The sequence below is a fragment of the Oncorhynchus clarkii genome, chromosome 5, assembly GCF_045791955.1.
Source record: "Oncorhynchus clarkii lewisi isolate Uvic-CL-2024 chromosome 5, UVic_Ocla_1.0, whole genome shotgun sequence".
Classification (NCBI taxonomy): domain Eukaryota; kingdom Metazoa; phylum Chordata; class Actinopteri; order Salmoniformes; family Salmonidae; genus Oncorhynchus; species Oncorhynchus clarkii.
In genome coordinates, this window is record NC_092151.1 from 78502762 (window position 1) to 78574850 (window position 72089).

Sequence of the window (72089 nt, forward strand, 5' to 3'; positions counted from 1 at the left end):
GCAGGTTGTGGAAGAGGTGGATGAGGAGGAGGTGGTGGTGGAGATGGGGCAGGAGCTGATGCTGATATTGACCTTGATCTTGTGGCTTGGGTAGGAGCAAAGGCTGGGGCTGGTCCAAAGTATAAACCAAAACGAAGGCCAAAACGTGGTAAAATTTACCCATTGAAGATTAAAAAAATATGCCAGAAAGGCCTGTCTTTATGCCCAAGGTGAAGGGAATACCTGTGTCAGAGAGCCCAGAGGACGGAAGCCCCTAATCAGACGTCATCGCTACATATCCTGCCTTCGACAGAGACACTTCAGAGCCAGCAGAAAAAGTCAAGTGAGAGTCGTTTACTCTAGACATTCCTCCAAATCAATGAAAAAACTGAATATGATAACAGCTCATACCACAATTACACCTCCAACACCGCCGAAGCATGTGCTATGCGGATATTGGCCAATACTAGTTTAAAAAATATATATAGGCGATGTCCGCGCACCGCATAATAAAATATCCCCATCAAAATATGCCTGTTATAAGCTAGAGATATCTTTTGCATGGGGGCCGTCTCAATACACCACATCCGCCGATGTCGGCCTTCCGCACCTGCGGTGGAAGGTGGCAGAGCTACAACACTGTTTGTCAGACTAGGAGAAAATGGTTTTGACTTATAACTAATATGGAAAGATGAGACTTTCGCGAACACAATGGTGTTCTCCATTTTTCTCTAAAACAAGTGTCACTGTGTCTGAAGGTAACCCCGTATCGGGCCGAAAAATGTACGTAAGCGAATGGGGCAAACGTATACGGATAATTCCACGAGAAAAATATAATCTCTCTCAAATATAGGACAGACACTTCAAAAATGCTTTTTTTAATGTATACCTACAGGGGTTCTAAAATTCAAAATAAAAATGGTCCTTGGTGTGACCATTATAAAACAATTCCATATGTTAGCTTAGTATAAACCTAGCCCCAGGCCCTTAGATAAAATAAAATCAAATGTATTTATATAGCCCTTCTTACATCATCTGATATCTCAAAGTGCTGTACAGAAACCCAGCCTAAAACCCTAAACAGCAAGCAATGCAGGTGTAGAAGCACCTTACTATTAATGTTGGTTAATGCTCAATCTGATTAAACCCTTACCTAACCCTAAATAAACTCTTACCCTAGCCCTCATTATTACAGTACATTGTGCTGATTGTCTGTTCCCAGACATTCCCACTAGGACTGCTACAGGGACAATCGCCCTGCAGGTGGGAGATGCTAATGATAACTGCCCTGAGCTGACGAGCACACTAGAGTACCTGTGTACCGACGCTGAGATGGTCAACATCACCGCAGAGGACACAGATGATGATCCTAACGCAGCTCCCTATGAGTTCATGCTAGTGGAAGAGGAGACGCAGAGAGAGTGGAAGGTCGAGCCCATCAGTGGTATGACTATGAAGGCCTCTCTCTTCAGGTTTAGAGTGTGGGGGCCTACACTTTACCTGGAACTTTAAAGATGTACCTGAGACACGGAGGCAACTTGACATGAAAATATCTATACAGGAGAGGAGATTATATACATTACAGTGAAATATAGCTCTCCTGTGGGCTCGGTGCTGCAGCCTTCTGGAATCTGACAATGACCTCCAGTTTCTCAACGACCAGGGGCCAACGTTCAAGACCCTGGCAGAGATCTCTTCTCCTCCCAAGCCCAAAGTGGATCCCATCATCGAGTAACCAGCATCACCACCACGTCCTAACATCAACATCAAAAGAGAAATCCCTGTCGCCACTAGCAATGTCAACCTCACACAATCACATGTCAGTAATGTCTACATCAACCAATCATCTTCCAGCTCTGTCAACATCACCCAATCCACACTAACCAGACCTGTCTCTAATGTCAATCATTCTCCCCCTAACCAGACCTTCCTACTGCAGCAGCGGCCTATGTACTACAACACCATGCAGCCTATGATGCAGCAGATGCACTATGTAGCGGAGCAACAGGTTTCCAACATACAGGGCATGATAATGGTCAACAGGACCCCTAGTGGTGGCATGCTCACGGGACACTCAGAGCACAACACACATGGGGTAGGACTACACAATGGGTTACACAATGGCACGATCATCTTCCCCCACACAATCTTGGGAAGAGGGGAAAGGATGGTCCTTGTAGAGAAGAACAACGGTGGGGTGCAGATACTGGTGACCAGCAGAGGAGGAACATGGTCCTCATGGGGGGGGTGGAGGTGGGGAACTAAGCCAACGGGTGCTGGTAGGGGGTGGAGCTGGGCTGAACCATTTCCATGTTTCCATTGGGGGACACTCTCAGGGCATCAGAAAATCATGCTGTCAAGTGAACAGGTGAAATGTGGACATGTGGGGTGTGAACAGGTGATGTCACAGCAGGTGAGGTTAGGGATGATGGTGTCAGAGCAGGTGAGGTCTGGAGTACACAGAGGTCTCGTGGAGGGAGAGGTTTTCAGTGGCCTTTTTATGGTGGGAAATCCAACAACTCTAAGTCCCATCTCTCTAAGTAGTACAGTTTCTTTGGGTGCAGTAAGTCTTGGTCCAACTCCTGCACAGAGTGGTAGCAGTACATGTGCGTTGAGGGTCAAGCAAGAGAAGCATGCTAGGAAGTTTGACACTGGTGGAGAGACAGCTGATCAGTGAACAGGTTGTTACCCAGGGACACAACAGGGCTAAATCCTTTCACATTGTTCTGTCTCAGCAATTTAGGAGACATTTAGGTCTGCGTCCCAAAAGGCACACCATTACCTATATAGTGCACAACTTTTGACCAGGACCCATAGGGCACAGACAATAATACAACAAAAATAAACAATACATATGAGTTTCAGCATACATTACCGGTCCAAAGGTTGTACACACGTACACATTTAAGGGTTCTTTACTTTGACTATTTTCTACATTGCAAAATAGTGAGGACATCAAAACTATGAAATAACACATATTGAATCATGTAGTAACCAAATCAAAACATATTTTACATTTGAGATTATTCAAAGCAGCCACCCTTTGCCTTGATGACAGCTTTACACACTCTTGGCATTCTCTCAACCAGCTTCATGCGGTAGTCACCTGGAATGCATTTCAATTAACAGGTGTACCTTGTTAAAAGTTCATTTGTGTAATTTCTTTCCTTCTTAATCTGTTTGACCAATCAGTTGTGTTGTGACATGGTAGGGGTGGTATACAGAAGATAGCCCGACTTGGTAAAATACCAAGTCCATATTATTCAAGTGCAGTTGCAAAAACCATCAACCGCCCAGAGTTACCTCTGCTGCAGAGGATAAGTTCATTAGAGTTACCAGCCTCAGGAAGTAACAAGTACATCTCAACATCAACTGTTCAGAAGAGACTGCGTGAATCAAGCCTTCATGGTCGAATTGCTACAAAGAAACCACTACTAAAGGACACCAATAATAAGAAGAGACTTGCTTGGGCCAAGAAACACGAGCAATGAACATTAGACAGGTGGAAATCTGTCCTTTCAGATTTGAGATTCTTGGTTCCAACTGCAGTGTCTTTGTGACGCAGAGTAGGTGAACGGATGATCTCCGCATGTGTGGTTCCCACCATTGAGGAGGTGTGATGGTGCTCTGCTGGTGACACTGTCTGTGATTTATTTAGAATTCAAGGCACACTGAACCAGCATGGCTACCACAGCATTTTGCAGCGGTACATCATCCCATCTGGTTTGCGCTTAGTGGGACTATCAAATCAAATCAAATTTATTTATATAGCCCTTCGTACATCAGCTGATATCTCAAAGTGCTGTACAGAAACCCAGCCTAAAATCCCAAACAGCAAGCAATGCAGGTGTAGAAGCACGGTGGCTAGGAAAAACTCCCTAGAAAGGCCAAAACCTAGGAAGAAACCTAGAGAGGAACCAGGCTATGTGGGGTGGCCAGTCCTCTTCTGGCTGTGCCGGGTGGAGATTATAACAGAACATGGCCAAGATGTTCAAATGTTCATAAATGACCAGCATGGTCCAATAATAATAAGGCAGAACAGTTGAAACTGGAGCAGCAGCACGGCCAGGTGGACTGGGGACAGCAAGGAGTCATCATGTCAGGTAGTCCTGAGGCATGGTCCTAGGGCTCAGGTCCTCCGAGAGAGAGAAAGAAAGAGAGAAAGAGAGAATTAGAGAGAGCACACTTAAATTCACACAGGACACTGAATAGGACAGGAGAAGTACTCCAGATATAACAAACTGACCCTAGCCCCCCGACACATAAACAACTGCAGCATAAATACTGGAGGCTGAGACAGGAGGGGTCAGGAGACACTGTGGCCCCATCCGAGGACACCCCCGGACAGGGCCAAACAGGAAGGATATAACCCCACCCACTTTGCCAAAGCACAGTCCCCACACCACTAGAGGGATATCTTCAACCACCAACTTACCATCCTGAGACAAGGCTGAGTATAGCCCACAAAGATCTCCGCCACGGCACAACCCAAGGGGGGGCGCCAACCCAGACAGGATGATCACATCAGTGACTCAACCCACTCAGGTGACGCACCCCTCCCAGGGACGGTATGAGAGAGCCCCAGTAAGCCAGTGACTCAGCCCCTGTAATAGGGTTAGAGGCAGAGAATCCCAGTGGAAAGAGGGGAACTGGCCAGGCAGAGACAGCAAGGGCGGTTCGTTGCTCCAGAGCCTTTCCGTTCACCTTCCCACTCCTGGGCCAGACTACACTCAATCATATGACCCACTGAAGAGATGAGTCTTCAGTAAAGACTTAAAGGTTGAGACCGAGTTTGCGTCTCTGACATGGGTAGGCAGACCGTTCCATAACAATGGAGCTCTATAGAAGAAAGCCCTGCCTCCAGCTGTTTGCTTAGAAATTCTAGGGACAATTAGGAGGCCTACGTCTTGTGACCGTAGCGTACGTGTAGGTATGTGCGGCAGGACCAAATCAGAGAGATAGGTAGGAGCAAGCCCATGTAATGCTTTGTAGGTTAGCAGTAAAACCTTGAAATCAGCCCTTGCTTTGACAGGAAGCCAGTGTAGGGAGGATAGCACTGGAGTGATATGATCACATTTTTTGGTTCTAGTCAGGATTCTAGCAGCCGTATTTAGCACTAACTGAAGTTTATTTAGTGCTTTATCCGGGTAGCCGGAAAGTAGAGCATTGCAGTAGTCTAACCTAGAAGTGACAAAAGCATGGATTAATTTTTCTGCATCATTTTTGGACAGAAAGTTTCTGATTTTTGCAATGTTATGTAGATGGAAAAAAGCTGTCCTTGAAATGGTCTTGATATGTTCTTCAAAAGAGAGATCAGGGTCCAGAGTAATGCCGAGGTCCTTCACAGTTTTATTTGAGACGACTGTACAACCATTAAGATTAATTGTCAGATTCAACAGAAGATCTCTTTGTTTCTTGGGACCTAGAACAAGCATCTCTGTTTTGTCCGAGTTTAAAAGTAGAAAGTTTGCAGCCATCCACTTCCTTATGTCTGAAACACATGCTTCTAGCGAGGGCAATTTTGGGGCTTCACCATATTTCATTGAAATGTACAGCTGTGTGTCATCCGCATAGCAGTGAAAGTTAACATTATGTTTTCGAATGACATCCCCAAGAGGTAAAATATATAGTGAAAACAATAGTGGTCCTAAAACGGAACCTTGAGGAACACCGAAATTTACAGTTGATTTGTCAGAGGACAAACCATTCACAGAGACAAACTGATAATTTATATATATAAAACCTTTGTATGCTTGCAATGCACAATGATGGAAAAGTACTGGGTAAATGGTGATATACTGCTTTAGTTCTGGAACCCAAACCGGCTGCGCGCATGCGCCATCGTGCTCTATCGTGCATAAATGTATTTTGCCCCCCCACACCAAACGAGATCACGACACGCAGGTTAAATTATCAAAACAAACTCTGAACCAATGACATTAATTTGGATCGAAAATCATTAAACATGTATGGCAATTTAGCTAGTTAGTTTGCACTTGCTAGCTAACGTCAATTTGTCTGATTTAGCTAGCTTACTCTTGCTAGCTAATTTGTCCTGGGATATAAACATTGAGTTGTTATTTTACCTGAAATGCACAAGGACCTCTACTCCGACAATTAATCCACACAATAAACGGCCAACCGAATCGTTTCTAGTCATCTCTCCTCCTTCCAGGCTTTTTCATCGTTTAACTTATATGGTGATCACATCAAAACTTTCATTGTATTACCAAGACTACCGGCAAAACAGTTCGTCTTTCAGTCACCCACGTGGGTATAACCAATGAGGAGATGGCACGTGGGTACCTGTTTCAATAAACCAATGAGGAGATGGGAGAGGCAGTACTTTCAGTGCGACTTTCAAACCACCATGTTTTTCTCATTTGAGATACTTTGTATCTAATCCAATGCAACAATGTTAAGGTATGATTGACGGTAGGTTGTCCACTCTGTATGTGAACCTCTGTCTGCAATTGCATTTTATTACCAAACCGTTTTATACCAAGGTTCCTGTGTCATCTATCTGGAAGACTGATGGATAAAGGAAACTTACATCACCCAATGCAAAGGACTACCCAACAATACCTGATGGTACCCCTTCCCCGGCGTGGCCGGCTGGAACACGGGAATCTGACATACCGGCTGAGGCAGGGGAGCCTGGAGATCCGGCTGAGGCACGAAAGCCTGACGAGCCGGTGGCCGCAGGGGAGCCTGGTGATCCGATGAAGGCATGAAAGCCCAACAAGCTGGCTGAGGCAGGGGAGCTGGCTGAGGCAGGGGAGCCTGGCGATCTGGCTGAGGCATGAAAGCCTGTAGCTGCTCCCGGGCCCGACATCATTCCAGCTGTGGAAAAAAAACCACTCCCTGATGCTTCCCTTAGGTGAGGCGTTATTCTGTAACGATGTGCGCTGAGCGTCGGGAACTAAGTTCAGGGAGTGAGTGTTTTCATAAATAAACGCAAAACAAGAAACACGAACAACGCACAGACATGAAACAGAAACAATAACACCTGGGGAAGGACACATAGGTGCACGTAACGATGGTGACAGGTGTGCACCATAATGAGCAGCCTGGTGACCTAGAGGCCAGAGAGGGAGCACACGTGACATTCATGATGAAGTTGGTTGAGAGAATGCCAGTGTGCAAAGCTGTCATCAAGGCAAAGGGTGACTACTTTGAAGAATCTAAAATCTAAAATATATTTTGATTTGTTTAACACTTTTTTGGTTACTACATGATTCCATGTGTTATTTCATAGTTTCGAAGTCTTCACTATTATTCTACAATGTAGAAAATAGTCAAAATAAAGAAAAACTCTTGAATGAGTAGGTGTGTCCAACCTTTTGACTGGTAGTGTATTTTGCAGAAATGTGATTACACTATGTTTTCAGAATATTGATTAAAAATATATATATCTTAAGGGGCTTAGCTAACAGCCATAGTTTGGCCTCTAAAAATACAAGTTAAATACAAACATTTGTAAAATATGGAAAATCATTCACTTGAACATCCCCAGTAAAAACAGAACCATTCTATCAGATCTTCTAACACTCCGACGGAGTTGACAGACAAAAAATATGTAGGAGATTGTTTTACGAGTTGACAAAAAAAATATTTTTATTTTATTAAGTTGTAACACAGTAGCAATTTAGTTTTTCCTCAGTTGCTTAATGACTAAAAAAAAAACATATTTGAACCAAAATTAATATTATATTTTAATCTATCAGGCAGATGGAGTTGACAGTTTCTGATTGTGACCACGGTGATTCCAATATTGTTTGTTTAAATCTATCAAAAGTAGAAAACATTACAGGCCATGAGTGGTCTTGTTGCACTACATGTAATGAGGACATAATAATAGTCCTTATGGTATAGCTGACCCTGCTTATTCCTGATTCATTTAGGATTTTAGACACATTTCCAGACACATCTTTTAGGAATCAAGTTTTTGTGAAAAATATTATTTAAAGTCACAGAGTGCTATTGCAAGAAACTACATACGATACTTAATGGATAATCGCCGACGTTCTGCACATTACCTTGGAAATAATGGATGACTCAGTGGGATGAGGCGAACCCAAGTCCCTTCGAGTTCATTTTTCCAAGGTAATGTACATTACTAAAGCACACCTATACCGGTAAAAATGACATGTTTTCAAGTAATATGTTCAGTGAATTCATACTTTCTCCTCTTTCCACTTTGTTCTATAGCCAGGGACGCGACCCAGTTGTTAATGATTTTTGTTCTTTATCTATAGACGTGACCCAGTCATTCGTTCTTTATGTTCTGTTGCCAGCATTATCCCTTGCTTGCTCGATAGCCAACCTCTGCAGCCGGAAGAACAGCAAATTAGCTGCAGTTTTGCGTTTCTTTTAGCGTTTTTTCTCACCGATGTACACACAATACCACATAATCACAAAGTGAAAACGTATTGAAAATGAAATACAAAAATATCTAATTTACATAAGTATTCACACCCCTGAGTCAATACATGTTATAATTAACTTTGGCAGTGATTACATTTGTGAATCTTTCTGGGTAAGTCTCTAAGAGCTTTACATACCTGGATTGTACAATATTTACACATCATTCTTGAAAAGATTCTTCAAGCTTTATCAAGTTGGTTGTTGATTATTGTGAGACAGCCATTTTCAAGTCTTGCAATAGATTTGAAAGCCGATATAAGTTAAACCTGTAACTAGGCCACCCAGGAACATTCAATGTGGTCTTGGTAAGTCTGTTTTAGATAATTGCCCTGCTGAAAGGTGAATCTGTCTCCCAGGGTCTGTTGGAAAGCAGACTTTTCCTTTAGTGTTTTGCTTGTGCTTAGCTCTATTCTGTTTATTTTTTTTCCCCTAAAAAAACTCCCTAGTCCTTGCCGATGACAAGCATATCCATAACATGATGCAGCCACCACTATGCTTGAAAATATGAAGAGTGGTACTCAGGGATGTGTTGTGTTGAATTTGCCCCCAAACATAACCTTTTGTATTCAAGACATAAAGTTCATTTCTTTGCAACAATTTTTGCTATTTTACTTTAGTGCCTTATTGCAAACATGATGCATGTTTTGGAATATTTTAATTCTGTACAGGCTTCCTTCTTTTTACTAAGTAATTTAGGTTAGCATTGTGGAGTAACTCCAATGTTGTTGCTCCATCCTCAGTATTCTCCTATCACAGTCATTAAACTCTGTAACTGTTTTAAAGTCACCATCCTCCTCATGGTGAAATCACTGAGCGGTTTCCTTCCTTTCCGGCAACTGAGTTAGGAAGGATACCTGTGTCTTTGTTGTGACTGGTTGTATTGATGATACACCATCCAAAGTGTAATTAATAACTTCACCATGCTCAAAGGGATATTCAATGTATGTTTTTTTATATATTTACCCATCTACTAATAGGTGCCCATCTTTGTGAGGTATTTGGAATCATCCCTGGTCTTTCTGGTTGAATCTTTGTTTGAAATGCACTGTTCAACTGCGGGACCTTACAGATAAATGTATGTGTGAGGTACAGGGTTGAGGTAGTCTTAAAATAATTATGTTGAACACACAGAGTTAGTCCATGCAACTTATTATGTGACTTGTTAAACAAAACAGGTATGGTCATTGTATTTCCACACCTATTTCAAAATAATTACCCCCAAATAACTTTCCCTCTTAACATTATAAGCAGTCATACGTGCTTAGCAACCATACTTCCCCCAGTAGTCAACTTTTTTTCCATATGGTACTAGGGTTTGAATAATTCCACACGCTGCAAATAACGCTCCACTAATTCTCACTGGTTTTTACACAACAATCCCATCAGACCCAAGACAGGTATGTGTCCTAAATGGCAAACTGTTCCCTATATAGTGTACTATTTTTGACCAGGGTCCATCAAAACTAGCGCACTTTATAGGAAATAGGGTGCAATTTGGGACTGAGCCAAGCTGTAATTCACAGCTGGCTTATCAGACAAGCTGACGTTGATGACTCTGTTTTCCTTTGTTGATGTTTTATCAACTGAGAGTGAGTCTGTGTCACAAAGTGCACCTTTCTTCCTATGTAGTGCACTACTTATGACCAGGGCCCATACGGCTCTGATCAAAAGTAATGCACTATATAGGGAATAAGGTGCCATCTGGGTCACAACCTAAGACAGGCAGAGCCAGTTTAACAGTGTTACTGCGACCGCCCTGGCTGGAAGGTACTATAAAGTATATCAGCCTGCCAGCTCCCTGTGTCAGCACCACACAGGAACACACCTGTCAAAAATATTCACCCAGAGGAAGAGAGGGGGAGAAGGGGTAAGCTACATGCTGTAGCTGTCCAGTGTCCCTGAGGAGAAAGTACATAAGACACCTCCCTCCCCTCATATTTAACACCCCCCTCATGAATTCTCAAGACCAAATTCTACATTCTGAGGGAGAGAGTAAGACTAAAGAGAGAGGGGGACTGTACTGTACAATAACTGTCTGTATGGTACAGACTCTATAACACTGTCATGGCTAGGGTCAGGCATGCAGGAGTCTGCCTGCTGCTTCTGCTGATCGTGGCACTGGTGAGTACCCCTGGCGCTTTATTGAAATATGATCATTTATATTGAAATGTCAATATAAAATGTTGAAGGAGAGCCTGTTGTTGCAAGTAGATATTTTATGCTTCAGGTTAGGTAATTTGATTGCAATCTGCTGTCTTGTATTAGTCTTAATTAGGCATGAGCCTTATTAAATGTGCTTTATAAAAACACCTATTTGCTCTTGTGCCACAAAGCTGGAAGCACAACTTTAAACACTGTTGATGCCTCTTTAGCAGGGTTCCCCAACTGGCGGCCCATGGGTGGTTTAATTTGGCACCCCAATCTTTAAAAAAAAATAAAAAATACTAAAGGAAACTATTTTTTTGTGACACAAAAGACTGAAAACATCAGGAAATCAGCTCCAAGTGATTTTAATTTAAGAAATCTGTTCCCAAGTATTCTCACACATAATAGAGAGACACATGATTGTAAACAAATGTAAGCAAGGTTTAAAATTATTATGTTTTAGTCAAACATTATATCTGTTTGGGCTTCTTGCGGTCAATTTGCAGCCTAGAAATAATTTGTAATTATGTTCCGGCTAAAGTTAAAGTTGTCCCGTGGCTGAATGTAATTGATGATTCCTGCTCTATAGCTGTAAGAAATTAGTGTCAGAGAACATTCTCTTTTTCTAATTCCAAAGTTGCTTGTGCAACTATGTTGACAAACAAGTTATTGCAGAAGCCCATTCATTCCATGCAGACAAGCACAATGACCCTCATTATGAGTGATTTATGCAGTGAAACAATATACTATGCATGATTCTTCAGTGTGGTTTCATTCTTCTAGTCAGTGCTGTGTGTTGTGAGTCAAAGAGGCTAAGTGGTATTTTACTTTGGTCTTTGTTGCATCTTGGTCTTTATTATTGCTTTAACTCATTAGCCATTGTAATCTTATAAGTGCTGTTTACACTGAGTGTACAAAACATTAGGAACAACTTCTTAATATTGAGTTGCACCCCCTTTGCCCTCAGAACAGCCTCAATTTGTCGGGCATGGACTCTACAATGTTTCGAAAGCGTTCCACAGGGATGCTGGCCCATGTTGACTCCAATGCTCCCCACAATTGTGTGAAGTTGGCTGGATGTCCTTTGGGTGGTGGACCATTCTTGATACACACAGGAAACTGTTGAGGGATAAAAACCCAGAAGTGTTGCAGTTCTTGACACACTCAAACCGGTGCGCCCTTCCATATCTCAATTGTCTCTAGGTTTAAACATCCTTCCTAAATTTGTCTCCTCCCCTTCATCTACACTGATTGAAGTGGATTGAACAGGTGACCTTTTCAGATAACCTGTTGTATAACAACATGGCCTGCGGGGTTCAGGGTATAGTCTGAGTACATAATGTACAAGTAAGTGGATGGTAGTTGCAAAGAAACAGCAGCTCGCTCTGTTGAAACATCAGCCTTTGCAGTAGGTACACAGTGTCTGCCTCCATAACACCCCGGGAAGGTATTATTTTTTTTTTATTTTTTTTTATTTTTTATTTTTATTTCACCTTTATTTAACCAGGTAGGCTAGTTGAGAACAAGTTCTCATTTGCAACTGCGACCTGGCCAAGATAAGGCATAGCAGTGTGAACAGACAACACAGAGTTACACATGGAGTAAACAATTAACAAGTCAATAACACAGTAGAAAAAAGGGGAGTCTATATATACATTGTGTGCAAAAGGCATGAGAAGGTAGGCAAATAATTACAATTATGCAGATTAACACTGGAGTGATAAATGATCAGATGGTTATGTACAGGTAGAGATATTGGTGTGCAAAAGAGCAGAAAAATAAATAAATAAAAACAGTATGGGGATGAGGTAGGTGAAAATGGGTGGGCTATTTACCAATAGACTATGTACACCTGCAGCGATCGGTTAGCTGCTCAGATAGCAGATGTTTGAAGTTGGTGAGGGAGATAAAAGTCTCCAACTTCAGCGATTTTTGCAATTCGTTCCAGTCACAGGCAGCAGAGAACTGGAACGAAAGGCGGCCAAATGAGGTGTTGGCTTTAGGGATGATCAGTGAGATACACCTGCTGGAGCGCGTGCTACGGATGGGTGTTGCCATCGTAACCAGTGAACTGAGATAAGGCGGAGCTTTACCTAGCATGGACTTGTAGATGACCTGGAGCCAGTGGGTCTGGCGACGAATATGTAGCGAGGGCCAGCCGACTAGAGCATACAAGTCACAGTGGTGGGTGGTATAAGGTGCTTTAGTGACAAAACGGATGGCACTGTGATAAACTGCATCCAGTTTGCTGAGTAGTGTGTTGGAAGCAATTTTGTAGATGACATCGCCGAAGTCGAGGATCGGTAGGATAGTCAGTTTTACTAGGGTAAGTTTGGCGGCGTGAGTGAAGGAGGCTTTGTTGCGGAATAGAAAGCCGACTCTTGATTTGATTTTCGATTGGAGATGTTTGATATGGGTCTGGAAGGAGAGTTTAGAGTCTAGCCAGACACCTAGGTACTTATAGATGTCCACATATTCAAGGTCGGAACCATCCAGGGTGGTGATGCTGGTCAGGCGTGCGGGTGCAGGCAGCGAACGGTTGAAAAGCATGCATTTGGTTTTACTAGCGTTTAAGAGCAGTTGGAGGCCACGGAAGGAGTGCTGTATGGCATTGAAGCTCGTTTGGAGGTGAGATAGCACAGTGTCCAAGGACGGGCCGGAAGTATATAGAATGGTGTCGTCTGCGTAGAGGTGGATCAGGGAATCGCCCGCAGCATGAGAAACATCATTGATATATACAGAGAAAAGAGTCGGCCCGAGAATTGAACCCTGTGGCACCCCCATAGAGACTGCCAGAGGACCGGACAGCATGCCCTCCGATTTGACACACTGAACTCTGTCTGCAAAGTAATTGGTGAACCAGGCAAGGCAGTCATCCGAAAAACCGAGGCTACTGAGTCTGCCGATAAGAATACGGTGATTGACAGAGTCGAAAGCCTTGGCAAGGTCTATGAAGACGGCTGCACAGTACTGTCTTTTATCGATGGCGGTTATAATATCATTTAGTACCTTGAGCGTGGCTGAGGTACACCCGTGACCGGCTCGGAAACCAGATTGCACAGCGGAGAAGGTACGGTGGGATTCGAGATGGTCAGTGACCTGTTTGTTGACTTGGCTTTCGAAGACCTTAGATAGGCAGGGCAGGATGGATATAGGTCTGTAACAGTTTGGGTCCAGGGTGTCGCCCCCTTTGAAGAGGGGGATGACTGCGGCAGCTTTCCAATCCTTGGGGATCTCAGACGATATGAAAGAGAGGTTGAACAGGCTGGTAATAGGGGTTGCGACAATGGCGGCGGATAGTTTCAGGAATAGAGGGTCCAGATTGTCAAGCCCAGCTGATTTGTACGGGTCCAGGTTTTGCAGCCCTTTCAGAACATCTGCTATCTGGATTTGGGTAAAGGAGAACCTGGAGAGGCTTGGGCGAGTAGCTGCGGGGGGGGGGGGGGGGCTGTTGGCCGAGGTTGGAGTAGCCAGGCGGAAGGCATGGCCAGCCGTTGAGAAATGCTTGTTGAAGTTTTCGATAATCATGGATTTATCGGTGGTGACCGTGTTACCTAGCCTCAGTGCAGTGGGCAGCTGGGAGGAGGTGCTCTTGTTCTCCATGGACTTCACAGTGTCCCAGAACTTTTTGGAGTTGGAGCTACAGGATGCAAACTTCTGCCTGAAGAAGTTGGCTTTAGCTTTCCTGACTGACTGTGTGTATTGGTTCCTGACTTCCCTGAACAGTTGCATATCGCGGGGACTATTCGATGTTAGTGCAGTCCGCCACAGGATGTTTTTGTGCTGGTCGAGGGCAGTCAGGTCTGGAGTGAACCAGGGGCTATATCTGTTCTTAGTTCTGCATTTTTTGAACGGAGCATGCTTATCTAAAATGGTGAGGAAGTTACTTTTAAAGAAAGACCAGGCATCCTCAACTGACGGGATGAGGTCAATGTCCTTCCAGGATACCCGGGCCAGGTCGATTAGAAAGGCCTGCTCACAGAAGTGTTTTAGGGAGCGTTTGACAGTGATGAGGGGTGGTCGTTTGACTGCGGCTCCGTAGCGGATACAGGCAATGAGGCAGTGATCGCTGAGATCCCGGTTGAAGACAGCGGAGGTGTATTTGGAGGGCCAGTTGGTCAGGATGACGTCTATGAGGGTGCCCTTGTTTACAGAGTTAGGGTTGTACCTGGTGGGTTCCTTGATGATTTGAGTGAGATTGAGGGCATCTAGCTTAGATTGTAGGACTGCCGGGGTGTTAAGCATATCCCAGTTTAGGTCACCTAACAGAACAAACTCTGAAGCTAGATGGGGGGCGATCAATTCACAAATGGTGTCCAGGGCACAGCTGGGAGCTGAGGGGGGTCGGTAGCAGGCGGCAACAGTGAGAGACTTATTTCTGGAGAGAGTAATTTTCAAAATTAGTAGTTCGAACTGTTTGGGTATGGACTTGGAAAGTATGACATTACTTTGCAGGCTATCTCTGCAGTAGACTGCAACTCCTCCCCCTTTGGCAGTTCTATCTTGACGGAAGATGTTATAGTTGGGTATGGAAATCTCAGAATTTTTGGTGGCCTTCCTGAGCCAGGATTCAGACACGGCAAGGACATCAGGGTTAGCAGAGTGTGCTAGAGCAGTGAGTAAGACAAACTTAGGGAGGAGGCTTCTGATGTTGACATGCATGAAACCAAGGCTTTTTCGATCACAGAAGTCAACAAATGAGGGTGCCTGGGGACATGCAGGGCCTGGGTTTATGGAACAGTGGTGACACCATAGAGATCCCATAGTTCAGGACTCCCTGCAGGTGTTCTATATGAAATATAGCACATTACATTAGGCTGACATAGCCAGTGGGACATCAGTAAGGGATCATAGCTCTCATCTGGATTCACCTGGCCAGTCTATGCCATGGAAAGAGCAGGTGTTCCTAATGTTTTGTACACTCAGTGTATACAGGTAAAGGTTAAAGAAAAGTAATGAATTAAAAAGCAAGAAAAAGCCCATGGGCACAATTAAAATCATAACTTGTTCCAGGTGCCTCTCAACCGACCTTAACCCATTCCAGGAACAGCACAATCCAAAAACAGAGAGAGAGGGAGAAGCTGAAAAATGCAACCGCTCGTTCACATACCTGTAAAGTACTTCCAACAGAGATACTTTTGTTTGACATGCAATGCAAATAATATAGGTCACTAAAAATCAACAGAACATACACACACTTGTTGGGAAAGGGGATACCTAGTCAGTTGCACAACTGAATGCATTCCAACGAAATGAGTCTTCCACATTTAACCCAACCCCTCTGAAGCAGAGAGGTGTGGGGGGCCTCCTTAATCAACCTAATTGGCTCCTGGGGAGCAGTTGTTGGAGGTTAAATGCCTTGCTCAAGGGCAAAACTTCAGATTTTTCCAATTTACTGGGTCAGGGATTCAAACTAGCATCCTTCCAGTTACTGGCCCAATGCTCTTAACCACTAGGCTACCTGCCGCCTCATTGCAACACCATGTACTGTTCATGTAGCCTCGTGCCTCAGGTTGAAAACATACAGTATGATTGTCATTTGCTTTGTACAAAATAAAAATGTAAAGGCAGGAAAAGACATATCTCTTTCCCTCAAGCAATAAACCTCTGTGATCAACACTAACTTTCTCCCCAGCTAACAGGAGGTGTGGACACTATAGGGGACAAAATGTTCCTCTCTAGAAAGAGAGACAGGCCACAATCTAGGACATGCATTATGTACATGTTCAAACACAGCTTATAGGCTATAGGCTAGATACCATACAACAGGAATCATCAACTAGATTCAGCCGCTGGCAGATTTTTTTATTGAGCGGAAGGTCTGCAAATTGACTGCAAGGAGCCCAAACAGATATAATATTTCACTAAACATAATAATTTCAAACCTTGCTTACATTTGTATACGATAACATACATCTCTCTAATACCCGTGGGAATACTTTTGCAAATACATTTGAAAAAATCTGGTGTTTTTACAGTCCAACATTAAAAATATTAAAACAATTTGCTAAGAAAACTTGGAAAACTTGGGCTGGCCGCCAGTTGGAGAACCCTGCCATGCAATCAAAAGGGGACCTTTGCGCTCAGAAGCTTGGCTGGTGCTTAATGAGAGTATATCTTTATCTGATCAGACAGAAAACAGACGCAACCCGTCTGTAGCCATAATCCGCCTTATTTCTGTGCCAATAGTCAGTCAGCCAGTCAGTCAGTGTCAGTCAGTCAGTGTCTTTCTCGCTCACACTCACACACACACACACACACACACACACACCACACACACACACACAAGGAATTGGCTCAGGGGGGCCAGAACTGATTGAATTGGCCCGGAATCAGGTGTCGGACTTTGCACGAAATCAAAATGAATGACCGCCCAGAATCGGCCCAAGTACATCGGTCCGTTTCCATCTACCCGAATTTTATACTTACATTTTATACATACAAATTATATCCATCCACAAAAACATTTTGTGTCGGAGGAAACACCATACACCTGGTGGCCGTGTCAGCGTGCATGCGCCTGGCCAGACACAGGATTTGCTATCACCGCGATGGGACAAGGACATTCCGGCTGGCCAAACCCTCCCCTAAGTCGGGCGACGCTGGGCCAATTGTGCGTTGCCTCATGGGTTTCCCGGTCACGGCCGGCACAGGCCTCGAACTAGCATCTGTAGTAGCGCAGTTTGCACTGCGATTCAGTGTCTTAGACCGCTGCGCCACTTGGGAGGCGCCATCCACAAAGTTTTTAATGCTTATCAGTTGCCTTGCACAAAGTATTGAAATACTAAAATACTAAAATACTACTTAAAACAGGACTCTTAAAGAATTTAATTTAAATGTTAATTGTATTTTTTGACCACAGAAACAATGAGAAAATATGGAAAAATAAATAAATAATGAAATGTTAATTATATAAAGCAGCCTGTGTAATCATCTGCCAGAGAGTAGCCCCAATCGTCCAGAGCACCAAGTAATACTTTTGGGCCAGATATCTCACACCGGAATCGGCCCGAGCTCAATCCCCAAATCCAAGCCATAAGTAATACTGCCTAGACTCGGGCCACATGACAGCGGCCTAGACTCGGGCCCCATGACGTTGGCAGAGTCTGACTATCAGCCGGGTGTCCCGACTCTCAGCCGGAATCGGTCCAGATCCACATTGCTAGCTGGGCTCTCTCTCTCACGTTCTCTTTGTCTATTTCTCTCCCTGTCTCTCTCTCTCTCTATTTCCCCCTCTTGTTCTCTCTCTCTCTCTCTCTTGTTCTCTCCCTCCCTCTTTATTAACCTCTCTCGTTCTCTATTTCCATCTATATCTTGTTCTCTCGTTACCTCTCTCCCTCCATATTTCTCTCTCTCTCTCTCTCTCTCTCTCTCGTCTGGTCAGGCATCTCAATGATGATTGTCATTGTTAGAGGATGACAAAGTTGCACTTTAATTTTCAGAACAAAACATTCCAGATGTTTACGTGGACATCACATCAGTATTAATCATACAACAATAACATATGGCTCACTTGTTCGATTCTTTGGGATTCATAAAAAATCATCACTATGCAGTGTTTGGTATTAAAGTGTAGGTGATGAGCCTCCCAGGTGGCGCAGTGGTCTAGGGCACTGTATCGCACTGCATCACTGTGCCACCGGAGACTCTGGGTTTTGTGCTCAGGCTCTGTCGATTATTTACTGTGGGGCTATAAAGGCAAATTGTTTTTTAAAAAATACAAGGAGTTTATCACTTTCAAAATAATGGGCACACTCTGGCATGTGTCACTTCGCACTGATACCATGTGCAGTAAACAGTAGCTATCGCTATGTTGACTAGGCTACACTGTGTAGGCTTCTCACCATTAGCTAGCTAACTAAGACTCACTAGCCAACTTGGTTAGCAAAAAACAAGTAAAATGGCCAAACAAAGCTCACTTTTCCATTTTTTCAAGAGATGGGGTATATAAGAGCATTTGCCAAGTTATTTGACATCAGTGATTTTGCCATGAATGGCCTTCAGTCCCCCTTTATATCAATCACTGATTGCATTGATCTAATTGAGGGCCTTAAAGACAATGATCAGAACTACAACAGCGTTTTTATTCAACACTTTTAGAAATCATGAAACACGCTCCTCAACTTCTACTCGCAGGGACTACGTTATTTATAATAAGGGGGAGGCCTATATGGAGAAAATTACTCTTATTATATATGAAAATAGGCAAATGCATGGAAACAATATTTATTTCCAGTCTAGTGTACACAGACGTTAACTGTATAAGATTACCTGTAACTCTGAATGTGCTCTTTTGATATTCCAGGTTATCAGTGCTGACGCAGAAGCAGAGATGCGAAGAAAGAATCTCAGGAGACAGAAGAGAGAATGGATCCTGCCTCCTGCCAAAATCTACGAGAATACAGACTACACAAAAAGAGAGTACATTGCCAAGGTCTGCTAAACTAAGACACCAAGCAAAACCTGACTAATCATAATGACCACTGAAATAAGCTGAAATCCGCATAAAGTGAAACTGCGCCACTGTTCGCACGTTTGTTATTTTGTTTTGCTGGACTTGATTGAGCTTGCCTGGCTGGCACAATAGAATCAATATAATAGTTCCAAAAGTGCAAACCCACCCCACCCGTCTGGCACCCCAGGCAGGCTCAATAAAATAAGTATTTGAAAGAATACAACCACTATTTAAAACTCAGGTCTGTTCTGTGGATGGCATGAGAAACGAAACGCTTGGAGGAATGAAACCAGGAACAGGTTTCTAACACATGGTTGCCAGAATGGCATTGGCAGGCAAGGCTGATGAGCATAAGTCTGGGTATTATGTTCACTTGGTTCATGTGAGAAAAGGAGGCAGAGATCCAGCCTGTTTCATCTAGAGAGACATAGAAGTTGATTGTTGTGATGCTTATTTGGATGCAAATAAGCAGTTGGGCATAATCCTTAATCGTGAGTCACTCCATCCTAGCAGAAGGGGTTTGAGTCCTATGGAATTTTAACACATGATAAACAACTATACTGACAACATAGATACGTATAATTAGATGAAATACATTAGAAATTAGAAATAATTAATTTAGACATGTAAAAAACATGTTTTTAAGACGTCAGGCCATAATATAAACGTTTTAAATGTATGGATCATTGAGGAACTCCACAAGTTATATTCAGGTGTGATTATCCCTTTGTCTCTGTTTCCTTATGTTTGAATGTAATTTGTTTGTTCAGATCCGCTCTGATAAGGACAAAGAGGCGAAGGTGGAGTATTACCTGGCAGGGAAGGGGGCTGACAAACCCCCCTTTAACCTTTTTATTGTCAACCCCGAGAACGGCTTTGTACGCATCACTGGCATCCTGGACCGGGAGAAATGCCCCATGTACAACGTGAGTCTCCTTGACGTTATGAAGTTGTCATCTATAAGAATTACATGGCAGTTATGACTGCAGCTTACAAGGTGTTTGTTAATATGTAACTGAAACAATATAACCCATATATATATATATTATATTATTTCCCCCCTGTCCCAGTTGACTGGAGTGGCCAGGTACAGAAACGGTACCTTGGCGGAAGCAAATATTCCTCTGCAGATACATGTCATTGATCTGAACGATAACTCACCTTACTTTGAGCTCCACTCTGGGTCCATCGCAGAGTCCAGCAAAGCAGGTACATGACATTTTTTTAATTGTCACATACACCTGATAAGTGCAGTGAAATGTGTTGTTTTACAGGGTCAGCCATAGTAGTACAGCACCCCTGGAGAAGATTAGAGTTAAGTGCCTTGCTCAAGAGCACAATTACATATTTTACACCTTGTCGGTTCGGGTATTTGAACCAGCAACCTTTCAGTAACTAGCCCAACACTCAAACCGCTAGACTACCTGCCGCCAAATGCCCTCATATAAGACAGATACCCTATTCTCATTGGTGCTGCACAATCAGATTGGACATCATCCGATGTACCACACAGTGTTTAACAAATCCAGAAACACATAGAGGCTGCCTCTTGCCTTTGGAATAACATGTCTCACAATGTCCTCTCCCATTGCCCCCTGCCCTGTGAAACATCAGGCACAGAAATCATGCAGATCATTGGGAAAGATGATGATCAGGAGGGGAGCATCAACTCTAAGATCCATTACAAGATCCTCAGCCAGAAACCAGCAGGGTCCGGAGCCATGTTCACCATCGATGAGAATACAGGGAAACTCTTCGTAAAGGATGCCACACTGGACAGAGAGGTGCACTTGATGAGGCCTTGACAGCCCTACAAACTGTCTGTATCAGAGGAGGCTGCTGAGGGGAGAACGGCTCATAATAATGGCCGGAACGGAGCAAATGGAATGGCATCTGGAAACCATGTGTTTGATACCATTCCACTGATGACACTCCAGTCATTACCACGAGCCCGTTCTCCCTAATTAAGGTGCCATAAACCTCCTGTGGTCTGTATGGTATTTTCAGACTATTTGGTAGCCAGAAGAGTCAAGTGTATACCAGGCAAGCTCAATCAAAAGCAGCTCAAATATTAACTGAACCAAGGTCTGATGTGAAATAGTGTATGAAAGTCACTTTGCTCTATCTTTTCTAGACTCACGATTCGTACACTATAATCGTCCAAGGGACAGATATGGGCGGGGCAGCTGGAGGCAACACGGGAACAGGAACTGTGGAAATAAAGGTCCTGGACATCAATGACAACATCCCCACACTGGAGAAGGGGCAGGTAAAAGATACAGCCTAGGTTTCAACCTTTCCTGAGATTGTTTTCCATGCCAGTGGGTCACAATCTGGGAATGATATTAATGATGAATAACAAATGTTTATAATACATTTCCTCATTTTACTGAGGTTATCCTTCAAATACATACAGTGCCTATAGAAAGTCTACACCCCCTTGAACTTCTAAAAATATTTTGTTGCGTTACAAATTGGGAATAAAATTGATTTATTTGTATTTTTTTTGTCAACAATCTACACAAAATACATTTCAATAGTGATTAATGGAAAATAAAACGAAAATAAAACGAATATATTTTGATTACCTAAGTATTCACCACAATGAGTCAATACATGATAGAAACACCATTGGCAGCAATTACAGCTGTGAGTGTTCTTGGGTAAGTCTTATAAGAATGTTGTAACTTGTATTGTGCAATATGGTACATTTTCATGTCTTGCCATAGATTTTCAAGCAGATTTAAGTCAAAAATGTAACTTGGCTACTAAGGAACTTTCTCTGTCTTCTTGGTAAGCGATTCCCGTGTAGATTTGGCTAGGTTATTGTTCTGCTGAAAGGTGAATTCCTCTCCCAGTGTCTGATGTAAAGCAGACTAAAGTAGGCTTTCCTCTAGGATTTTACCTGTGCTTAGCTCCATTCCATTTCTTTTCATCCTGAAAAACTCTCCAGATGTCAAGCATGCCCATACCATGATGCAGCCACCATTATTACTTTAGTGCCTTGTTGCATACAGATGCATGTTTTGGAATATTTGTATTTTGTATAATTTGTATTCTTCTTTTCACTCTGTCATTTAGGTCATTATTATGGTCACTACAATGTTGTTGATCCATCCTCAGCCATTGAACTCTGTAGCTGTTTTAAAATCACCAATGGCCTGACATCCCTAAGCAGTTTCCTTCCTGTCTTGCAGCTCAGTTTAGAGGGATGACTGCATCTATGGTGTGTCTGCGTGGTTTAATAGATTATACACAGTATCATTATTAACTTGACCATGCTTGAAGATATATTCAATGTCTGATTTGTTATTGTTACCAATCTATCAATCACTGCCCTTCTTTATGAGGCTTTCGGAAATCTCCCTGGTCTTTGTAGTTGAATCTGTGCTTTAAAATCAATACTTGACTGAGGGACCTTACAGATGTTGTATGTATGGGGGACAGAGGAAGGGGTAGTCATTCAAAAATCATGTCGGGCCCTATTATTTCACACAGAGTGAGTCTATGTAACTTGTTATGTGATTTGTTAAGCCACATTTTTCAGTGGTGGAAAAAGTACCCAATTGTCATACTTGAGTAAAAGTATAGATACGTTCCTAGACAGTTACTCAAGTAAAAGTCAGCCAATAAAATACTACTTGAGTAAAAGTCTAAAAGTATTTGGTTTTAAATATACTTAAGTATCAAAAGTAAATGGAATTGCTAAAATATACATAAGGATCAAATGTAAAAGTATAAATAATTAAAAATTCCTTATATAATGCAGCAGATGGCACCATTTTCTTGTTTTAAAAATTGACGGACAGCCAAGGGCACACTAAAACACTCTGATATTATTTACAAAAGATGCATTTGTGTTTAGTGAGTCCGCCTGCCCAGAGGCAGTAGGGATGAACAAGTGTTCTCTTGATAAGTGTGTGAATTTGACCATTTTCCTGTCCTGGTAAGCATTCAAAATGTAACGAATACTTTGGGTTGTCAGGGAAAATGTATGAAGTAAAAAGTACAATATTTTCATTAGGAATGTAGTGAAGTAAAAGTTGTAAAAAAAATAGTAAAGTACAGATACCCCCAAAAAACTACTTAAGTAGTACTTTCAATAAGTTTTACTTAAGTACTTTACACCACTGCAAATTTTACTTCTGAACTGATTTAGGCTTGCCTAAACAAAGGGGGTAAATACTTATGCAACGACTATATTTTAGTTATAAAATGTGTAAACATTTGTATAATTTTATTTTCAGTTTGACATTACGGAGTATTTTGTTTAGATCAATAACAAAAAATTACAATTAAATATATATCAATCCCACTTTGTAACGCAACAAAATGTGAAAAAAGTTCAACGGGGTCTAGACTTTCTATAGGACTGTATCTGGCCGCCATTCAGCTAGCACAATCAGATGTCAAACTATAGCTTGGCATTTATATTTGTACTGTACCATTGTAACGTGGGGGATTAAACAATAAAGGGACCTCAGCCTGTTACCTATGGCAGAAACATACTGTATAACATAGTGTATATTTGTTGAGACTGATCCCTGCCATTGTTCTGTCAGTATGCAGGGAACGTTGACGAGAACATTGCTGATGTCATTGTGATGAGGATCAAAACAGTGGACAGAGATCTAGAACACACAGATAACTGGCGGGCCGTCTTTCACATCACCCAAGGCAACGAGGACGGACTCTTCTCCATCGAGACGGACCAAGACACCAACGAAGGCATTCTGAAGCTGATCAAGGTATGACTGGACTCTAAGACCTCACTCAATGTTGTTTTCAACATTTTGAGCTTATGTTATCTGACTGTAGTTTCACATATGGTTTGAGTTGTCAAACTCAGTTCTGTAGATGCCTATTGACGTAGTATATCTAAGAGTTTAATATATTTTTTCCTCATCTCAAACCCACAGGCAGTAGATTTCGAGGAAGTCCAGAAATTAGAACTTGGAATAGTCATTGAGAACGTAGCTCCTTTTGTTGTAGGGAGTGCTGTAGCGATGGATGTGGATGTTAATGCTGGGGGGGAAGGGCCGGGAGCTGGAACTGGAGCTGGGGCTGGAGCTGGAGCTGGGGCAGGGGCTGGAGCAGGGGCTGGTGTTGAAGTAGGAGTGGATGTTGGGGGAGATGTGGGGGTGAATGCAGGGGTGGATGTGAATGTAGATGCTGGAGCTGGGCCAGGGGTAGGTGTTGGGGCTGGGGTTAAACCAGGAGTTGGGCCTGGGGTTAAGCCTGATCCCAATGGGAAGCCGAAACCAAAGCCAAAGCCTAAAGGTGGGAAGAACTACCCGATTTCGATCGCAGTTAACAACATGCCGGAAGGTCCAGCATTTAAGCCCAGCACCAAACCTGTGCCTGTCTCTGAGGATCCCAACAAAATGCCGAAGGATGGAGTGATCGCCTCGTACCCTGCTGTGGACGGAGATACAGGGGAGCCTGCTGAGAACGTCAGGTTAGTGGGCTGACCAAGGAAATGACCAGAAACGGGTAAAATTATCAGTCTGGTGATCAACAGTAATATAAAAGCTAAGATGCCAAAAACACAAGAGGGTGATTCCTCACAAAAGTAAAACAAAAAAAGACCACGTTTTTGAGGATTTCCACTAAATGTAATCCATAGACAGGTCCTTTGGAGGAAAGATTGTTGACATATATTTGAATCTTAAAAAGCATAACTGAGAAATAATTAATGATGACATTTCGGCCTCACCCAAGCCTCTTTGAGACTCCATGTTGTAGGTGTTACAAAGCTAAAGTTTGTGTAGTATTTTGATTTCAATTACACATTTCTTACATACATTTAAGAATATTAAAAAAATATAACATTTTGATTTGGCAAATGTTTCTCTACATTGTTTAACATAATACTCTACGGGCATATCAAAGTTCCATAGTGGGATCACTGTTAGTTTAACGTTATGGCCCATTTTATACAGAGAAATTGGAAAAGTAGGCAGTGTACCCAATCACATCCCTCCTTTTACTTGCATCATTGCACATCCTGCAAATAATTAGCAAAGGGCGACCATTTGTTATCCTTTTCACGTTCACTCTGTTAGTAATGCTTACAAATTGGGTCATAACACTAAAAACAGCAGATCCCACTTTGATATGCCTGTAGATTATATTATGTTCAACAATATATTGACACATTTGCCAAATCAAAAATGGTATATTTTCAATATTCATGTTAATATTCATAAATGTGTGTAGGAATTGTTTTGAAATGTGTATCTTTTTTAATTGAACCTTTATTTAACTTGGCAAGTCAGTTAAGAACAAATCATTTTTTACAATGATGGCCTACCAGGGAACAGTGGGTTAACTGCCCTGTTCAGGGGCACAACGACAGATTTTTACCTTGTCAGCTCAGGGATTTGATCCAGCAATCTTCCGGTTCGCTCTAACCACTAGGCTACCTGCCCAGCGGCCTTTGATCCAGCAACCTTCCGGTTACTGGCCCAACGTTCTAACCACTACAGGCTACCTGTAGTAGTAATTTGGAAATCAAATTACTACTACACAATTACAGAGCAAGCTGTAAAATTTCATATGACAACAACTTTTGCTTTGTACAGATTAAACATGTCTTTTTACAAATATTCCAACTTCAATTAATTATTTACACTTTAAGATACAAATGTCAAATATCTGTCTACAATCCTTTCTCCAAAGGACCATTAGCCTAAAATAATTTAGTGGTGAAAATCCAAAATAATGGTATTTTTTGTTCTTGTTTCATTAGGAATCGCCCAAGGGTTGACATATTCAGACTCTTAATGCGTCTGTAAGTTGTCTTCTTAATATTCATCCATATTCCTTACTGCATTTTCCAGGTATGCCAAAGCCTATGACCCAGACAACTGGGTGACCATTGATGACAAGACAGCTGAGATAAGACTTATCAAGACGCCAGATCGAGAGTCTAAGTTCTTGGTGAATGGGACATACTTTGCCAAGATACTCGTCATTACCCAAGGTACTGTAAGATACTTTAGCTACTAGCTAGGGCTTAATACAGAAATTGACTAAAATACTGACTGTCATCTTCATTCTTCTTCATTCTTCTATATTAATATGAAGGTTAGCCTGTTAGAAATTAGCCTCAACTGTAACTGTCATAAATTCTTCTCATAATTCAAAATTATCTTCTTGTCTTATGCTGTTGGCCCAGGCCTTGCCACTGAGTTTCTAATCTAGTACAGCTGGGTGTGTTGCTCAACTCTCATCCTCCCTTAACAAGTTCAATGTTTATGAGAGCGGGTGGAAATATTTGCCGGAGATAATTCATCTTGGAAAAAGCACAGCAGAGACCGGTCCTTTTAAACAGCTTAACTATTCAGGGTGTAGGCTTATTGCTCAACTAAGGGAATCAAATGTGATGACAATGGAGAGATGCTTGTCAAAAACAACAGCATGAAGCAACACGTCTATCCATCAGAACTGAAAACTAATGAGTTTATCCAGAAAATAAAAATGGATAGATACAGTGCCTTCGTAAAGTATTCAGACCCCTTGACTTTTTCCACATTTTGTTACGTTTCAGCCTTATTCTAAAATGGATTAAATAAAAATAAAAAAAATGCTCAGCAATCTACTCACAATACCCGATAATGACAAAGCAAAGCAAACAGGTTTTTAGATTTTTTTCCTCAAATTTATTAAAAGAAAAATCAGAAATACCCTATTTACATAAGAAAATAGACCCTTTTCTATGAGACTCGAAATTGAGCTCAGGTGCATCTCGTTTCCATTGATCATCCTTGAGATGTTTCTAATTTGAGTCCACCTGTGGTATAGTCAATTGATTGGACATGATTTGGAAAGGCCTGTCTATATACGTTTCAACAGTAGACAGTGCATGTCAGAGCATAAACCAATCCATGAGGTCAAAGGAATTGTCCATAGAGCTCCGAGACAGGATTGTGTCGAGGCACAGCTCTGGGGAAGGGTACCAAAACATTTCTGCATGTATTGACTTAGGGGGTTCAATACTTATTTAATCAAGATACAGTAGAGTGTTTTATTTATCTTTTGCAAATGTTCTAATTTTTCTTCTACTGACATTACAGAGTATTTTATGTAGATTGTCGACAAAACATGACAATTAAATCCATTTGAATCCCCTTTGTAACAACAAAATGTGAAAAAAGTAAAGGGATGTGAATACTTTCTGAAGGCACTGTAAACTAAAATGAAGGTCCCAGAGCTACACAAAAGGTGATATCTAGAACCGTGCAGAATCCTTTCCACAGAGGGTTTAACATGGAACCCAAAAGCATTGTTCTTGGAACCAAAAAGGGCTCTTCTATAGGGACAGCCAAAGAACCCTTTTGGAACCATTATTTTTAAGAGTGTATCAAGCCAAAGTACTGTCCCTGTGGTAACACTTCACTCAATGCTGAAAGGTACAGTATAATGCAATATGATCCAGTTACAATGCATTATAAGACTTGTCATTAGTATGCCTAAAACTGTGGTCTGTATGAGTTTGACTATGAAAACATCTATTGTTTTACAGATATGCCCTCTAAGACAGCCACGGGCACCATAGCCATCCAGGTCCAAGACTCCAATGACCACTGCCCCATGCTGACTACTACCTATGAGAGCGTGTGCTCGGGCAAACATGCGGTCAACGCCACCGCGTTCGACGAGGATGTCTCGCCCAATGGAGCTCCGTTCACCTTCACCGTGGTGGCTGAGGGGACACGTGGCAAATGGGAAATAGAACACATCAATGGTAAGAACAGTACAGGAACATTTACAGTGCTTTCAGAACATATTCACACCCCTGGACTTTTCCACATGTTTTGGTGTTACAGCCTAAATTTAAAATGGATTACATTGCCATTTATGTGTCACTGGCCTACACACAATACAGTACCCCATAATGTCAAATGGAATTATCTTTTTCAAAATTTGTACAAATGAATTAAACATTTAAAGATGAAATGAAATTGAGTCAATAAGTACGCAACCAATTTGTTATGGAAAGCCTAAATAAGTTCAGGGGTAAAAATGTGTTTAATAAGTGACATAATAAATTGCATGGACTCACTCCATGACTTCAATCTGCTTGAAAATCTATGGCTATTTATAAATAAATAATAAAATTGTGCCGTCTGGTTGGCTTAAAATAAGGAATCAGTGTATTTTAGCAATTACATTTACTTTTGAAACTTAAGTATATTTCAAACCAAATACTTTTAGACTTTTACTCAAATAGTATTTTACTGGGGGACTTTCACTATTACTTGAGTCATTTTCTATTAAGGTATCTTTACATTTACTCAAGTATGACAATTTAGTACTTTTTCCACCACTGTCAACAACCAATTTGACAGAGCTTGAAGAACTTTGAAAAGAACAATGGGCAAATATTGTGCAATCCAGGTGTACAAGGCTCTAAGAGACTTACCCAGAAAGACTCACAGTGGTAATCGCTGCCAAAGGTGATTCTAACATGTATTGACTCAGGGGTGTGAATACTTATGTAAATGAGATATCTGTATTTCATTTAAATCCATTTAAAAAACATGTTTTCACTTTGTCGATATAGGGTATTGTGTGTAGATTGGTGTAGATTGATCCATTTTGAATTCAGGCTGCAACAACAAAATGTGGAATAAGTCAAGGGTATGAGTACTTTCGGAAGGCACTGTCCATTGTCTAACTGTTTCTCACTAGGAAGAGGAACTAGACAATGATATTTCTGCCCCCTTAACTGCTTGCAATAGCACTCAAACCCCTCACACCAAAAATGATATTAAAACAAATGACATAAAAGTAAGAGCTTACCAACATAAATGAAGTTAATATGCACTGTAATGATGCAGTCAAACATTTCATCCATATTCATGGAGATTCATAGTATCTCTCTCTGTTTCTCTCTCTCTCTCTCTCCCTACATCCCTCCATATCCTAGGCACGACGGCTGTCTTGCGATCTACTGAGGCATTATGGCCGGGTGAGTATGAGGTGAGGGTGGCGGTAGCAGACGAGCAGGGCCTGTCCTGCCCAGAGCCACAGGTGTTCAAGGTGGAGGTATGTACCTGTTTGGAGGGGGAGGACTGTGGCTCCAGGACTATCAGTTTACGCCAAAAGACCACCGGAGCCATAATTGGTACCCCTGCCATCGGACTGCTCATCTTAGCCAGCTGTGTTCTGCTACGTGAGTTGGGCTATGCTAAAGACACTCATATTTCACACACACACACACACACACACACACACACACACACACACACACACACACACACACACACACACACACACACACACACACACACACACACACACACACACACACACACACACAAAGTCATACCTCACAAGTTTATTAGGAATACACATCAGTTCATATAGACACAACACGTGCGCACACACACGTTCATACTCCCCCTGAAGTGTGTCTCCTTGGCTCTGTGTTTGCAGTGGTACCTCTGATGCTGCTGTTCTGTCAGTGTAGAGGAGCCTTCGCTGACCAGTTCACTGACTTGCCATTCGATGCCAAGGAATACCTCATATCCTACCACACTGAGGGAAAGGGAGAGGATAAGGTAATGCCTTCTTCAAGTTCCCATATTGACATTGTAACTATTTTGTCAGTTTATGTCAGTTATGAGATGTATAGCTTATTATATGTAAAATATTCACAATTACAAACATTAACATACTGTTTGTGACATACATATTCAATGCTTTTACGTAAATACACTATATATACACTGCTCGTCGAACATCTCATTCCAAAATCATGTGCATTAATATGGAGTTGGTCCCCCCGTTGCTGCTATAACAGCTTCCACTATTCCAGGAAGGCTTTCCACTAGATGTTGGAACATTGCTGAGGGGACTTGCTCCCATTCAGCCACAAGCATTAGTGAGGTCGGGCACTGATGTTGGCGATTAGACCTGGCTTGCAGTCAGTGTTCTAATTCATCCCAAAGGTGTTCGATGGAGTTTAGGTCCAGGCTCTGTGCAGGCAAGTCAAGTTCTTCCACACCGATCTTGACAAACCATTTCTGTATGGACCTCGTTTTGTGAACAGGGGCATTGTCATGCTGAACAGGAAAGGGTCTAGAATGTACAGTAATTGTATGCTGTAGCATTACGATTTCCCTTCACTGGAACTAAGGGGCCAACCCCGAACCAAGAAAACAGCCCCAAATTATTCCTCCTCCACCAAACTTTACCATTGGCACGTTCTCCTGACATCCACCAAACCCAGATTCATCCGTTGGACTGCCAGATGGTGAAGTGTGATTCATCACTCCAGAGAACACGTTTCCACTGCTCCAGAGTCCAATGGCGGCAAACTTTACACCCCTCCAGCCGACACTTGGCATTGTGCATGGTGATTTTAAGCTCCCAACAAACAGTTATTGTGCTGACGTTGCTTCCAGAGGCAGTTTGGAACTCAGTAATGAGTGTCAAAAAATGTTTTTACACGCTATGCACTTCAACACTCAGCGGTCCTGTTCTGTGAGCTTGTGTGGTCTACCACTTCGCGTTTAAGCCATTGTTGTTCCTAGACGTTTCCACTTCACAATAACAGCCTTTACAACTCTAGCAGGGCAGAAATATGATGAACTGAGGTGGCATCCTATGCTGAGCTCTTCAGTACAGGCTTTTCTACTGCCAATTCTTGGCTATGGAGATTGCATGATTGTGTGCTTGATTTTATACACCGGTCAGCAACGGGTGTGGCTGAAATAACCAAATCCAGTAATTTGAAGGAATGTCCACAAACTTTCATTGTATGTAAAATAGGTAATTTTAAGATTGTGTTGCATTCCAATAGTTATTTGACATGTATCAACATGTCGGTTTGATTGTCTATTTGTTTTTTTGTTTTGTTGTGTAGGAGGTGCCCCTACTCAGTATTCCTACAACCGTAACTGATGGAAGGGCTGCACTAGGAACAGGATCAATTCGGCCAGCAAACATCGCCACAAAATCCTCACGTAATACTACAAACAATATACGTCAGAGCAGTGGGGTCTCCAGTGAGGACATGCATACACTGCGTCGGGAGCAGAGCCACATGGGTATGGAGATGGACTACACCTATGGACTCCAGAACGGTGGAGGCTTTGAGGCTAGTATGGGGCTGGGAAGCAGCACCATGCATTCCAGATACGCCACACACACCTCACATGTCAAACAAGACATCTATGAGGACATGGCACTCCCATGTACTTTCCTGGATGGCTACTACTCACAGGTAAATGGTTGAACATCTTTATTATGAGGGAAAATACTGAATTTCAATAATGCAGAAACTGTTGAAAATGTCTTATGACCACATTTGATTTAGGTCCCCAACATATACAACATTAGGTCTCGAGCATGTACAATCTAAGTTCTGATCACAAAAAAGGCACACGGTATGTCAAATGAGTCTATCTTATCCCCTCATGCAGAAAGTGACATGTGCATCTCAGAACCCTCCAATGAAAGACAGTAAGTTGGTGTATGACTACGAGGGCCAGGGCTCTCCTGTCGGCTCGGTGGGATGCTGCAGCCTCCTGGAATCTGACAACGACCTCCAGTTCCTCAATGACCTGGGGCCAAAGTTCAAGACCCTGGCTGACATCTGCTCTCCTCCAAAACCTCAACCCAAACCTCAACCCAAACCCAGAATGGTGGAGCGCATCTTCGAGCCAAAACACCCCGAAATCAAAAGAGAGAGCATCGTCACCGCCAGCAATGTTAACATCACCAAATCTTCCATTAGAAATGTCAATATCAACCAATCGTCTACCAGCACCAGCAGAGTCAATATCTCCCAAACACCTCCCACCAGTCCCCCTGCCACTGGGGTTAGTAACTTCTCTAACAGTCAGTCCGCCACTTTCCCACCGCCTCCTACGCAGACGATTCTGCTGCAGCAACAGCCTATGTACTACACCACCATGCAGCCTGTGGTGCAGCCCCTGATGCAACCCATACAGTATGTACTGGCTGATGGCGGCTCTACCACCAACCTAAAGCGTATGGTAGTGCTCAACGGGCCCCCTGTGTCTGGAAGCATGGGAAGTCTGGGAGGCCTTGTCATCCAAGGCAACAGGGTCATATCAGAGACCTCCACAAGCCCCATCAGTCCCAGTACCCCAGGAAGCCCCACCATGCTGGGGCTGGGTAGTCCCAGAAGCCCTGGGTGGATCCAAGGCTCCCTACCCAGGGGTGGCCTGGGTGGTCTGTCTGTAGTGGGGCACAGCCCTGATGGTAACTATGTTTACATGGAAAGGCAGGTTAATGTAAGTGGAGAGCCACAGGTGGGGTCTGGGGTCCCAGGTGTACCTTCTCAGGGCAGTTTGCCCAGGGGTGCGTTCCTGGTGAAGGAGGCTGCTCCCCCTCAGGGGGTTTTAGGCCTGGCAGCCCAGGGTGTGGGTGGGGGTGGTGGAGGTGTGTATGGCGTTATGCCAGGACACACCTTTACAAGGGTGAGGCAGGTTGGGGGTGGGCCTATTGGGGTTGGGCTGGCTGGAATGGGGCCAGGGGGGATAGGGCAGATAGTTATAGGATCGCAGGGACTCCCAATGTGGGTGCCACTGAGCCCCCCAGGGGGTAGCCGTGGACAGATGGAGGGGGCAGTGGCAGAGATTGAGAGGAAACTGGTGTTTGAGGGCCATAGTGAACCAGGTGAGCAAATAGAGGAGGAGGAAGAGGAGGAAGAGGAAGGGGAGGAGGTGGAAGAAGAGGAGGAGGAAGAAGAGGAAAAGCAGGAGGAAGAGAATGAGGAGGAGGAGGAAGAGGAGCCTTTAGAACAGACAAAAGAAACAGCTGTGACTGAGGAAGAACCCGTAACTTTAGCTTTGGCCTCAGAGCCATCAACAGAACAGGTAGAGCCATCTGAGTCACTGGAACACAAAGTAACATACCAATCTATTGAGTCAAGCCATCCAACAGATGAAGATGCATCAACTCAATTAAATGAAGTTTCTGGAGCTCTCAATGAAGAAGGCCTAGTTGACTCTGAGGACCAGCTGTCCGATGAGGATGTGTCCATGGTAGTCGAGGCCTCCTCAGAAGAAGCATCCATGTCTGAATCAGACATTATAGATTTAGTTGGTACAGATCAGCCAACTGAGGATGAAGACTCTATAGATCTAGTTGGTACAGATCAGTCAGCCGAGGAAGAAGACATTATAGATCTAGTTGGTACAGATCAGCCAGTCAAGGAAGAAGACATTATAGATCTAGTTGGTACAGATCAGCCAGTAGAGGAAGAAGACAATATAGATCTAGTTGGTACAGATCAGCCAGAAGAGGAAGAAGACATTATAGATCTAGTTGGTACAGATCAGCGAACCGAGGAAGAATCAACAGAACTGACTCTGGAAGAGGAAGTGGTTTCAGAATCGCAGGAATTTCAGCTAACGGTGGATCCAGTCACTAACGGTCAACTAGAGAAGGGTATTACTGAGACAGAAGAGATGATGGTATCAGATGCACAGCAAGATCCGGTCACAGTTGATGACATCACTGATAGCCAAGAGGAGGGTACAGCTGAGGAGGAAATTATGTCACAGCTTCAGTTAGATGAGAAGGCACCTGAAGAAGTTTTCTTAAAATCAGAATTGCTCATAGCGGCTTACAGTGCACTTGATGGCCAAGAAGAAGAGGGTAGTCCTGAGGAGGAATTGATGTCAGAGTTGCGGCAGAATCAGCCAATATCACATAGCGACACTGATGTCCAGGAGGAGGGAAGTCAGGGAGATGAGGAGGCAGCGCTGAGGGCTCAGATAGGAGAGGTGAAGGGAGAGATGGAGGAAGAAGTGGAGGAAGAGATGGAGGGAGAAGAGGAAGAAAAGGTGGAGATGGAGGAAGAGCTAGAGGGAGAGCTGGAGTCTTCCCAGGCGACAGAGGAGGAGGTGGAGGGAGAGGTGGAGTCTTCCCAGGCGACAGAGGAGGAGGTGGAGGGAGAGGTGGAGGAAGAGATGGAGGGAGGGGTGGAAGAGATGGAGGGAGAGCTGGAGGGAGAGGTGGAGTCTTCCCAGGTGACAGATACTTCTGTGGTACAGAGTGAAGCATTTGATGAGTCAGCACCAGAACAGGAGTACACAGAGGTAGATCAGGACATAGAGACATCAGAAGAGACTGAAACACTAGACTCAGAGAACATAGAGGACATACCAAGCCAGTATACTTTAGGCCTGATGCCAACGTCAGGTGATGGAATGATAGACGAGGGCACTGTTGTTAGAGAGAGCCAAGTTTCTGTTGATCAAGATTTATCTGGAGGCGCAGACTTAGTGACTGTGGAGGGTGAGGTGGAGTCTGTTGAACTAGTAGCAGAAGAAGCAGGTTTTTCAGCCCTAAAGGCTACCGGTGATGTAGAGGAATCTGAAGAGGATGACGAGGTGGGAGAAAGTCTGGTCACCTCTCGCCAAATGGCTGAAGTCAAAACACTAAGAGAAGAAGTAGACAATAGTGAGAATGTTGTAGGAGAGGAGATGGAGTCTGCTGTTGAGACAGTTGAGGAAGCAGAGGCTACTGCTGACCAACAGACAGAGTCCACAGTAGCTAAAGAAGAGATTGAGTCCCCTAGCGAAGAATTGGCCGAGGACCTAGAGGTGACCTCTTCAACACCAGAGGCTACAGGTGAGGTTGCTGTTGAGGCAGGTGAGGCTATAAATGCAGTGGCAGGTGCAGCAGTGGATGATACAGTAGTGGAGGCTGCGGGTGAGACATCAGGTGAGGCCGCAGGGGCAGCTGGTGGGTCAGAACAGGCCAAAAAGCCATTGGCTTCATCTTTCCGTAGCAAATTCAGGATGGGCTCCAAGAAAGATTCTACTCCCAAGAGTCCAAAGAGTCCCACAGCAAAGTGCAAACAACAGTGAGAGCTCTTTGCACTCAGCCATAATGCGGAGAATATTTTTGTATATATCCGACTTTCTGTTGATAGGTTTTTGTTCATTGGTTTTGCTTCACAGCTTTATGTTTGTCAGCCATTGTTTTCTCAATCATAGATGATCTGTTATGTAAAGCAGTATGTTGGGTCTTTCAGCTTTTGTGGTTCTGGTCAAAAGTAGTGCACTGTGGTGCAGCGGTCTAAGGCACTGCATCTCAGTGCAAGAGGCAGTCCCTGGTTCGGTCCCTGGTTTGAATCAAGGCTGAATCACATCCGGCTGTGATTGGAAGTCCCATAGGGCAGCACACAATTGGCCCAGCGTCGTCTGGGTTTGGCCGAGGTAGGCCGTCATTGTAAATCTGAATTTGTTCTTAACTGACATGCCTAGTTAAATAAAGGTTAAATAAAAAAACATAGGGTGACACTGTGGTCTGTGGTTCTCATAGGTGTCATAAAATATCATATCAGTTGTGATTCCCCTTGGGGAATTGAGAAAATAACAATTAAAGCAAACACGCAGAAACCTGCAGAGCGACTTCACACATTCACCATAAAACTCTCTAAGCACAAGTCAGGAAAACAGCACACCCATCTATTACCACAGACTGTCACGTTTTATATGCAAATACTCTGATCAACTCTTTTCCATACCTTTTAACACCTTTACACATCACACCGTTTCTGTTCCTCCATAGTTTCCCACTCCTGTTCGAATAGCCCCTCTGATGGTTATGACAGGGCATGGCAGGTTGAAGAAGCCAAATGTATTTATTGTCAATGTTCTGCAGAGTAGTGAACAGGCAATTACTGCTTTATGAACCAACCTTCAGAATTTGGCAAATGTGAAATATAGATCAGTTTTTTTCCTGTTTGTAGGTTTTTGTTAATTGGTTTTGCATCACAGCTTTATGTTTGTCAGTCATTGGTTTCTCAATAATGGTTGACCTGTTATGTAAAGCAGTATGTTTGGTCTTTCGGTTTTGTGGTATGTGGTCTTATTTCAGCCTTTACTACAAAGTCAATGGGGTGTCAGCTTTTTTCAAACAGAAACTACTTAAACATCATTATTGTAAATCACAAGACAGAGTGGGGTATGTTTAGATAAGACTGCATTTGTATGGGGGAAAATAAATGTGAAAAATAATACTTGTAATGTACAATTTATCCTGCATCATCATATACTATATCACTGGGAATCACTACACAGACACAGGCACCATTGTTTTTGTTAACAATGATGGAATGCCAACGCTGGTTTGATGTTTGAAACTTCTGACGTTGAATGTTGTTTCCTTTTTTTAACAAATATAATAAATGAAATAAATTGTCTGAACACATTAAATAAAGGTTTTGGTGAAATTGTTTTTTATTAGTGCGTATTAATCTCTTTACAGCCAGTGGTTTCTCTCGGTTGTCAGTTCTAGCTCAATAAACTGCTGAGTGTGTGCATATGTTCCAAATGGCACCCTATTCCCTTTGTGGTGCACTACTTTTGAAAAGTAGTTCACTATATAGGGAATAGGGTGCCGTTTGAGACAAACTACCTGTGGTCTGTGGTTCTCATAAGTGTCATAAACAATCATCTATATTTTGATTCCCCTCAGGGCAGTGAGAAGAGAAGCAGTAAAACAAACATGAAGAGACCTGCAGGGTGTCTTCACACACCACAAAACTCTCCAACCACGGGCCAACAGATACACTTCTCAACAGCACACGCACCTGTTACCACAGACTGTCCTGTTTTATATGGGAATACTCTGATAAAAAGATCAAAAGTATGCAGAAGAGTTTAACACCTATATACTAAACTTTTTTTTTATCTGTGTGTCGGCCTCTGAACATTGCAACCTACTGAATATAGGCCTTCCCTGGTGGTTTATCACTAACCAACATGAGCTATAAATGCTTTGGCTCCATCTGCAGGCAAAATGTAAGAAGATATGTGTCAAGCTACTGTCATACGGTACACTAACAGTACACTAAGCCTCTTATCATTAGCCAAGAGAGGAGAGGAAGTATTGGAACAGGAACATGTTAGAAAATAACTTTGAAAAGTCAGGATTTATCTAGGGCCTTGTTTTCTTATTAATTCTTGTGGAGTCAATCTGTTGTCTTCAGGAAAGCATTTTTTACTTCAAGAGCTGAACTTGTACTTCTGTGTATGCTAGAGTATCCTCCAGAACCTGGATGTAGGTCTGAGTCGTATTTGAGATTGTTATGAGGTGCTATGAATCTCTGTTTGGCAGTGATGTGTTTAGTGATAGACAGCAGATACTTCTGATAACATTCTGCAATGTAATGTCATTTTACCTAATGACAGGTGAATCTGGGTCTGGGCATTGAGAGAACGTGGTTTGTAATTCCATCTCCAGGTTAATTAAGGTGACATTTATATCCGCTGCTGGATTGGACCCATCCATTGTTGTTCCAGGTTAGACTAATCTGTAATCTTAGAAGACTGGCACCTACAGTGAGGGAAAAAAGTATTTGATCCCCTGCTGATTTTGTAGGTTTGCCCACTGACAAAGAAATGATCCGTCTATAACTTTAACGGTAGGTTTATTTGAACAGTGAGAGACAGAATAACAAAAAAATCCAGAAAAACTAATGTCAAAAATGTTATAAATTGATTTGCATTTTAATGAGGGAAATAAGTATTTGACCCCTTCTCAAATCAGAAAGATTTCTGGCTCCCAGGTGTCTTTTATACAGGTAACGAGCTGAGATTCGGAGCATGCTCTTAAAGGGAGTGCTCCTAATCTCAGTTTGTTACCTGTATAAAAGACACCTGTCCACAGAAGCAATCAATCAGATTCCAAACTCTCCACCATGGCCAAGACCAAAGAGCTCTCCAAGGATGTCAGGGACAAGATTGTAGACCTACACAAGGCTGGAATGGGCTACAAGACCATCGCCAAGCAGCTTGGTGAGAAGGTGATAACAGTTGGTGCGGTTATTCGCAATTGGAATAAACACAAAAGAACTGTCAATCTCCCTCGGCCTGGGGCTCCATGCAAGATCTCACCTAGTGGAGTTGCAATGATCATGAGAACGGTGAGGAATCAGCCCAGAACTGCACAGGACGATCTTGTCAATGATCTCAAGGCAGCTGGGACCATAGTCACCAAGAAAATAATTGGTAACACCACGCCGTGAAGGACTGAAATCCTGCAGAGCCCGCAAGGTCCCCCTGCTCAAGAAAGCACATATACATGCCCGTCTGAAGTTTGCCAATGAACATCTGAATTATTCAGAGGACAACTGGGTGACAGTGTTGTGGTCAGATGAGACCAAAATGGATCTCTTTGGCATCAACTCGCTGTGTTTAGAGGAGAAGGAATGCTGCCTATGACCCCAAGAATACCATCCCCACCATCAAACATGGAGGTGGAAACATTATGCTTTGGGGGTGTTTTTCTGCGAGGGGACAGGACAACTTTACCGCATCAAAGGGACGATGGACGGGGCCATGTACCGTCAAATCTTGGGTGAGAACCTCCTTCCCTCAGCCAGGGCATTGAAAATGGGTCGTGGATGGGTGTTCCAGCATGACAATGACCCAAAACACACGGCCAAGGCAACAAAGGAGTGGCTCAAGAAGAAGCACATTAAGGTCCTGGAGTGGCCTAGCCAGTCTCCAGACCTTAATCAAATAGAAAATCTGTGGAGGGAGCTGGAGGTTCGAGTTGCCAAACATCAGCCTCAACCTTAATGACTTGGAGAAGATCTGCAAAGAGGAGTGGGACAAAAATCCCTCCTGAGATGTGTGCAAACTTGGTGGCCAACAACAAGAAACGTCTGACCTCTGTGATTGGCAAAACCCTTCTTGGTACCAAGTCATGTTTTGCAGGTGGGTAAAATACTTATTTCCCTCATTAAAATGCAAATCAATTTATAAAATTTTTGACGTGTTTTTTCTGGATTTTTTTTGTTATTCTGTCTCTCACTGTTCAAATAAACCTACCATTAAAATTATAGACGGATCATTTCTTTGTCAGTGGGCAAACGTACAAAATCAGCAGGGGATCAAATACTTTTTCCCCTCACTGTACGTTATCCTCTTCCCAATCACATTTTTATAAGATGGCCACAAAGCATGATTTGTGTGTGAAAGTTACTGATTCTCTCATTATTGACCTAGTCAATAGATGCAGGCATTGGCCTCTCTTGTCAGGCACCGGGGGGGGGGGGGTTCAGTGTATAAAGGTACCAGATAGGGGTGTGTTGCCCAATTCTATGCCTGTCAGTCTAAGTTTATAGGTTTGACTGTGTTAGAGCCGCCAACCAGTTATCGCTCCAAATGGACAGTTCACTGCTCTGTGTGCTGCTAGCCACTGCTGTCCTACTCTGTAGCGCCGCCCCAGTGGTGAGTATGTTTGGGCGTCTGCCGGTCTTTCTCAGGGGTCACTGCACCATTCAGTGTGGGCTTGTCAGGGCATGTTGTCAGAATGTTGTCAGGGCATAACTGATACACAATAACTGATAAGGTTTGTTAGCTGTGTAAACGTACAATATTAGATCATAAAGTCATACCTAGAATATGAAACATTTGCGCAGTTGTTTGTGTTTGAAGTTGAGATATTAGATGCCAGTGTTGGGGAATACTGAACTACATAGTTAAAATTACTAGTTTAACTACATTTTGCAGTAGCAAAAAAAACATGACTTTCTTGCCATGTAGAGGTGTAGCCAAGTACTGGAACTAGAACTACACTACTTTTTTGGGCAAAAATAAAAAGGTGAAGTAGACAATTTCTTTCTTTATCGCCATCAGACCTGCATAACTGTCACTTAAAACACAGTTTGTGTGTTAAATTAGCCAAATTACACGTTCTGTTAACATCTGAGTCCAGAGTGATCTGTTTTTGCAATTTGTAGTGTATGATATTTCAAATTTAGATAATTTACCACAAAATAGTTTAGATGATATGAACTACTTTGTCACTAACTTTAGTGAAGTATATTTTTCTTAAGGGTAGCTTAACTTCCTTCAGTGTGAAGTAATTGGTAGCTTGGTAAACTATATTTTCAGAGTAGCTTCTAACACTGTCAGATGCTATCAGCATCTTAGAGTGTGTGTGCGTGCATTACAGGCAGTAGTGTTTACCATCAGTGTGTGATGGAATGCAACGCAGTCAATGACCTCACATCACCACTTGTTCTCTCTGGTCCACATCCGCACTTTGACCTTCTTGTCCTCCAACTACACTGGAAATAACAAATTAGCTGGAAAAAGTAGTCCTCATTCTTTCCTCCCCCATTTTACATGAGAGCACTGGACAAAGTTCCTAGGCTTACCTACCATTTTCTATCCTCAAAATCCAAAGCTCAGACATTACAAAATGGCAGTTTTGTAATGTCTAACTTTGTCAGATACATTCATAATTAGAAAGGCAAGCCCATATTCCAAGCCTTCTGTTTCATGACTGGTTTTATCTCGTGATAGAACCAAATAAACAATATTAAGGCGGAGTGTCGTGATTACAACTGGTTAAATGTTTCTAACCATTTCTATAGCTATTATTTCAACTCTATCAGCCTTCTAACCAATAGTGATGACAGAATGCTTTACTATAGGTTAGTCTGTCTACTATGTATTTCTGACCCTGTTGGCAGTTGTCCCTTATTTCGTAAGACTGCAGTAATTTTGCAGTGCCACTGCAGTTATTTTATTTAACGAGGCAAGTCAGTTCAGAACAAATTCTTATTTACAATGACGGCCTAGGAACAGTGGGTTAACTGCCTTGAAAGAATGTGTCATTCTGTCCCTGAACCTCGTCAGCTCAGGGATTAGATCTAGCAACCTTTCGGTTACTGACCCAACACTCTAACCACTAGGCTACCTGCTGCCCAGTAAACTGAAGTTATTCTGCAATTACTGCATCCAAAATCCCACCGTCAACTGCAGTTAGTGCACTTTCAAAACTGCATTTCTTTTTTGTAAGGGGTGTTGTGTATGGCTGGCGTAGGCACATGGGTGTGCTAATGCTGGGCACCAACTGATAGACAAAAAGTAACACTGAACTTAACTGTCTGGCCAGCCATGGGTGTTTATATTTGTGTGGTCAGTCTTCCCAATGTTCAGGATGTTGTTTCTAGTGTTTGTCTTTGTAAACTAGGTCCTGTGTTATGTGTATTGTTAGTTATGATTGTGTTGTGGTAAGTCTTGAATGACCTTGATACTGTGTACAGTTTGTGACAGTTGGTTTGTGGTCCACCCAGTTCATGGATTGTATTATTTATAATTATGATTGTGGTTTGGGGTCCAGGACAGGCATGGTGAGTCAGACCCTCACTGCCCGTTGATGGTTAAGATTTTGGATGCGGTGAAGGGTGTACCAGCGGGCGCCGTGGCACTGAGTGTCTCCCGACGAGTCAATGGAATGACCTGGGCACAGGTTGCTAGTGGGTACGTATGAGGATGCACCACTGTTTGGGCAATGTTGTTAACGGACTTATTTAAACTAAAATAATATGCATTCAGAAAGATTTGTTAACCAATTTCATAATGAAATGTTATGCTTCTAAGCTATAAAAGAGTTTAACCTGTGACACCCTCTCTCTCTTAGAGTGACAGACTTGACAGGGGAAGTCCATAATCTGATCTCAGATCAGGACTTCCAGTCGGGGGTGTACCGAGTTGAGTTTGACACTAAAGCCTACTGGAAGTCTCAGGGAACCACACCTTTCCACGAGACTGCTGAAGTGAGTACAATCACCAACCTTTAACCCTCTCACTGCTCTGAGACCTAGTACAAACTAAGGTTGTGTTGCATGATGTACTATAGTACACTCTTAGAAAAAAAGGTTCCAAAAAGGTTCTACGGCTGTCTCCAAAGGAAAACCCTTTTTGGTTCCATGTAGAACCTTGTGTACAACCTGAGTGTGTAGTAGGCCAGACAGTGGACATTTGTAACTCAGTAATGTGCCTAAAGACTAGATTACATCTAGAACTACACCAGTTGTTCCCCATAGATAAAATAATACTCACCATGGAAAGTAAGACAAACCATAAACATTTGGACCTAAAAGTCTGAGACAAAATAATTAGCTGGTTAAAGGGAAAAGAAAATAACAGAATGTGACAATTTCCCCCCTTCCATTATGAATTATGAAACGTCATGTGATTAAATTGCTTGCGATAGCACACTGGCTTTGACCTGTATCAATAGCTTTTTGTTTGCTACTCTACAATGTTTGTCCTCAATGGAAAGAATTTGTCCTAAGTGGAAAGAGTTCATAGACCTAGTTGGACAAAAGTAAATCGGTCTTCCTGGATGTCAGTCTGTGGGAGAGAATTCATGGAAGTAAAACAGCAGTACAAACTGATGTGCCGTGTGTACAGGTGGTGTTCGAGGCCCACGCGGAGGGACATCGCCACTACACTCTGGCCCTGTTGCTGAGTCCCTTCTCCTACACTACCACGGCTGTCGTGATGAAAGCACACGAGTGACACACACACAAAATACACACCTGACCAAGCTTAACAAATAAAAGTGCAGGTAAACGACTGACTGGGCCTTCTTTTGTTGAACATACAATGCCACACACATTCACCAACATACTCATATTCCAGACATTCATCGTTGTCCAACTACACATAGCGTGACAACTGTATGCACTGATCTGCTGAAGGACGAGGGTCTTGTATGAGTACCAGCCACCTGTCGGAAGAATTTACATTCATGGATTAGTTCAGATCCCTTCTACAGGCTACTGTGTAGGTTAACTAAGGTAATGAATAGTGGTGAAGGTTAATCAAAGGGTAGCACATACCTAAAGCCTAGTTACTGTATAATGCAACTTGTTAAGTACAGTTGAAGTCTACATACACTTAGGTTGGAGTCATTAAAACTCATTTTTCAACGACTCCACAAATTTCTTGTTCACAAATTTCTTGTTAAACTAGTTTTGGCAAGTCGGTTAGGACATCTACTTCATGCATGACACAAGACATTTTTCCAACAATTGTTTACAGACAGATTATTTCACTTAAAATTTCACTGTTTATCATAATTCCAGTGGGTCAAAAGTTTACATACACTAAAGTTGACTGTGCCTTTAAACAGCATGGAAAATTCCAGATTCCATGGCTTTAGTAGCTTCTGATAGGCTAATTTACATAATTTGAGTCAATTGGAGGTGTACCTGTGGATGTGTTTCAATGACTACCTTCAAACGCAGTGCCTCTTTGCTTGACATCTTGGGAAAATCAAAAGAAATCAGCCAAGACCTCAACATTTTTTTTGTCCGTTTCATCCTTGGGAGCAATTTCCAAACGCCTGAAGGTACCACAAACAATAGTACGCAAGTATAAACACCATGGGACCAGGCAGCCGTCATACCACTCCGGAAGGAGACGCGTTCTGTCTCCTAGAGATGAACGTACTTTGGTTTCGAAAAGTGCAAATCAATCCCAGAACAGCAAAGGACCTTGAAGATACTGGAGGAAACAGGTACAAAAGTATTTATATCCACAGTAAAACAAGTCCAATATCGATATAACCTGAAAGGCCGCTCAGCAAGGAAGAAGCCACTGCTCCAAAACCTCCATACAGTTTGCAAATGCACATGAGGACAAAGATCGTACTTTTTGGAGAAATGTCCTCTGGTCTGATGAAACAAATATAGAACTGTTTGGCCATAATGACCATTTATGTTTGGAAGAAAAATGGGGATGCTTGCAAGCTGAAGAACACTATCCCAAACATGATCCTGCCACCCCCATGCTTCATGTTGTGGGGGTGCTTTGCTGCAGGAGGGACTGGTGCACTTGACAAAATAGATGGCATCACGAGACAGGAAAATGTGGATATATTGAAGCAACATCTCAAGACATCAGTCAGGAAGTTAAAGCTTGGTTGCAAATGGGTTTTCCAAATGAACAATGACCCCAGGCATACTTCCAAAGTTGTGGCAAAATGGCTTAAGGACAACAAGGTCAAGGTGTTGGAGTGGCCATCACAAAGCCCTGACCTCAATCCCATAGAAAATTTGTGGGCAGAACTGAAAAGTCGTGTGCGAGCAAGGAGGCCTACAAACCTGACTCAGTTACACCAGCTCTGTCAGGAGGAATGGGCCACAATTCACCCAACTTATTGAGGGAAGCTTGTGGAAGGCTACCCGAAATGTTTGACCCAAGTTAAACAATTTAAAAGGCAATGCTACCAAATACTAATTGAGTGTATGTAAACTTCTGACCCACTGGGAATGTGATGAAAGAAATAAAGGCTTAAATAAATAACTTCTGACATTTCACATTCTTAAAATAAAGTGATCCTAATTGACCTAAACCAGGGAATTTTTACTAGGATTAAAAGGTCAGGAATTGTGAAAAACAATGTTTAAATGTATTTGGCTAAACTTCCGAATTCAACTATGTATTGTCTTACAGTTATTTCTCTATGTATGACATCTCTTTCTGTTTTGGCCTTTTGACAACCTAATGATAATGCTGAGTTCATAACCAAGTGAGAAGGTGGTATTTACTACATACAAATGGGATAAAAAAATAAAGGATTTTGTCACCCCTCCAACTGGTAATTACTACTGGGAAACTCGTCTATCATCTCAGCTCCGACTTCTCCCACATGCTGACCTCTGACGTCACCTACTAAGGAAATGCAGTTATATGCAACAAAACATTTATAAAAAGCTTTCTATTAACATGGCTTTTTAAATACTAATTTGTTTAAAAGTATGATCGTCGTACTTTTAGTTAATGGATTACGCAGCTTGTTGGCCATTAGCCATTCGGCGTTTCTCAACGAGTTCAAAACACACGAATGCATCCAACTGGTAATTACCACATTCCCACTTGGTTTTAAACACAGCATAAGAACCAGCGGTCAAAGATGCAGAAAAAGAACACATTCAAAAAAATATGTCAGACTTCAGAGGTGTTTCCCAGAACCTGGCAATGAAGTTGTTTATTCATCTTTTGTTGACAAAAAGAAAAACAACTTTACAAAGTCTAACAGTTCAACTCTAGTACTCTTTTACTGGCTGTTATACCAAAGATTGTGGGAGATTGACAAGATGGCTAACCGGTCGGCTTCACCATGTAAAAAGTTGTCAAATGTCTGGGGGGAATTATAGCACATGACTATAGGCAACAAAATTGCAGAACAAGACAGAACTGCGAGAAGGTGTGTGGCGCATGAGAAGGCGCTACAACGAATTAAGGTCTTTTATTTTCACAAATGTGTCCTCCGAACAATCTAAAAATTACAAACCCACAAAGTCGAAATGAATATGCCTGACCTCAAATGAGAATTTATGATTTGTAGACCAGGTTTTAAAAGTCACTACTTCCTCTGCGTCATTCTGCGCTTCCTGGCGGACGGTAGTAACGCAAGAGTCTGCCTTCTGGCTCCAGTTATGACTCTTTGTTCAAACAGAGCAGAGCATATTGAGGAGACTGGAGAGCTGAGGATTCAAGAGGATTGTACATGGTCCAAGCAGCCAGACCTCTGAACAGCAGAAAAATTGATTACGGACAATCATTGATACACACCTACTCAGCCCATTGTCATGGAAACGTATCGTGCGTCTTTAATCAGAGCAACTGACTGAAAAAATAAATAAATGAATTAGAAAAAAGTGCACTCTAACTTCAGTTCAAAAACAATCCAAACCTTTACTGTATCTTTCAAGCAAGAATACAAAGTGAAAACTGAGGGAAAAGGGAAAAAGGCACAAATATGAATACTGCAAAAATGTAATAGTCCACATTACTAATTGTGTAGTGGTGAATATAGTCATTTGAAAGAAGAAAAAACAAACAATACAGAGGCAGTAGGAAGGGTGAGGGAGGTCCTTGCCCTCCTCACAGGTCAGCTGGGGGTGTAAACCAAACCACTTGTGACCGGGTATAGCCAGCACACTGCCTGGCAGCCGCCTAACCTACCCTTCCCTCCCCCCACTCCCCTCAGAGGCAATAACAATAAATATGTACAACAGAGGGTGTGGCCATTTGGGACACAGACAGAACACTGATCCTAGACCAGCTCCAGTGATGGATGCTTTCCATAATTAATCTCTTCAAACTGTTCCCTGAACAAAGTGAAAGAGACAATATAACAGGATTAGATAAAAAAAAGAAGCGGATCCTTTGTAGCAAGTAAGATGACGGGATCCAGAGAAAGAAGCCACCGACTCAGTGTCTCTGCTACAGTAACTCATAATGCCCTCAAGAGGGACGACAGCTAGGCTGCTCACATCTTCTGCAACGTATAAAAACAACGAGAGCATTTATCCAGCCTTGCAAAAATCTGTTACGGAGCATAAGGCATAGCACAAGAGAAGCTCCAAACACTGACCTATACCCAGAGCCATATACAGAGAAATACCTTGTATACAGTATGTCATAGGTATATCGCTTTTAATACCTTGACCCTGATCCCTATGATCAACACTAGTCTGTCAGGTTTCTCTCAACACTGACGAGTTACTGAGACACAATAGAGGATCTCATGGGAAGAGAATGAAAAGGGGAAGGAAGGAAAGACGAGTAGAGATAAGTGCAGAAGAGAGGTAGGTAGAATGATGATAATGGGTAACAGAAGTGGAACTTTGGCACGGTTGACCACCTCCAAAAGAATGTCATTACTACCATGTCTTTTTAGATTCTGTCTCGCCTCATCTGATTGGTCAGAAATACACCATTGAGGTCTTATGTGACCGTTGTAGCCACGTCGGAGCCAAACCAAACACAGACTTTAGCCTGGTGCTTTGTTAACCACTTTAGCTTATGAGCAAAAATGACTGTTCCTCCCCAGCACTACAAGAGTGACAGGCCCGAGAGAGCTAAGCTGCGTCCCAAATGACACCCTACTCCCTGTATAGTTTACTTCTTTTTACCAGGAAGCATAGAAGTCCAGTCAAAAGTAGTGCACTTTAGGACACAGGGTGCCATTTCCAATAAACCCCATGTTTGGAGCAGGACAGGAGTATCCCAGTTTGATTCACACTCTCGTTCTCCTGCATTCTTGCAGTACTGTGATGGAGAAAACCTGGGTTGTTTGAATAGAGCAGTTCTACTTGAGAAGTACACTTGACAAATGAACAAATCACTAGAAAAACACAGAAAAGTACATCTATGCATAAATATGAAGTGTATGAGAAACAACTATGTACAAGAAAAAAAACAAAGTAAAAAATAAAATACCTCCTACATTTTTTCCTTGCTAATCTTAGTGCTAAATATTTAAGAATTTCAAGTCTTTATGGCCCAAGTTGCAGTCTGTACCGTTCAAGAACAGGGTTAGCTGTTAGCATTAGCTTCCGTTCTCTCATTCTGGCCCCTCTCAATGCCTTGCAAGCTTATTAGGAACACACCACAGTTCAGACCAATAATGTATACAAACCCTGGATTGCTAATGCTATTGGTCAGGCTTTGAAGCCACCGGTCAGTAATATTGGTACTCCACAGAAGAAGCAGTCCTCCATAAGAATGAATGAAATTCTACACAGGACAAAATTACAAGTGTTTTTGTTGTAGTAATGGGGACAGTAGCATTAGAACTTTCAATAAAGTATACTTTAAGGAAAACAAATTTGTATGTTTACTCTACTACACACTTAATGCATACTTTTAAATTGTGAGCCTTTCTACAGTTTCAAAAATATATTTTTTGCGATGTAGACGGAGTGCCAAGATGGAGTGGTGGTAGCTTCAAAACCTTGCCTGTCGTCAGTCATCTAGTGTATATATAAATTATTGGTTCAGACACACTGCCCAATCTGCAAGCTCACTCATTAAAGACACCTAACATATGCTCAAACACATGGTCCAGTTACCTAATACATGAGCCACACACACACACACACACACGTTTGAAACATAATCCTGTACCAAACACACTGTCCACACTGTATAAACTCCTCCATAATAACAGACTACAAATACCAGAGGAAAAATGACATCCAGCTTTAGAATCTTCAGTCTTAAGCTCTGCTCCAGGTTGTTGCAGGTGTCTTGCTGTTGAAGGCTCAGCAAGCCTGACATAACAGCCTGGACCAGAGCGACTATAGTCCTCTGACCTGTCTTTCTGTACAGGAGCACACTCCATAACATCAGTAAGTCTTTTCACGCAGTGCAACTCGAGGGGAAAAAAAAGACACAAAAAGGCTAAACTGGAACAAAATATAGACATCTCAAAATGATATAAATTATGATTAAAGGAAAAAAACATCTGGTAATAAAATAAATTAAGGCATGCAAAAGAATGTCAGCCTAAGAGATTGGTACATTTTCTTTTTTAAGCCATCTATTGTTAGAACATCTTCCCATTTAAATGGAAGAACCAGGTAAGTCCTCAGGAAAGTAGCTGCCAAAACAAAATTCAAATCCACTGGAATAACAGGCTCTGAGCGTTTAAAAGGCTGAATATTTACATACGTGTTCTATGCTCGAGCTTTAAGAGTCAAGTATTTACATACGTGCTCTGTGCATCATGCGTGTCAGCAGTGCAGCAAAGGAACAGCAAAACACTCATGTGACACAGAGAAACAGGATAGTGCTTTAAAACGTCTGTTAAAAAAAGGCAAAAACTGGAGAAAAAAAAAAACATTTGACCATTTCAGAAAATGGACATCACAAATAAGTCACCTTCACTTAGCGCCTGTCCTCTTTAAGGAATATGTTTCTTTTTTTTACCGAACGGTGTAAAAATGATATAAAGTGAAGACACAAAATGTCTGTTGGCTTGTAAGGTGATGGAACTGAGATGTTAAAAGTGAAAACTGTGCTGAGCTGTGAGATAAAGGCAAAGTCCCAAATGGCACCTTTTTCCCCTATATAGTGCACTACTTTTGACCAGAGCACAAAGGACCCTGGGCAATATATAGGGAATAGGGTGTGGTTTGGGAGGCAACCAGAGAGCCATGGTTCTGAGGCTGAGCCTGACACTTTAAGGCTTTGCAGTAAACATCTGATGTGAAAACAACACTGCCTCTCCCTCCTCATACTGAATCATGACATGTTGATGTTAAGTAGCTTAATAGCAAAAGCCAGCATGGACACATTGACATGCAGAGACACAGACACACACACAATCTCAACATCCACAATCCTCACAGAACACACACACAATTGTTCGATTAAACAGACCCTATGTCCCTTCCGCTTTCATATTTTAGTTGGACATTTTCTTCAGAGTAAGGTTTCTTGGCAGCGTTACACGGTGTGCCTCCCACCACACCCCCAGCCCCCCTCTGCCCTGCTTTGGGGTCCCAGTTGGAGTGTGAGGGGGTGTGATGAGGTCAGGGACAGTGGGGGTCAGAGTTCAGTAGTCTGTAATGGGGGCCAGGTCAGGGTGGAGGTCCACGGTGATGTTCTTGTACAGGGAGCTCAGGGAGATCTCAGGGGTGTAGTTGAGGTTGTTCAGTCCATCCAGGTGCTGCCTCTCTTTGGAATACCTCAGTAACTTGTACCTGGAGAGAGGACAGGGAGGGTGAGGATAAGCTAGCAGTTAACATCCACACTGACAGTCACAAAACGGCATCCTATTCCCTAGATATAAATACATATTCCCTAGGTGCCCTGAACAAAAGTAGTTCACTACGTAAGGAATAGGGTTCCATTTCAGGTGCAGACACAGGGAAAGAGAGGAGAGGTGGTGAAGCTAGCCGTTACAGTACGATGTATACCTGGAGTCACAGTGAAACGAGAGGATTGGCCTAGTTCGTGTGGTGGGAAAATGAGAGAAGGTGATATACTTGTGACTAGTGATTTGCAGGCCCTGAGGTCCAGCGTGATGACTCCATCACGATTTAGGACATTGTGTTTGGATGGCTGACCATTTGTGGGCTGTCACAGGGGTCAAACACACCTTATCTGTGGAATTCATGGAGAAGAGATGTTCCCACAGATCCCTGGGAGCACGGACACGTTGGTGTGAAGACTGATGAAAACTTGAGGAAATTAATGTTAGTGTGAATTAAATTGTAAATGTTTGGACTGTTTCAAGAGTTAATAAAGAGCTACGAATTTTGATGTTTTATTGTACTGTAAGTGGTACAGGTTTGTCGGACAGAGGACAGTTCAAAGAAGGAGCAACACGGTGCGTTCCTATAATTTAAATTGAGTTGATTAGAATCTGGGTGTGTTTCCCTGTCTTTTGTTTTTAAAAATGTTAATTTAAGTTTCTGCTTGAATTTGGTTTAAAAGGACAGTGAATTTCTCCATACTTTGAGAAGTTACTAGCAAGCTCCTGTGTGTATTACACACAAGTTTACTCTTAGAGATGATTCTTAACTGAAGACATGGGTAACCACGTTAGTGCCTTCAGAAAGTATTCATAACCTAACGTATTCCACATTTTGTGTTACAGCCTGAATTCAAAATGGATTAAATATATGTTTTATCCTCACCCAACACCTCATAATGACAAAGTGAAAACCTGTTTTCAGACATATTTGCAAATTGATTGAAAATGAAACACAAATCTAATTTACAAAAGTATTCATACCCAAGTCAATAGTTAGTAGAAGCACCTTTGGCAGTGATTACAGCTGTGAGTTTTTCTGGGTAAGTCTAAGAGCTTGCCACACATGTATTGTACAACATCTGCCCATTATTATTTTCAAAATTCTTCAAGGTCTGCCAAATTAGTTGTTAATAATTGCTAGACAGGTCTGCCATAGATTTTCAAGCAGTTTTAAGTCAAAACTGTAACTTGGCCACTCAGGAACATTCACTGTCTTCTTGGTAAGCAATTCCAGTGTAGATTTGGCCTTGTTTTTAGGTTATTATCCTGCTGAAAGGTGAAGTCATCTTCCAGTGTCTGTTGGAAAGCAACCTGAACCAGGTTTTCGTCTAGGATTTTGCCTGTGCTTAGCTACATTCCGTGTATTTTTTATACTGAAAAAACAGGCATACACATAACATGATGCAGCGACCCCTAGGTTTGAAAATAATGGTGAGTGATACTCAGTAATATGTTATATTGGATTTGCCCCAAACATACAACTTTGTATTCAGGACAAGGGAATTGCTTTGCCACATTTTTTGCAGTACTACTTTATATTTAACTAGGCAAGTCAGTTAAGAACAATTTCTTATTTACAATGACAGCCTACCAAAAGGTCTCCGGCGGGGTTGGGAGCTGGGATAAAAAAAATATAAGACAAGACACACATCACGATAAGAGACAACACCACAAAGAGAGACCGAAGACAACATAGCACGGCAGCAACACATGACAACACAGCATGGTAGCTATACAACATGGTAGCAGAACAAAACAGGGTACAAACAACACAAAGGTAAAGAAGGTTGAGACAATACATCACGTTAGTGCCATGTTGAAAACAGGATGCATGCTTTGGAATATTTTTCTTCTGTACAAGTTTACTTCTTTACACTCTGTCAAATCAGGTTCGTATTGTGGAGTAACTACAATGTTGCTGATCCATCCACAGTTCTCCCATCACAGCCATTAAACTATCTGTTTTAAAGTCACTACTGACCTCATGGTGAAATCCCTTAGTGGTTTCCTTCCTCTCTGGCAACTGAGTTAGGAAGGATGCCTGTAGCTTTGTAGTGACTGGGTGTATGGATACACCATCCAGTGTAATTAATAACTTCACCATGCTCAAAGGGATATTCAATGTCTGCTTTTTTTTTTTTTTTTACCCATCTACCAATAGGAGCCCTTTGGAAAACCTCTGGTCTCAGTTTGAAATTCACTGCTAGACTGAGGGACCTTACATATAATTGTATGTGTGGGGTACAGAGATAAGATGGTCATTCAAAATTAATCTTAAACATTATTGCACACAGAGTCCATGCAACTTATTATGTCACTTGTTAAGCACATGTTTACTCCTGAACTTATTTGGGCTTGCCATAATAAAAGGGTTTGAATACTTATTGACTCAAGACATTTCAGCTTTTTCGTTTATGTGTAAAAATATCTAAAAAGATAATTCCACTTTGACATAGGGGAATTGTGTGTAGGCCAGGGACAAAAAAAAAATCTAAATTAAATACATTTTAAATTCAGGCTGTAACAAAATGCGTAAAAAGTCAAGGGGTTTGAAGACTGAGGGCACTGTAAGTCAGTCTATTGGTGATGGTAATTTACTCTGAGTAGTCTAATGTATCATGTATTTCATGTACACCAAATTGTTTGAGTGTTTATTATGACTAATACATTCTATTAGTTGAATTGAGTAAATGCATTCCTTGTTTATGGAGTAATTATTTGATGGACTACTATTGGTAGTTATCTACATCAGTGGTTCCCAGCCGTTTTCATTTACTGTACCACCAACTGAATTTAGCTCTGCCCGGAGTATCCCCTCGTGTGCATTTTACCAGTAGGCCTATGGTCTCATGAGTCTTCTCAAGTACCCCCAGGAGTCCTAGTACCCCTGGTTGGGAACCACTGATTTACACTATACATGCCTGGATAACACCTTGACGTCTCTGATCTGCTTGCTCAAATTAATGCATTGGTCGCCAGGATTAGCTATTGTATAGTCTCGTAATAATTGTATAACGGGCAAGTTAAACATATGTTCATTATAGTGGGGCGGCAGGGTAGCCTAGTGGTTAGAGCGTTGGACTAGTAACCGTAAAGGTTGCAAGTTCAAACCCCCGAGCTGACAAGGTACAAATCTGTCGTTCTGCCCCTGAACAGGCAGTTGACCCACTGTTCCTAGGCCGTCATTCAGAGACACACAGCCAGTTGCATTTATTCACATAATATTGGAGTCAGATTAAAGAATGTAGTTATTATATTCAACATAAATAGTTGAATAATTTCCACAATCTACATTAGTACTTAGTATTGACACCAAATAAATTAAACACCACAGGGATCCTTAGCTAGCATAAGCATAATGACACCAGGGCAATCCTTAGTTAGTATTAATGCTAATGAAATTAGGGGGAACCTTAGTTCAGCATTTGATTTGACTTATTAGGATCCCCGATAGCGATAGCTAATCTTAGTGTGGTAAGACAAGTAACAAAAAAAGACTAAATATTTTACATACATTTAAAAACATGTAGTGTGTGTGCGTATGTACATGTATTCAGACCCCTTGACTTTTTCCACATGGTAACATAAGACTTATTTTAAAATTTATTAGAAATATTTCTCTCATCAATCTACACACAATACCCGATAATGACAAAGCGAAAACAGGTTTTTAGAAATGTATTAAAAATAAAAACAGGAATAACTTAATCAAATAAGCATTCAGACCCTTTGCTATGAGACTCTAAATTTAGCTCACGTGCATCTGGTTTCCATTTATCACCCTTGAGGTGTTTCTACAACTTGATTGGAGTCCACCTGTGGTAAATTCAATTGATTGGACATGATTTGGAAACTGAGCAACAGGGGGAGAAGGACCTTGGGAGGTGATCAAGAACCCAATAGTCACTGACAGAGCTCCTCTGTAGAGATGGGATAACCTTCCAAAAGAACAACCATCTATGCAGCACTCCACCAATCAGGCCTTTACGGTAGAGCGACCAGACGGAAGCCACTCCTCAGTAAAAGGCATATGACAGCCCGCTTGGAGTTTGCCAAAAAGGCACCTAAAGGACACTCAAACCATGAGAAACAAGATTCTCTGGTCTGATGAAACCAAGATTGAACTCTTTGGCCTGAATGCTAAGTGTCACATCTTGAGAAAACCTGGCACCATCCCTACGGTGAAACATGGTAGTGGCGACTAGTTAGGATTGAGGGAAAAATGAACAGAGCAAAGTACAGAGATCCTTGATAAAAACCTGCTCCAGAGCGCTCAGGACCTCAGACTGGGCGAAGGTTTACCTTCAACAGGACAATGACCCTAAGCACACAGCCAAAACAACGCAGGAGCGGCTTCGGGACAAGTCTCTGAATGTTCTTGAGTTGCCCAGCCAGAGTCCAGACTTGATCCCAATTGAACATCTCTGGAGAGACCTGAAAATAGCTGTACAGTGACACTCCCCATCCAACCTGACAATGCATGAGAGGAACTTCAGAGAACAAAATGGTAGAAACTCCCCAAATACAGGTGTGCCAAGCTTTTAGTGTCATAACCAAGAAGACTCGAGGTTGTGATCGCTGCCAAAGGTGCATTAACAAAGTACTGAGTGAAAAATACTTATATAAATGTAATACATTTAATCAATTTAGAATAAGGCTGAAACATAACAAAATATGGAAAAAGTCAAGGGGTCTGAATACTTTGAATGCACTGTACACACAAGCATAAGAACACCAGGAGGTTCCTTAGTGTAAGCTGATTCATTAGTATTAAAGCTATCTGCTCCAGTTGCAGAAAGAAAACCCTAACCCCAAAAGAGAAACGCTCCCCCTACTCTGAACCCCAGGAACAGGGAGTATCTTCTGTATGTGCAACAGCTAATGGGGATCCAAATAAACTAAACGCTGTCCCTCCCTCCAGTGCTCTAGGGTAGAGTTACTCTGGAGGCTGTATAAGGATGAGACCTGGTTTACTTGAGTAAAGAGACATGACTCAACAGGGCAAAAGGGACTCGGCCAATGAACGGGAGATTAAATAACTCAAAGCTGGCAGAGCAAACACCTACACAAACCCTGGAAGGAAAGCAACCCCTATTCTATTGATCATATCTCTCTGTGTACACCGAGGCTAGCAGGACTACAGAATTGTGATAGTCAGAAAGTCTGAAATATGTCACACAGTTGACTGTTCCACAAGTACAATAACATTAAAGTTATTGTTAAGATGAATAGAAGCAATTTAAAGCGAACACCAATAAAATTAGATTTAAATGCAGCGACATCCCTGCCTGCAGAGGGCACTGGACAACCTGCTCAATGGGGAGTAATGGATGAGGAAACAGCTGCATTCAAGTAGCGAGTAACAATGAACCCTATAAGGAGATTAGAAACCTTTACCATAGCAGAGTGTATTGAAAGAGCAAAACTAATTTGACGTTTAAGGTAATGTTAGGTAAACATTCTTTGACATGGTGATGCCACCGGCGATGCACTGCTAATGCGTGTGTGTGCGCGCGTTACTGACCTGCCGAGGAACTGCACTTCTCCTCGGTGGTGGTGTGGGATGGACTTGTATTTACCCATCTCTCCCTCTGGCCTCGTGACGTTCAGACCAGCATAGTGCACTCTGGGGGAGAGAAGGGGACAGATAGTCTTTCACTAAGTTACCCAATTAGATATTACATGTCTGTCACTCTCAAACACACAGCCAACTGACAAACTCACTGACCTGTTCCAGAGGTCATCGTCCTCGCCTCCCCAGCCCCAGAATGCATTGGGAAAGCCGTTGATCTTGCGGAACTGCTCCACTGTAAGTCCACTCACGCCCCCGAAGAACTCACTGTAGGGTAGACTGTGCAAAACACACACAGACACTGTTACACATACACACCTGTAACACATACACACGGACAGGGGACAGACAACTACATAGCCAAGCTCTGCCTGGGGAGAGAGTGAGAACCCTTACCAGTCAGTATCAAAGGTAAGCACCAAGCAACAAAGAACAAGTCTGGCTGTGTTACAACACACAATTAGGTTCAGACTACGTACAATACAGCAATCAAATTTAGAAGAGATGCACACATAACCAGAGAGGATAATCTGTTCATAAATTAAGCCTTACTTCAGGACCTTGTAAGAGCCAATGACAACATGGTTTAGCCTTCAAGCCTGTGTTTTACAGTCTGTTTAAATGAAGCGGTTTATTCCCAAATTATTCTCACATTGAACAAAACTCAGAGAAAATCATGAAAACATTCATTAATTCATTTTGTTGTAGAAATAAGTCTGTAAAGAAGGAAAAGGAACATATAAAATATTTAACAATAATGACCACAACTAAATCAACATAAAGAGACTCTTCAGTACATGTCTCCCATACCATACAGGAAGTGAAACCATAGTCTGGTTATGGGAGAGCGTCAACTCTCCATGTCTCATCTTCGGTCACTAAACAAGATCAGAGGTCCTATTTTCCCCTTGAGTGAGGCGGCGGTCTAATGAAGTGCTTTTCTAAGTGTTTCTTGGAAGATGTGCCTGGGGCATTGACTTGTTGTCACGCCAAGTTCATAACTAGTCAGGTCATGGCAAGGTCACTTGTGACTTGCTGTGTGTCCTGGGTGTGTTCAGTGACTTACAGGTACATGTACTTGTCCAGTTTGGCTGCGAAGTGGCGAGGCATCTGACCACAGCCGTAGTAGTTACGGTCATTCTCTGGGATGTGGTCAACATCATGGAACACCAGACAGTCCCAGTCCAGATCCTTCATGGCCTCCAGGAAACCCACATTAAACAACATGGCTCTGTTGAAGGGCTGCGTCCCAGACTGTAGGAGAGAGAGAGGGAAAGATTAAACAACATGGCTCTGTTGAAGGGTTGCGTCCCAGACTGTAGGAGAGAGAGAGGGAAAGATTAAACAACATGGCTCTGTTGAAGGGCTGCGTCCCAGACTGTAGGAGAGAGAGAGGGAAAGATTAAACAACATGGCTCTGTTGAAGGGCTGCGTCCCAGACTGTAGGAGAGAGAGAGGGAAAGATTAAACAACATGGCTCTGTTGAAGGGCTGCGTCCCAGACTGTAGGAGAGAGAGAGGGAAAGATTAAACAACATGGCTCTGTTGAAGGGCTGCGTCCCAGACTGTAGGAGAGAGAGAGAGGGAAAGATTAAACATGGCTCTGTTGAAGGGCTGCGTCCCAGACTGTAGGAGAGAGAGAGAGGGAAAGATTAAACAACATGGCTCTGTTGAAGGGCTGCGTCCCAGACTGTAGGAGAGAGAGAGGGAAAGATTAAACAACATGGCTCTGTTGAAGGGCTGCGTCCCAGACTGTAGGAGAGATAGAGGGAAAGATTAAACAACATGGCTCTGTTGAAGGGCTGCGTCCCAGACTGTAGGAGAGAGAGGGAAAGATTAAACAACATGGCTCTGTTGAAGGGCTACGTCCCAGACTGTAGGAGAGAGAGAGAGGGAAAGATTAAACAACATGGCTCTGTTGAAGGGCTGCGTCCCAGACTGTAGGAGAGAGAGAGGGAAAGATTAAACAACATGGCTCTGTTGAAGGGCTGCGTCCCAGACTGTAGGAGAGAGAGAGGGAAAGATTAAACAACATGGCTCTGTTGAAGGGCTACGTCCCAGACTGTAGGAGAGAGAGAGGGAAAGATTAAACAACATGGCTCTGTTGAAGGGCTGCGTCCCAGACTGTAGGAGAGAGAGAGAGGGAAAGATTAAACAACATGGCTCTGTTGAAGGGCTGCGTCCCAGACTGTAGGAGAGAGAGGGGGAAAGATTAAACAACATGGCTCTGTTGAAGGGCTACGTCCCAGACTGTAGGAGAGAGAGAGGGAAAGATTAAACAACATGGCTCTGTTGAAGGGCTGCGTCCCAGACTGTAGGAGAGAAAGGGAAAGATTAAACAACATGGCTCTGTTGAAGGGCTGCGTCCCAGACTGTAGGAGAGAGAGAGGGAAAGATTAAACAACATGGCTCTGTTGAAGGGCTGCGTCCCAGACTGTAGGGGAGAGAGAGGGGGAAAGATTAAACAACATGGCTCTGTTGAAGGGCTGCGTCCCAGACTGTAGGAGAGAGAGAGAGAGGGAAAGATTAAACAACATGGCTCTGTTGAAGGGCTGCGTCCCAGACTGTAGGAGAGAGAGAGGGAAAGATTAAACAACATGGCTCTGTTGAAGGGCTGCGTCCCAGACTGTAGGAGAGAGAGAGGGAAAGATTAAACAACATGGCTCTGTTGAAGGGCTGCGTCCCAGACTGTAGGAGAGAGAGGGAAAGATTAAACAACATGGCTCTGTTGAAGGGCTGCGTCCCAGACTGTAGGAGAGAGAGGGGGAAAGATTAAACAACATGGCTCTGTTGAAGGGCTACGTCCCAGACTGTAGGAGAGAGAGAGGGAAAGATTAAACAACATGGCTCTGTTGAAGGGCTGCGTCCCAGACTGTAGGAGAGAGAGAGAGGGAAAGATTAAACATGGCTCTGTTGAAGGGCTACGTCCCAGACTGTAGGAGAGAGAGAGGGAAAGATTAAACAACATGGCTCTGTTGAAGGGCTACGTCCCAGACTGTAGGAGAGAGAGGGAAAGATTAAACAACATGGCTCTGTTGAAGGGCTGCGTCCCAGACTGTAGGAGAGAGAGAGGGAAAGATTAAACAACATGGCTCTGTTGAAGGGCTACGTCCCAGACTGTAGGAGAGAGAGAGGGAAAGATTAAACAACATGGCTCTGTTGAAGGGCTACGTCCCAGACTGTAGGAGAGAGAGGGAAAGATTCAACAACATGGCTCTGTTGAAGGGCTACGTCCCAGACTGTAGGGGAGAGAGAGGGAAAGATTAAACAACATGGCTCTGTTGAAGGGCTACGTCCCAGACTGTAGGGGAGAGAGAGGGAAAGATTAAACAACATGGCTCTGTTGAAGGGCTGCGTCCCAGACTGTAGGGGAGAGAGAGGGAAAGATGGAGGAACGAGAGAAAGACATTAAATAACATGGCTCTGTCTACATCATAGTTTCTATATTTCTCACCAGTGGGTGGCAGAGTTGACAAAACAAGAGAACAAATAGGATGACAGTATAAATGTGGGCAGTAACAACAGATCTTGTTTACAGACAAACAGAAAATGGTGTTACCTGCTCGATGACGTAGTATGCGAACTGCAGTCTCTGTCTCTGCAGTATGGGGGTGAGGTGCTGGAAAAGGATGGGAAGGTGCTCGTGGCGGTTACGGAACGGGATCAAGATGGCTACCTACACAAAGAGCAGGGACAGTCAGAGCGGGGACAGTCAGAGCGGGGACAGTCAGAGCGGGGACAGTCAGAGCGGGGACAGTCAGACATACCCACAGCATGTATAAGCTCATGTGTTTTGAATTCAGGGGAAGCATAAGATACACTTCTAATAAAATAGAATAAAGATAGGTGACTAGAAATATGACTAGTTACATTTCTATATTGATAACAGAGATAGGAAAAGTAGTAAAATAACTGACATGTCCACAGTCCTACATGTCCACAGTCCTACCTTCCAGCGTGGTTTGCAGTCCTTGGGTTTCCAGTGGCCACCAAAGTGAACATCCAGATATTTAGAGAACTTCAGATCAATCTCCTCCATAGGAATCTCAGTCATATTCACATCTATAGGACCCTCTGAGAATACACAACACAGACCTGTTTAACAAACATCACTACTATACATAGCTATGGGGAAGGACACCCTACAAAGAAGGCACAACACTTAACATTCAACTAAAGACTGTCATAAGGTCAGTAATCATAGGTTTTTAAACCATGCGGGTAGAAGACACACACATCACGCATTGACGTGAACATAGTGGTAGGACTAAAGCTGGAATAGACCCCGTCACCGCAAACCAAATGTGATTAAAGTCAAATTGAACTAAAAAAAATATTATGAGCCCGAAGAGCTAGACTGACAGAGTGTGTGGGTGTGTGTACATAACATTACGATATTGAGTTGCACCCCCTTTTGCCCTCAGAACAGCCTCGATTCATCAGGGCATGGACTCTACAAGGTGTCAAAAGCATTTCACAGGGATGCTGGCCCAAGTTGACTCCAATGCTTCCCACAGTTGTGTCAATTTGGCTAGATGTCCTTTGGGTGGTTGACCATTCTTGATTTTTTATTTAACTAGGGAAGTCAGTTAAGAAAAAAAATCTTATTTACAATGATGGCCTACCAAAAGGCCTCATGCAGGGACAGGGGCTTGGGATTAAAAAATAATATCAATATTGGACAAAACACACAGCACAACAAGAGAGACAACACTACATAAAGAGAGACCTAAGACAACATAGCAAGGCAGCAACACATAACAAAACAGCATGGTAGCACCACAACATGGTAGCAGCATAAAACATGGCAAACATTATTGAGCACAGACAACAGCACAAAGGGTAAGAAGGTAGAGACAACACATCACGCAAAGCAGCCACAATCGATACACACAGGAAACTGTTAAGTGTGAAAAACACAGCAGCGTTGCAGTTCTTGACACAAACCGGTGCACCTGGCACCTACTACTATACCCCGTTCAAAGGCACTTAATCTTTTGTCTTGCCCATTCACCCTCTGTATGGTACACATACACAATCCATGTCTATTTTCTCAAGGCTTAAAAATAAATGGAACCATCTCCTCCCCTTCATCTACACTGATTGAAGTAGATTTAACAGGTGACATCAATAAGGGACCATAGCTTTCACCTGGTCAGTCTGTCATGGAAAGAGCAGGTGTTCTTAATGTTTGGTACACAAACTGTATGTGTGCCATAGAACAGTCCTCCCATTTGTCTTCAGACTTCACTGACAGCACAGAGGGGATTATCGTTAACGCAAAACATTTAACTTTTGCCAGAGCATCCATCTAGATCTAACCAGCGTGATAACAGCCTAGAGAGGGAGAGGCAGTGTGACAAAGATGAGAGAGAGAGGCAGTGTGACAAAGATGAGAGAGAGGCGGCACAAAGATACAACAAAGAGTAGCTTATCTCATGAGAGTAGTTACATAATACCATCACCGGATCTCAGTAAGATTCTCTTAGTTGGCAAATTGATGTTTGAAGGTTAGTATTCTGGTTACTTACTCATAGAAGGTAAGCGTTCTGGGCAGGGGAGGTTCTGGGCGTATGTGAAGTTCTCAGGAAGGTATGTGGTTGGTTGAACCATATATTCACTGGAGTTACTGCCATCTGGGTAATCTACAGAAACAAAACAATGACATGTAAATAAATGTTTTTCTTTGGACTTTTCCCATCTTCCCCCTTTTAGGTAGCTAAGAGAGGGATCATGCTGATTAATAGGTAGTGTGTGTGTGTGGGGGGGGGGGGGGGGGGGGTAGACAGCAGTTCAAACAACATGAGACGAAGTGCAGGCAAAAATCACAAGAACAGAAGGAAAATAGCAATCCTCACTCCCTTAGATTGTGAGTGAGGGCCATTTATGGGATTTCTGGCTGCCCACCGTCCCATGTTGGTTAAAGCACCGTCAAGCCTACTACCCTGATAATACAGGAGGTTGGCTAGACGGGTCGGTGGTCTCCAATCCAACTCACCTGTGCCGTTGAGGGTACTGTTCTTATTGGTGTAGAGTCTGATCATCTGGCCAATGGTCCTCACGTTATCCCTCAACATGATACCCTGGGCCTGCACCATGAAGAAGTAGGTGTTGGCTGAGAGAGGGGGATGGAGAGAGGGGGAGATGGTAGAGAAAGAGATGGAGGTAATAAGCCGGAGCGGGGCAGAGAGGTAACAAGAGGAAGACGGGGAGAGAAGGGGAATACAGGTGCAGGGACAGAGCGAGAGAGATAGGATGGAAGAGATATGAGGACGACAAGGTGCATGGACAGAGCGAGAGAGAGAGATGAGGATGACGAGGTGGAATACAGGTGCAGGGAGGAAGAGAGAGAGGATGGAATAGAGATGTAGGACAACGAGGTGGAGGTGGAATACAGGTGCAGGGAGAAAGAGAGAGAGGATGGAAGAGAGATGGAGGACAACGAGGTGGAGGTGGAATACAGGTACAGGGAGGAATAGAGAGAGGGACAGAAAGAGGAAGAGTGAAATCAGAAGTGTTTTGAGTGGTTCAATTACACCCCCTTCACGTACCAGTCTGGTGACTCCTAAGTGCAGTGACAGTAAATTAGCAGACTCACGTCATCAGCGTTAAAGCTTCCTCTCCCTCAGCCTCTTGGCCATAAAGGAACAACCTTCGCTGTCACCGGCCCAATGCCACGGTTTAACGCCCAGCAGCAGCTAGCGATGAGACGCACCGGGCCGACGGGCAAGATAAGAGGCACGATAAGAGGAAATTCCCCGTCTCAGGTTGCATCCTAAATAGCACCCTATAGTGTGCACTACACACTATGGTGTCCAGTCAAAAGTACTGTGATATATAGAGAATTGGGTGCCATTTGGGACTCAGACTCACGGTAGACTACAGACAGGCAGCAGGGCCCTGAATCATTTACCACTATTCACTACTGCAGCAAAACAGCCAGGGTGCACAGACACACCTCATCAGCTAAGGTTACACACACACACACACACACCTTGTCAGTTTACACACTCAAGCATTTAATCAATTACAGACACGGTCACATCATCAAACACACACACAAATTGCAACGCCACAAACTCACACCCCGAGACACCACACTCTCCCAGCCCCGCATTTAAGCACACCTTCTGCATGCCTTGCTTTATCACCCATTACAGAGGACCTTAAGTTGATCCTGTGTGGCAGTTCAGTTCTTTCATCTTTATAAGGATGCAAACCTGCCACAGCAAACAATGACAATGTTGTTGAATGATGGATTCCAGAAGTATGACTCCCTCTCAGTCTGCAGTGTGTGCGTGAGCGTGTATGTGTACAGTGTGCAAGCATTAATGTGTGTATGCGTGAGTGTATCCACTTCGGTAAAAAGGAGAATTATCGCTTCTGAGCAGTCTTATCAGAAGCAGCCAGACTGTCTTCGACCAGAGGGGGGGGGGGGGGGGGACAGGTCAAGCACTACGAGCCCATTCCAATGAAACACTAGCGAATACATTCACAGACGCCTTTTCAGGCTAAGTAACAAGGCTTCAACCAGGACTGCAGCTCTGACTAGCCTATAGTATAGCCTAACAGCATAAAGCAAATAAACCTTGTTACTGTTATTAGAGACAGTGTAAGACTGAGTCTGAACCACAAACATTTGCAAATCAGGGTCAGTGCTGTGCCATCACAACTAGGGCATTATCACACTTTTTAAGCAATGTAAAAGCACAGATGAGGGTGTGTGTGTGTGTGTGTGTAACATGCTCTTTCTGCTGCTGACCGTAGCTAACTGTGGAATACATAATCAAACTGCCCCAATCATTGGAGACAAGGCGCACAAAGAAACGGAAACATCCAATATTAAAGAACGGAGGCCAGCATCCTGGAGTCGCCTCTTGAGACTGGTGTTTTGCAGATACTATTAAATTAAGTTGCCAGTTGAGGACTTGTGATGCATCTAGTTTGAGAAACAATGTACTTGTCCTCTTGCTCGGTTGTGCACCGGGGCCTCCCACACTTTCTATTCTGGTTAGATACAGTTTGCTCTGTTCTGTGAAGGGAGTAGTACACAGCGTTGTACAAAATCTTCAGTTTCTTGGCAATTTCTCACATGGAATAGCCTTCATTTCTCATAACAAGAATAGACTGACGAGTTTCAGAAGAAAGTGATTTGTTTCTGGCAATTTTGAGCCTGTAATCAAACTCACAAATGCTGATGCTCCAGATACTCAACTAGTCTAAAGAAAGCCAGTTTTATTGATTATTTTATCAGGACGACAGTTTTCAGCTGTGCTAACATAATTGCAAAAGGGTTTTATAATGAACAATTAGCCTTTCAAAAGATAAACTTGGATTAGCTAACACAACGCCATTGGAACACAGGAGTGATTGTTGCTGATATTCCATTATTCCAATCAGGTGTTTCCAGCTACAATAGGCATTTACAACATTAACAATGTCTACACTGTATTTCTGATCAATTAGATGTTATTTTAAAAATTGACTAAATGTGCTTTTCTTTGAAAAACAAGGACATTTCTATGTGACCCCTAACTTTTGAACGGTATTGTACGTTTGAAATTAGTTTTTGTCCCCATCCAGACAGTTGTGTCACTGTGCTCATCTGGGAGAGCTAACAACTGTGGTGACAATTACCACATCAGCCAGTCACTCCAGGATTTTTTGTTATATTTGCAGGGGGGAAATGGTTGATTTTGCTGCAGCAATTCTGACATTTTGCGTGGCAAGATGCTATGAATTTTTTGCAAAAATGCACTGACGAGGGAAGATGTTTGTTGACGTGGCTTGATTTAGCCATATTATGCAGTGATTGGTTGAAATTGTGAGCCCCCTTTTTGTACTGTGGTGATGGGTCCATTTTATGTGATAATATTGCAATGATTTGCCTCTTCTATGCAGAAATAGTGCAGTGATAGGTCCAACTTGCAAGTCCTCATAATATGCAGGGCATTGTTAATTTTGCTAAACACTTTGGAATCACAGAACCCTGCAGGGACTGAACAGCACACCACAACAAAACCAATGCCTAGACAGGCCGTCCCAGGCCAGCCACACAGAACCAGTCAGTGGACCACACCCATGACATTTAGGCCTAAAAACAATGTCCCCGCTCTATTTCTGTGCAGTTTCAAAATCAAACATTTTAACCAGGCCCCTAACATATGGTATCCAAAGTCAGGTGAATCTCTTTTTTGCCATCCAAACTAAACACATTGATCCATGTATTATTTTATTTTTTCTCTAAGTGCTGACTTTACCAGCTCCTCAGTAGAAACCCTCCCATGCATGGCCAGGGCTGAAAACTGCTTTGTCTGAGAGAGTCTTTGAAGAGAAAGGGTTAGGTTTCAGCTAATGTGACAAACACTATAGTAGCCAGAGTTGCCCAAATTGCAAATGTAGGCGGGACATAGTCAGTGGGAAGTTCCTGAGATATCAAACAGCGCATTACTCTGTGCAGTCTTGCCAACTCCTATGATCATAGTTAAACATTTATGTAGTGTTGCCAGATTTCTATGAAATATGACCTATATGACTTACAATATGAGGGAAATATTTTTTCTACCAAAAAAAGGTAATTAAGCATGTTAAAAAAAGCACATGTTCTGTGTTGGACTGGTGTGGGTGTACCCCAACAACAGAATGATGTGGACATATACCAGTCATTAAAAATATTAATGCAAGTAGACCGCTGAATGACCAGATCATCTTCTTCAGGATCATGATTTTTTAATAGTCTGTTTGAGGTACAAGTTTGAGGTGGGGTTTTTAAGTGTTTTTTTCTCCGTCCAATATAAGCTTTGGCCACAAATATGAATATAGTATGAGTGAACAACATTATTTGGGTATGAGTTAACAGAATATTAACTTTTAAGTGAGATTTTAACTGAACAGTTACTTTAACTTAACTTACTTTAACTGTTGTCTTTGTCAAAACAGTGCTGCAGAACAGTAGTTATAATATCAGCACTATGTCCATAATGTGATTCTTACAGCTTAGCAGTAGCCATAACACTGTACCATTCATAGTTACAGTGTGTGACTATGGACATAGGCTTAACAGCTGGTTAACTATGTGCAAACAAAAGCCTGTGTTGCTTCAGAAAACAAAAGACCCAAGTAATTTTAGCTACTGCTAGCTATAGAGAGATTTTGCCCATGGGACAATGAATTTGCTGATCAAAGAAACAAACGGCTCCAAAATAACTTTCAAGACAAGTGTTAGCCTACTTGGAAACAGCTGGTCTATTGCCATCTTAGTAAGCATTGGCTGACTAATGGTATAGACATGGGTCCTATTCTAGGTTACCTTGCTCACTCTCTGTTCATGTGAAATAAATATAGACCTATCCTTTTAGCTGTACCCTAGCTACTAAACCAGCTAGCTAGCAGGATTGGTCATGTGGACCTACTTTCAGGCTCTGTCAATGATTTGTAAATGTGGACAACCCCATATTCCCACCATGGCATGGCCCAACAGCATGACAGATGTTTATAAGAGCTTGTTGCCAATGGGTAGCTAACAGACCCAGTCAATCATCAGTTAAATGTTCTTTATGAAATCCCTGAAAGAAAATGAATTAGTTAGGATAACTAGCTAGCTTATTACATTGTTAGACGGCTGGTTTCGGAGCAAGCAGACAAGTTGCAAAATCGGGATAGCTCTCAGTCAATGTTGCTACAGTAACCAGTTAGCTATATTGTGCTGCTAGCTAATTAACGGTAGTTGGCTACATTGTGCTGCTAGCTAACTAACGGTAGTTGGCTATATTGTGCTGCTAGCTTACTACCGGTAGTTGGCTACATTGTGCTGCGAGCTAACTACCGGTAGTTGGCTATATTGTGCTGCTAGCTAACTAACGATAGTTGGCTATATTGTGCTGCTGGCTAACTAACGATAGTTGGCTAACTAGCTAGCAGCAACATAGTTCTCAAAAACACTACTCCGTATGTTGCTAGGGTTTTCAACAGTTACATTCGCCCATATTTGGTTCCATGTGAACTACAATCCCGACGCTGTTTGACATTTAGAAAAGTGAATAATAATCGCTTTCAAACCGATTTTCGAAACATACGTTGATATGCACCTTATGTTTCACATCAACAAGAATTACATTTTTTTATTTAAAAAAATATATAATTAGCTAGCTACTGTAGCAGTTTTGCACAGATCCGTGGTAGTACTGTAGCAACATTACGCAATCATCCACATGACTAGCTAGTTAACTTAGAGCGACAAGGTACCGGTTCACTAACTAATCCTAACCGTTTGTAAGCTGATCGCTAACTTGACCGATTGGCCACATAGTCACGATGAATTAACTCTGATTTGAGTAACGTTAGCTAGCTAGCCAGCCATCCACCTAGCTAGCAACAAGCTAATTAGTAACGTTAGCCAGCTAGTTGTCAGGAAAGCATCCCTGATGATGCCATGGTTGGGTAGTTAGCGATAAGATAACATTAGTTGATCGTGTTTAGTTAGCTAATGAACTCACCTATTCCAGGAGCAACATATATGAAGTAGAGACACGTCGTAGACATGGAGAAGAAAAAAATTAAGGCCAAAAAGGAGCGGTTCGATACCCGCAGCAGCCGCCTCCAATTCACCATATTTGTTTCTGATTTACCTCTAATCCCATAAAATATACTGTTTGAATAAAAAAAATATATAGTTAAATTGACATGCTAAAAGTAGATTATATGGTCATGCAAAATCAAAGCAACGACATAACCCGCATAATTTGAGTCGGGGATGCAGCGAAAAGGGTAATACTGGGATAGCTAGCCAAGCTGCCCAATCTTGGTTTTCCCGTCAAGAAATTTCCAAATCGAAAAAAATACGCCTGCATCAGGAACTGCCAAGCATCAAAGAACACTGTCCATCGGGCATAGTGAAACCGTTAGCTACTTATGTGTAGACAAATAACTAATACTGGCACATTTCTTAGGAATACTCGTTATACTGGTCCATGTTTAGATATGTATTTCTCGCCCGGCGTTGAAGGTTTAAAATAAGACCATCGGGTGGAAGCTGGTCTGCACCGCTGCCTCCTCCCACCACACACAAGTAAGTCTCAACTATGTTTCCAAAACACTCACACTTGGCAAACTACTTCACCAAATCAGCAGGGATATCTGACGATTCTGATTGCATGGAACCGCATCCCCGCCACGATTTTTGTAAACGTAGATAGTATGTCGACATACTATCTAAACATTTCGAGATACTAAATCGACAATTTTAATTGGTAGATGATATTTTTCTTAATTTGTAAGATTGTGTGATTTCAGAGGTGGCACAACAGCTCCAAGATGTGAGGTGTTCACAAGTGACTGACGACACCACCATTTTTTTTGAAAGATCATAATAAAGTCAGGAAAGCTATTGAGTGTATTAATGCCTTCTCACATGAATAAGGTTTATCTCTGAATATTATGAAATGTGAATTATTTTCGTTGAAAATATGTGAATTAAACTCAGTATGTAATATCCCTGTAAAAGATGTGAACACATATCTTGGTATTAAAGTTAGCAAATATCAGAAAGTAAGGGCCAATTTAAATGTCTCTCCTATTGTAGAGAAAATTGGAAAGAGATTTAACTCCTGGTTATTAAGAGATATTTCTTTATCTGGATGTGCACTTATATCAAAATCTGAAGGTCTGTCCAGATTAGTTTATACCTTCCTTGCCTTGGATGTTCCTCTGTCAGTAACTAAAATGGCTGATACTGAATTATTTAACTTCATATGGAGGAATAAACCTAATGATTTATCATTTTTTAAAGCGGTAATATGTAGCACCCAAAGTGAGGGAGGGTTGAATGCTCTGGATTTTAAAACCTCTAAAATAATATTTAAGATTAAATGGATACAAAACGATTTAAGAAATAAGAATTACATCTGGAATATCATCCCTAATTTAATATTCCAACAGATTGGTGGTCTAGAATTCTTACTAAAATGCAACTTTGATATGGGTAAAATCCTTATTAAGCTTGCAAACTTTCATAAACAAGTACTTATAACTTGGAACCTCATGTACAAACACAATTTTTCCCCACATAGGTATACAATCTGGAATAATAAAGACATAAAATACAAAAACAAGTCTTTATTTTTCCAGAACTGGTTTGGCAACAACATTATTTGGGTTAAACAATTATTGAATAATGATGGACAACTATATGATTATCCAGCATTCATGAGAACACACAATGTTACATTCACTTCTGAGGAGTATCAAATTGTTGTTAGAGCTGTCCCTAAAGGTGCTCTCAATACAATCAGAAGAAATTGACATTTTAAACTATAAATGTAATAACATGTATATAAGGAAACTATGTCAATATGTTATCTTCTAAAATGTACTGGAGTGCAGCCCTAGGACAAGTGAACTGGATCAAAGTTTCATTGTTGTCTGGTAAATATTGGTGAAAGAAGTATTCAAAAAACTCATTCATAGAATCTACCCTGTAAAGACCTTTACATAGATTTAAAATAGCTATTGATAACAAATGTGTATTTTGTGGCTGTGACCCAGATTTTGGAATGAGTTAGAACATTTTATTTTAAAATAAACTACTATTAATGTTAATTTGAGAGACTCTGATGTTATGTTTTATTTTGATCCAAATGATATGGACCCTGATTTAACTTTCATTGTTAATTTGTTTATCTTTCATCGAAGATTCTTTATCCATGAAATGAAAGGGGCAGAGAACAAACCCCTCTTCACATTATTTATGATAGAATTGGGACCCAGAGTTTTTCCTGATCTGGGAGGCTAAGCACAGGAGGTTGGTGGCAATTTAATTGGAGAGAACAGGCTTGTGGTAATGACTGGACCGGAATCATTGGAATGGTATCAAACACATGGTTTCCAAGTGTTTGATGCCATTCCATTTGCACCGTTCCGGCCATTATTGTGAGCCTTTCCCCCCTCAGCAGCCTCCACTGCCGGGCTAACCAAGTGGTTCTTAAACCTCTCTTCGGGGAACCCCAGCCGGGTCATGTGTTTGATCTATTCCAGAACTAGCACACCGGATTCAACTTGTCAACTAACCATTGATTAGTTAAGGTATCCCTGAGAAGAGGTTTGAGGACCACTGGGCTAACCTAACCAGGTAAAACTCTGGACCCTAGTTGGAGGGTATGACAAACTCAGCAAAAAAAATAAACTGCCCTTTTTCAGGACCCTGTCTTTCAAAGATCATTTGTAAAAATCCAAATAACTTCACAGATCTTCATTGTAAAGCGTTTAAACGCTGTTTCCCATGCTTGTTCAATGAACCATAAACTATTAATGTACATGCACCTGTGGAACGGTCATTAAGACACTAACAGGTAGGCAATTAAGGTCACAGTTATGAAAGTTAGGACACTAAAGAGGCCTTTCTACTGACTCTGAAAAACACCAAAAGAAAGATGTCCAGGGTCCCTGCTCATCTGTGTGAACCTGCCTTGGGCATGATGCAAGGAGGCATGAGGACTGCAGATGTGGCCATGACAATTAATTGCAATGTCCGTACTGTGAGACGCCTAAGATAGCACTACAGGGAGACAGGACGGACAGCAGATGGTCCTCGCAGTGGTAGACCACGTGTAACAACACCTGCACAGGATCGGTACATCCGAATATCACACCTGCAGGACAGGTATAGGATGGACGCAACAACTGCCCAAGTTACACCAGTAATGCACAATCCCTCCATCAGTGCTCAGACTGTCCACAATAGGCTAAGAGAGGGCTTGTAGGCCTGTTGTAAGGGAGGTCTTCACCAGACATCACCGGCAACAACGTCGCCTATGGACACAAACCCACCGTTGCTGGACCAGAGAGGACTGGCAAAAAGTATTCTTTACTGACAAGTCACGGTTTTGTCTCACCAGGGGTGATTGTTGGATTCGCGTTTATCGTCGAAGGAATGAGTGTTACACCGAGGCCTGTACTCTGGAGAGGGATCAATTTGGAGGTGGAGGGTTCGTCATGGTCTGGGGCGGTGTCTCACATCATCAGACTGAGCTTGTTGTCATTGCAGGCAATCTCAAAGCTGTGCGTTACAGGAAAGACATCCTCCTTCCTCATGTGGTACCCTTCCTACAGGCTCATCCTGACATGACCCTCCAGCATGACAATGCCACCAGCCATACTGCTCGTTCTGTTCGTGATTTCCTGCAAGACAGGAATGTCAGTGTTCTGCCATGGCCAGCGAAGAGCCAGGATCTCAATCCCATTGAGCACGTCTGGCACCTGTTGGATCGGAGGGTGAGGGCTAGGGCCATTCCCCCCAGAAATGTCCAGGAACTTGCAGCTGCCTTGGTGGAAAAGTGGGGTAACATCTCACAGCAAGAACTGGAAAATCTGGTGCAGTTCATGAGGAGGAGATGAACTGCAGTACTTAATGCAGCTGGTGGCCACACCAGATACCGACTGTTACTTTTGATTTTGACACCCCCCCCCCCACCCCCCCCTTTGTTCAGGGACACATTATTCAATTTCTGTTAGGCACATGTCTGTGGAACTTGTTCAGTTTATATCTCAGTTGTTGAATCTTGTTATGTTCATACAAATATTTACACATATTAAGATGCTGAAAATAAATGCAGTTGACAGTGAGAGGACGTTTATTGTCGCAAGTAAAAGCCCTGGGTGACGAGTTGATACAATTCCAAGTCTGGAATGTTAAATCCAGGAATTACTGAATTGAGTGACATATGTGTTGTCATTTGTATATTTATCTTACATTTGAACTGGTTGGGCGTGTATTTGTTTTGTGAGTGCTGTGAGATATTTAGCAGGTTTATTTGCCATTGAATAGTATGCTTTATTTGAGTTTAACCTGTAGTTTTTGTCTCTCTTCAAAAGTAAAATCATATTTACCTTTTTATGGGCTTTTACTAAAATAGTGATTTATTTGTCTTTAATTTACAATTCTAACTCAGATTACATTTTTTCAGAGTATGAGATTATCTTTATCCTAATGTACGCCTTAAAAGCCTCCCAAATTATATCGGGGGATATTTCAGTCCTTTTTGTCTACATTTGAAATGGTTTTTATTTTTTCACTTACGTGAAATACATTTTTTGTCAATTCTTGAATAGCTTTTCTTACTTTGAAAAAAATAAGTAGTCTTTTCTATATGGGAATATTAGTAGTGTCCTGTAAATTATTTGTAGAGATGTAATTTTTCAGCCTCTGAGGTACCTTGAATTTGCCTTTTTTTTTTGCTGTGTCTGTCAATCTTATCAAATGTATGATTTAGGCCTCCTGCTAAAATAATAGTTCCTGTCTGGATTTGATTAATTATATCTCAATACAGTACACCAGATTTGCCCATTGTGGGATATTCACTGAAATCAACATGTATTTTTCAACATGTATTTTTCAACATGTATGGTGCAAGTCAACATTAGAAAATGGCCTTCTTGGTCTGTGTGCTGGGAAATAAGGGAAAGGGTGTAGTCTTATCTATCAGGATGCCTACACCTCTACTGTTACTACAGTAGGTGGCAGCATATGCCTTTCCAACCCAGCTCCTCTTTAAATATTAAATGTCTCCTTTTTAAAAAATGTAACTCTTGCAGGAAAACCACATCTGCTGACAATCTCTAAGTGTTCAAGAATCATATGCTATTTTATTATCATGAAGCCTGTGCACATTCCATGTAATTAGTTGGATTTTGTTGGTCTTACTTGTATACAATCAAAGTTAACCTTGTCTGTCCTGTCTATCATTGATGAATCTGACAAAACATTTTAGCTGACATGAGGGCAGTGGGCATTCCATGAAATGGGAGAGTCATAGTACGAATACATAGTTTTGTATAGATTACATATATAGAGCGTGTGAGCATGTGGGCTGAGCAGACGTTTCACAGAAAACAAACAAATAAAATCATAAAGTACTTCTTTGTACTTTGAGACGCTATGCCTTTTTAGGGCTTTTAAGCTCCAACTCCTCTGCTAGTGTGCCAAAAGTCAGTGGATTATGTCATTGTACATACATTGGCGAAATACTGCTACTTAAGTATTGTGGTCAGTTGTATTACCTTCTAAATAACATTTAAATATAGTGGCTGGTGGGTGTCTACTTAGGGAGAGTGGGTTCACTAAGAGACTGAAGTGAGATGAGTGGAGTCCCTACACACA

The 72089-nt window shown here is 42.4% G+C and overlaps 3 protein-coding genes across 5 annotated transcripts; 2 read left to right on the plus strand and 1 right to left on the minus strand.

The window, feature by feature from the left end:
- Nucleotides 1-10300: 10300 nt before the first annotated feature.
- Nucleotides 10301-34863, plus strand: LOC139409766 (desmoglein-2.1-like). Its single transcript, XM_071155146.1, has 14 exons — nt 10301-10527; nt 18857-18985; nt 19777-19932; nt 20077-20215; nt 20621-20790; nt 21141-21275; nt 23569-23754; nt 23926-24464; nt 25849-25991; nt 27534-27755; nt 28941-29186; nt 29450-29574; nt 30882-31241; nt 31441-34863. Exons 1-14 carry the CDS (start codon nt 10471-10473, stop codon nt 34861-34863), a joined length of 6030 nt encoding a protein of 2009 aa, XP_071011247.1. The 5' UTR covers nt 10301-10470.
- A 4231-nt stretch (nt 34864-39094) lies between these two features.
- LOC139409414 (transthyretin (prealbumin, amyloidosis type I)) lies at nt 39095-42385 on the plus strand. Its single transcript, XM_071154545.1, has 4 exons — nt 39095-39240; nt 41144-41283; nt 41444-41579; nt 42220-42385. The coding sequence occupies exons 1-4, from the start codon at nt 39175-39177 to the stop codon at nt 42325-42327; spliced, it is 450 nt and encodes a 149-aa protein (XP_071010646.1). The 5' UTR covers nt 39095-39174; the 3' UTR covers nt 42328-42385.
- Nucleotides 42386-44776: 2391 nt separating this feature from the next.
- On the minus strand, nt 44777-67060 carry LOC139409413 (UDP-Gal:betaGlcNAc beta 1,4- galactosyltransferase, polypeptide 6). Of its 3 annotated transcripts, XM_071154544.1 has the most exons (10): nt 62065-62276; nt 61536-61635; nt 60936-61052; nt 60469-60582; nt 58887-59011; nt 58497-58613; nt 56005-56192; nt 55095-55217; nt 54891-54992; nt 44777-49310 (listed from the first exon to the last, which is right to left on the minus strand). In XM_071154544.1, the coding sequence occupies exons 3-10, from the start codon at nt 61033-61035 to the stop codon at nt 49163-49165; spliced, it is 1017 nt and encodes a 338-aa protein (XP_071010645.1). In that variant the 5' UTR covers nt 61036-61052; nt 61536-61635; nt 62065-62276; the 3' UTR covers nt 44777-49162. The 3 variants fall into 3 exon arrangements, with proteins under 3 accessions (XP_071010645.1, XP_071010643.1, XP_071010644.1); XM_071154542.1 differs by lacking the exons at nt 61536-61635; nt 62065-62276 and adding an exon at nt 66433-67060; XM_071154543.1 differs by lacking the exon at nt 62065-62276 and having other exon boundaries at nt 61536-61866.
- Between the last annotated feature and the right edge of the window lie 5029 nt (nt 67061-72089).

Bases quoted from the DNA above. Each gene is read 5' to 3' on its own strand.
- LOC139409766 (XM_071155146.1), top strand. From the start codon at position 10,471: ATGGCTAGGGTCAGGCATGCAGGAGTCTGCCTGCTGCTTCTGCTGATC. The intron at 20,216-20,620 runs GTACATGACATT...GTGAAACATCAG, and splicing joins CGCAGAGTCCAGCAAAGCAG to GCACAGAAATCATGCAGATC. The intron at 24,465-25,848 runs GTTAGTGGGCTG...TGCATTTTCCAG, and splicing joins GAGCCTGCTGAGAACGTCAG to GTATGCCAAAGCCTATGACC.
- LOC139409413 (XM_071154542.1), bottom strand. From the start codon at position 66,547: ATGGTGAATTGGAGGCGGCTGCTGCGGGTATCGAACCGCTCCTTTTTG. The intron at 60,583-60,935 runs GTGAGTTGGATT...TTGTTTCTGTAG, and splicing joins CAGTACCCTCAACGGCACAG to ATTACCCAGATGGCAGTAAC. The intron at 49,311-54,890 runs GTCAGTAACGCG...TCCTCTCTCCAG, and splicing joins GAAGTGCAGTTCCTCGGCAG to GTACAAGTTACTGAGGTATT.
- LOC139409414 (XM_071154545.1), top strand. From the start codon at position 39,175: ATGGACAGTTCACTGCTCTGTGTGCTGCTAGCCACTGCTGTCCTACTC. The intron at 39,241-41,143 runs GTGAGTATGTTT...TTTGGGGTCCAG, and splicing joins TCTGTAGCGCCGCCCCAGTG to GACAGGCATGGTGAGTCAGA. The intron at 41,284-41,443 runs GTACGTATGAGG...TCTCTCTCTTAG, and splicing joins TGGGCACAGGTTGCTAGTGG to AGTGACAGACTTGACAGGGG.